Genomic DNA, 71,364 nt, shown 5'->3' with positions numbered 1-71,364 from the left:
CCACGTATCATATGTAAAGAAAATACCATGGAGTGATAATATGAGATTAACTAACTATAAAAACCACTGGATGGGAGCTAGCATAGTTTGATTGTATATTCGATTTTTTACTTTAGACATTAGTAACACAAAATAAACAAGATAAAAGTTATGGCCGGAGCCAACCTGGGCCTAAACGCTTAGAATTGTTGTATATTCAATCATGAACAGTTTAAAACCCGGATCTATGGAACTGCATATATATATATATATATATTACGGAAAAATATCTCTATAATTAAAATATAAGTGTCTGATGACATCAAGTGGTTTGCCTGATCTCTCCCATATACTTCCCGAATCTGATTTGAAAGGAAGCTTCTCTTTATCCCCAAATTTGTCTAAATGCATGCATGCAAATGACAGCTTTACATCAATTGAAAGCATATAATTATCAAATTCTATCAGATTACTCGCTCTTTGTTTCATATACAATAAAGTCTATGATCAAAGTACGGGCTTCTTTGTACCTTTTTTCAATGAGTCTCGTGGCCTTTTTTTTTTTTTAAATTCAAATATACTTTGTACATTTCTGCATGTTTGATTAAGTCACACTTAAAAAAAGTCAAAACACTTAATTATGTCAAGAACTAAAAGTCAAATTTTCAACACATGCTATATAACAAATGAATTTATCGACGAATGCAACAGCAAACGATTGAACCCAAAATCTAACAGCAAACTCAACAAATCAGAAACGGAAAAGTAGGAGAAAACCAAAATCTAACAGCAAACTAGACGAAAGAAACAAACGAGACGGAGAAGGAAGAGATGTAGGTTCTTATAATTACAACATTTTCCTATTTTAGCTACCGCAAAGTCATCATAATCCAATCTTAGTTGAAAAACTGTGTTATCACTCAAAATTACCATCACTTATTATTTAAAATAGTTTTTTTTATAGAAATAATACTATTTACAAATCTGAATACACACATGTTTTTCACTTTTTAAAAGCTAATATTCTTTTTTTTCCAAAAAGCACAATATGTCTCTTAATTATCTTTTTTTTTAATTGAAAATTAGATCTTTGACAAATATTAAAGTTCTACCAACAAATGTGTGAGGATGTTTGTCTTTACTAATTTCATTGTTAAAAAGTCCTCAATGTTGTTGAGAAGATTGTTATCGTTTTAAAAAAAAATTATGTACCAATTTTGAGTTTGCACTTGTTGTAAACAACCTGAGTATTTTGACTCTTTTAATTGAGCAAGATTTTATAGCCATAAAACTTGATATTTTTACTGCCCTACTCCTATTGATTTTAGTTCCAATTACAGTTATTTTGAAAATAACATCAAAGTACCTCATAAGCAGTTTGAAATACGCCCTTTATGTCGTTTTTATGATGGTTTTGACTAAATATTTTGTTATGTTCACATAAGAATTTATATTATGTTACGGTTTTTTTTTGTGTTTTTTTTTCGCATCCAATCTGTCAAAATAGTTCTCTACTTGACATAAGACCTGACTGTTCATAATCAAATTGACTTGTTTTGATTTTTTTTGAAAAATCTAGTTGAAAAAGATGTTGCGGATCGTGGTTGATAGCTCAGATGAAGCTGTGGATGGAGACTAACGAAAAGGAGGTGTCGCACTAGTGATCACCAGTGACAAAGGATTTTTGTCAATGCTTTGGACACTGAATAGGAGGAGTGGTTTCAGTCCACTCCTAATGTTAACTCCTTCTACCCGCTCACCCCCAATAGAAAATTTTAAATTGGATCTGAACATCGAGTGGGTTGACGTACTCAAAGATGGCGCGTATCAACTTTGCATTGAGGCAACAGGTAGATCAGGAGAAGATGCAGGTGATTTTTATGGGGGTGCAGCTGATATCGTTTTTGGTTTTGTTTTCCAAAACCTATGAGCTTTGATTCTTAACGTAAGAAGAACTTTGATTCACATTTATTTGAATATTATAATTAATATATATAAACTTAAGAAAATTTTAAAATATTACGAATATGTAAAATTAATTAATTTAAAATACTAGATAATATGGTTATATAGTAGATGGGTTATAAAGAGTATATGTTGGAATTAATAAAATATCATTAAATTTGTGCTAACACGGTGTAAATCCTCATTTTATTATTTGTCAACACTATTAATATTAGAATATTTGACATAGAAAAATTAAGTTGATTTAACTATGATTGTGTAAAATTAGAAAAATATGACTTAATCATAGCGTATAAATGACTTACTATGTATTTAGATCCCTTATTTTTTTGTTATAATAATTAAAATTCAAAATATAGAATCTCTAACACTAAACAAAATAAACTAAATATAATAAACAAATGGTCATGAAGTATATTGTCGGTTAAAAAATGAATATAAACATTTAGCCACACAAACGGTCGGAAAATTTAGTTATTCCTCTATTTTGAAAATATCCAATATTTAACAAACAAATATAATAAAAAATATAAATAATAATAAAAATTATATGCACACGGTGTACCACGGGTTAAAATCTAGTTTTATTGGATAATTTTAAAACCCAGGCTAACCTTTAATAATTTACATGTTTTCAGCAATCACTCAATCGCGTGATCATTTGGATTAGCCGGATAATTTTCTAACATAAATTTCTCATTATTCAACTTTTTTGACATAACTGCTATATGAAACATTGCAATGTAGAAAAAAGTACAAATGGTTGGTTACTGGTGATGTAATATCAAAGAAAATCGTTGATACCCCAAGCAGATCCAAGGATGGCTATTCATAAAATACAACCAGACTCAAGCCCATCCACGCCGTAAATCAGTTGAGCTAATGAGATTGTAGCGATATTGACATTTAACGTAAGAAAATAAATATCACATCTCTGCCAAGTGTAACAGTTATAAAACATAGATACACTCATCATTAATGACATAATGGCAAGCAAGATGGATCGACCTTTGAACGTAGTGTGTGGTGGATCTGAGAGACCAAAACAACAAACCAGTTTTAAAACGTAAACATACATTGACAAGAACCCAAAGTATCTGAGTAGAAAATAGCTGATACTCATATCATCTTTGTATGCTATCACATAAATATGACACAAACTGCTTATGAGACAAAGAAATATTTATGAGAAAAAGTTAACTGAAAATTGAAACAAAAGAGAAAGAAGAGGATAACAATATGCAGTTATTCTCCTATTAATTTTTTCATAATAGAGAGAAATGACTGTAAATTTGTAATAAATTGATAATGGAGACAATACATATATATGCTCAACCAGTGAGACAATATTTGATTATATAACACTCTCATCAGATATGGAAGTAAATATTAGAGAATAACAAGTGATTAATATTGAAGTAAACAACTATCTATAAAAAAAAAACCACTTTTTTTTTATGGTCGCTTTTTCTTCATATTCCTTCACCAATTAGATCTGACGATGTGTACGACAAAACCGGTAATTGTGTAAGCGGTTGTTCTAATATCGTTTTTTCATCTTCTTTTTTTCTCCAACAATAGAGAGAAATAATAATGAAGAAATCTGGGCTTTTTCTCTCTCTAGACAAATCTGGGCTTTATCAGGTATTCCTTCTCCTAGTTCGGGTCTCCATAAAGGGTCAGTTTTTTCAAATATGCATTATTTGTTATCAAATCAAAGGAACTCATTATGGCCTGAAGTGCTCAGAAAATTCTTTCCATGGGTAATCTGGAGGATATGAAAAAATAGGAACTCAGTTTCTTTTGAAGGTAATTCCTTCTCTCCCTCAGATTCGGTTCAAAAAAGCAGAGAGGATTGGATGGAATGGACAGAGGCTCAAAAAGGGGAAAATGATAACGAGGATGACAGTGTTGTTGGTAGAGCAGTGGATCAAGGAAATCAAATAAACCAGGGGTTGCACATTACTAATGGGTGGCAAGCACCACCTCTGAATTGGGTGAAATGCAATATTGGTGTGTCTTGGTCGAGCCGAAATAGCTTAGTGGGATGCTCTTGGGTGTTGCGAGATCACAAAGGAGTGGTGTTATTGCATATTAGGACAACTTTTGTTGGGGTCAAAGATAAGTTGGATGCTCATTTCCAAGGACTTATATGGGCCATTGATTGTATGAGGAATCACAGAATGATTTTTGCAATGCAAGAGGAATGTTTGGTAAAAGTGATTATCAACCCTAATGTGTGGTCTTCATTTAGATACCAATCTATGGAGGTTGCTAAATAGCGTGATTTTTTCAAAGACTGGAAATTCTTTTTGGAAAACTTATCTTCAAACAGAGGAGCCTTTATGATTGGCCAAAGTGTAACGATGGAAGGTAGGTTCCAGTCATATGTAGCTGCAGGTCACCCTGTATGACTTGATGGTGTTTTTGTTGCAGAAAGGATTATAGAGCCTGTTTGAATTTAAGTTTTCATCTATGTTCATTGCATTGAACAATTTTTTGGTATAGGCCTAGTCATTTGGTCGGATGGCTTAAGGTAGCTCTCGGTAAGAGGTTGTTTTAGCCTTGGGTAGGAGTATGTATGTATGATGAAGTGTAAAAAGCAGTATTACATCGATATAATTCCAGTTGACAAAAAAAAAAAAAAGAGAAATAATAATGACAATGAGGATAATATGTGACTTCTTCTTTATGCATTTATTTATAATTTAAACTGAAGTTTCTCATATGCAAAAGAGTACACATAACGAAATCTAGTTTTTAAAATAGAATTGGTGATAAATAGATTTCCTTTTAAATTTTATCCAACTATCATTTTGAAATTATCAGAACTGAATCGTGAAATGACATATCAAAAACAGCCATTTTATTATTTCAGTGCGCAAGGTTTTTTTGTTGTTTTTTCACAATACGCAAGTTGGAAAATTGATTAGGTGAAATAAAAAAAAACCATAGCGAATATGTCAATGTCTAACCAAACATCCACACATGTTTTAAATATGTTTTGCCGAAGACAACTGAAGTAAAAATTTTGACCCAAAATATTATCCATTAAGTTTAATTTAGTGAAGACTAATTAACACAACAAAATGAAGTAAACACATTTATTAAAACAGGAAACTGACATGCCTCATCATATAATTAACTGTTTAATAAATAAGTTAATGTTAATGCATACTCCATTAAAATAACAAAGAAATGTAAGTACAAATTGTAAGGGACAACGAACAGACAAAAAAACAAAGGGCAAGATAAAACAGTACTTGTAGAAGGGAGAGATCCGAGGTATGTAAGAAATTTACAATTGAAATAAGCCAAAAAAAATTTATCGAAAATTGAATCGTTCCCCGTAGGAGTAGTAGTACTCCATTAGTTTATTACTTGATTTTTTCTTTCCCGAAGCACAATAATTTGGTTCCATTAAATATGACAGTGCCTAAACAACAATAGCACAGTTAGATCAAAATGTTAGCTACAATGATGCAATAGTGCGCGTGCGGTGTGTTTGCGCGTGATCCTATAATCCCGAGGTCTCAGCTATTCCAATCTATAATTCAATATTGTGGCACTCCTCAAGTTTTGGCTCGCGACTTGTTTGCTCCTTTGCTTTGGGTTTCTGAACGTTTTGCTCCTTTGCTTTGGGTTTCTGAACGTACAAATGTGTTTACTTCATCATACCTGATATTTGGGCTCGTCTTTGGGCCTACTACATACCACGATTACTAATAATAGCATGTGGACCATTAAAAAAAAATTATAGTTAGAAATTAGAACCCATTAAGATATAGATATAAATTTATCGTTTTCATCAGAACATGTCTAATGGTTTATACACATAACATTATAAACTCACTGAATAGTAGTTTAATCTGCGTATCAAACTCACTGGTTGATGGTTCAGTTAAGCATGTTTAAAGAGCAAGAAGAACAACTAGTGAAGATAGTCTCTGACGAGATTCTTGTACTCTTTATCTTTTTGTTTTGAGATATGTGAGTATACTTGTTAATCTTTGCGCATATTTTAATTTGATATTAGCAGACCTTAGATTAATTTCCTTGTCTGAATCATTGAAGTCACACTATGTGTCGTCAGCCTCTTGAATCAGTTTGTATGTTAAACGACGAGGAAAAGAAGACTGGGACTTGCTTCTTTTTTCAACAGTGTGTTTTATATGAATTTAAATCCAAATAGTAACACAACGACGACTCTAATAATAATTAAGCAGTGAAGAAAAAAACGTTAAACTTTGTTTTAGTCATGTTAATTGACACCAATTATTTTGGTTGGAAACATTAATATATATATATATATGTAAAAAAGGCCTTTGACTTTTTGATAGACAATTAGTGTTTTACAAGTGTTGGTCGAATCCTCAAGGCAGATGTACGCATTATACTGTATTTAAATCAGGAAACTGTGTGGAAGAACCCTACTTAGTAGTTACAATAGTCATTGAACATACCTTCTTGATTTTGATATCTATAAAATAGATGTACAAATATGTCGATTGGCTGATAGAGCCAAAAAGTTAAAATCAGTCTAAACTCTTTAATATTTTACACTCTCCCAATTGGAAAAGAAAAATCATCTGTTGTTTATTTATCTTCCACCAGTGTATGTATATAATAGAGAGAACAAAACAATGTCAATGATATAAACTAATAATAGCTATACTACCCAGCAATTTGGAGAAGGGAAAATTAGATTAATAGTTTCAGCTGCCAGTAAGTGGGTTTAATTTATTTTTTAAAAAAGAAAAAAAAACAAGACGATATTTTTGAACATTTAAAAAAATTTATTATTACGTAAAAGAAGAGAAGTAAAAGGTTGTTTCAACTATCTCCTTCAGCCAACCTTGCATGGTGGTCATTGTTCACAGCCAGTAATATTCAAAGATGAACAAAAATGAAGAATTATTTTACCAAAATAATTAAAAATTTATTTCGAAAATAAAATAGAAACTATTGATAAGCAGAATATACCTGAGCCATGGCTACTATTCAAACACAACAGCAGTTCTAATTCAAAACTCTCATCGTATGTTAAAGTCAACGGTCAGAATCGTTGGCTCCAAATATAATAAGATTTAATTATAACCACACTTACACGCAAAATGTATAATATCTCTACATATATACGTATTACATCAACCAAGATCGTTTTATTTGCAAAGCCATCCTTTGATCTTTCATTCTTCATTCTCTTGAGATATATTACTAACCATGATTCCCACAAGATGCCATGAGATCAACGGCTCACGTCCTCCGTCGCTAAAACTCTCCGGAGGATCGCACACCATCAAGAAAACGACCTTGTGTAAGTCTCAGCCACGGCCACATGGACGGGCAGGTCCGGTGATCATCTACACGCACTCTCCCAAAGTGATCCACACGCGGGCCGAGGACTTCATGGCCTTGGTTCAGAGGCTCACCGGTCTAGAGGATATTATTAGACGGAACAATAATTACGATGTCAGCGAATCATCATCTTCCGTGGTGACGGAAGAGGTTAACGTCGGTGGTGATCATTACACGGCGGAACCGTTTAGCCAGGAGAGAACACAACGACAAAAGCTAGCTGATATGCCATTGTTCACACCGAGCTCGATGACTTTGTTTGGTTCTCCAACTCAACTTCTATACATGTCCCCGAACGGAACCGATTCGTTTTCACCTTCGGTTTTTAAGTTCAAATAAGACTTTTGATTTATAATATACTTCTATGATGTTGTATTATATGTACAATAGTTTGTTCATTCGTTTGTTGATAAGTTATTTTACTTAGTCTTGATTAGTTGGTGTAAGTGTCACTTATTTCATAAACCAAAAAAAAGATATGTCACTCTCTATTTGGTTGAATTTTAATACGTAACAGTTAGGTTTTTAAAATATTTTCTGTAACGGCAGTTTTTTTTTTTTTTTTTTTTGACAGTTTAAAAAAATATATATCAACAAAAATTGTTCCATGAATCTGATTAATGACTAAGTGGATAAATAAGTTTTGCATTAGTAAAATATATATATAAATGTAACTTAATTAGAACTTGGAAGCTATAAAAATAGTAGTATTTTAATTTATTTTCTCTTCTTGCTAATTTTTTCCGCTCTTTTAATTTGGGTTTATCATGATAAAATGTCATCATACGAAAGCTGCTCAATTGTGAAAGAATATTAAAGTTTACAAAAAGATGTCACAAGACTATAATTAATATCGCTACAGAAAGATCAGTCGTCTATCGCTCATCTATATAGAAATTCAAAACTGCTGTAAATTTTTCATTATTTGAGAAAGATTAAAGAGAAAGACAGCAATTTAGCAAATGACTCTGGGACTGGGTCACGTTGAATTTCTTGTAGCACATCTACGACCAAGTTTAATTGCAGCTTACATAAGTACCAATTTTTTTTTACAGTTTGGGAGAGCCAACAGGTGGTTAAAAGAAAATTTCATTTTGACAAATTCCTACATTTTAAATCTTTATTCTGACATTCTAGCAAAATTAGTTAAATTATAGTTTTCTGTAAAATTTGATAGACAATTCGTTTTTCTTTTCTAAAAATGATGTTAATGATATGTTCACCTAATCAACTTTGATCAAAAGGGGAAAAAAAAAAACAGAATGATATGTTCACCTCAACAAATTTAAAATTCATCAAAAGGTGAGACTCAGGAGAGACAAATATAACTTGTCTTCATATAATCTTGTAATGCGTATAGGGCCTTCTTATTGGCGTATAGGGCCTTCTTATTGAGCCAGATGACTAACTAAAATATATCAATATATCTCTATATTAATCATTATAGATCCTAGGCCCGTTATTGAGACAGCAATTATAATTAATTTTGTTTTATTTGATAAAAATAAATAATTTATTCCCACTATGAATTTATTTTTTCCCACTTGTATATGTGATTATGTTATTGATTTATTTTTACTCACGTATTAATTAATCATATAATTAATACTAAATTAATTAAAGCAACTCTAAAAGAATTTTAGCAAAATCATTTCTCCATTAGAAAATCCATAGAAAGTTGTTCAATCATTTATATAATAATTTTTTAATTTTTGTTTATTAATTATCAAATTTTAATAATCTAAAATGATAAAAACAAGTATTTAAAAATGAAAATTGTATGATTACAATGGTAGATCTTAATTGTGTGTTCTTAAAAATGAAAAAAAGTGTAAATGCAGATTCTACAACAATTCGCTGGGAACAAGACGTTGTGCCGAGCAGAGCGTTGTGTCAATCAGGGAGCTGCATCAGATCACAGACGGCCGAGTTGCTGATGTTGCAAGTCTGAGCGGGATGATATGAGAAGATAAAACAGAATCGAGAGAGAGGATATCTGGAGAATATTGTGTGCGATGGTTAAGGGAAGTGGATTGTGGCAAACAAGATATTGCCTTACGTGAAGATTTGAAAATCTTTTTAGGGTTTAAGGATGATCAAATATAAAAGATCTAGGGGGTGTGTCGTAGGTTTCTCAACACTAAGAAAAACCTTTTGCGAGAGATTGTAATTTCAAGGCTAACAAAAAGAAAGCTAAGAAGGTGAGTGTTGTTTCTCTTAGATCTATATTGGTGAGAGTTTAGATAGAGAAGAGAGATGTGCTTAGATTTATTCTTGTAAACCGGATAAGAGTTTGATAAGAATAAATAGTAAGAACGTGTGCTTGGCGTTTTCCAAGCAGGAAATTGTGGTGTTATTCCTCTATACCTTTACAATTGGTATCAGAGCAGACACCTGATAAAAGTCTGTTTGTCTTTTCAACAGATGAGATCTTGTGACAAGAGGTATGGAGAAACCACAAACTTTTGTTGCGATACCGAAAGTTCTGAAACTGGATCCAGAGCATTATGGGCATTGGAAGGTGTCGATCAAATAGGCTATTCAAGGTATCGACATGGAGGCCTGGTTTGCAGTTGAAGATGGTTGGACCGAACCAATGGTCAAAAATGATGAGGGAGAATCGATGGCTAAACCTCGGAAGCAGTGGACTGCTGAAGAAAAGACTGAGGCTAAACACAACTCTCAGGCCTTTTCGGTGATTTTCAACTCCCTACCACTGGATCAGTTCAATAGTGTCCAGGGTTGTGTGGCAGCAAAAGAAGCTTGGGATATCCTCCAAGTTATCTTTGAAGGAACTAGCAATGTAAAAAGGACACGCCTGAACAATCTGGCCTCCGATTTCGAGAATCTGTCCATGGAAGAGGGTGAGACTATTGCAAGCTACAACAGTCGTTTGAGTGCTATCGCACAGGAAGCTGTTATCATGGGAAAACGCTACAAGGACAAGAAGCTGGTGAAGAAATTTCTCAAGAGCATTCCAGACAAATTTCAACCACATAGATCTACCATTGATGTTTCCTTGAACTTTGATGAGTTGAAGTTCAGTCAAGCTGTTGGGATGATGCAGTCGTTTGAGATGCAGCTTAAGAAAAAAGAACATCGCGCTGAACGATCGTTTGCTCTAAAGGCTGTTGAAACTCCGAAGAATGCTGAGACACAAGATGCTGCAGATGAAGAAAAAGTTGGATTACTTGTTAGGAAATTTTTCAAAAAAATAGAGCGTGGTCAGCACAGAGGATCCCCATCTACAGTTAGAAGTGATTCGGAGAGGGACTTTAAGAGGGGTGATAGGCAAGAGCGCCAATGTCTGGAGTGTGATGGATACGGACATCTCAAGGCAGAGTGCCCTAACTACAAACGTAGATGGTTGATGCAGTGCTATGGATGCAAAAGATATGGTCACTCCAAGGCTGAATGTCCTACTAAAGAGAGTAGATCCAAATTGTTTATAGTCTGGAGTGATAGTGACTCTGATGATAACGAGCAAGATGGTGAAGTTCTCAATAACTATGTGGCTCTGCTGGGAGTCATTGAGGAATATGAAGTAGTGGAACAAGGTGAAAAGGATCAACCAGCTGTTGTGTCAGATTCTGAAGATGACGAGGCAGATCTACCCCCTGAGGAACCGGTTACCTTGTTAATTTCTAGTCTGGTTCAGAAAACTCAGGAGTATGATGTGCTGTTGGCTGAAAAACAGATCTGCTGGCAAGATTTAACTCGCTGTCGTCAGATCTTGAAGAGGAAAGAGCTAAGTCCCAGGGACTAGAAAAGCAATTGGAAGAGCAGCTCAAAAACATCATAATGCTGAGCAAGGGAAGAAAGGATCTCGACACGATTTTGAGTAGTGGAAGGATGGGTAATACTAAGTGGGGACTTGGGTATCAAGGTAACAATGCCTCAACATCCACAAAGTTTGTCAAGGGTCTTGATGCAGAAATCAAAGAAGCTACACCCATCAAATCAAGGACACAAGCGGCAGTCCCAATCAAAACCAATTCTCATCAAGCAAGAAATGTTGATACTCAAAGGAGATTTCAGGCTACTTACCGAGCACCCTTTAGAACTATGCATATGACTTAGACATTGGATCCATATGGTTTGGCTGCAAATCACTACTCAGCACATCATGCATTTGGACTGGTCTATCAAGTTTCACGGAGTCAAAGGAATGGGTGTTGGTATTGTGGGAATCTAACTCACTTTAAAGCACAGTGTTTTGAGTACAACAACCGCATGTCAAGGACCATTCAACAAGTGACTTATCCTAGAGATATAAGACCACTCAAAAAGCCGTTGTTTGTCACATGCTGAAGGTAAGTTTGGTTCGGATCAAAAGAAGTGGTACTTTGATAGTCGCTGTTCCAGACACATGACTGGAGCCCATACCAACCTGTCAGAATTTGAGAATGTGTCTACTGGTCGGGTTACCTTTGGTGATGGAGCAAAAGGTGTTACTGGTGGGAGTTCACAACTTAGTCTGAGAGATGTGTTTTTGGTTGATGGGTTAAAGGCGAATCTCATCAGTGTCAGTCAATTGTGTGACGAAGGACTGGATGTCACTTTCACTAAACGAGATTGCAAAGCTCTTGATCAACAAGGGTCTGTGAAACTCGAAGGCAAGAGATCATGTAATAACTGCTATATGTGAAAGTCAACAAATCATTGCTTTCATGCATCCACCGGGACCAACACTGAGTTGTGGCACCAAAAGCTTGGTCACCTGAACATACGCACCATGCATAAACTCGCACATCAAGACATTGTTCGAGGAATACCTAAACTCCAGACTCATCAACTTTTTGAGTGTGGACCATGCAAGAAAGGAAAACAGGGGAAGGTGTCACACAAGGCAGTTCCTGATGTGCGCACTGAGCATATTTTGGAATTGGTACACATGGATCTTATGGGTCCAATCGTGTCAATAGCTTGTCAGGAAAACGATTCATTTTTGTTCTGGTCGATGACATCTCTCGCTACACATGGGTGCGTTTTCTTAGGGAAAAATCAGATACACTCGAATGCTTTCGCATCTTGGCTCTTCAAATCAAAGGCAAAAAGTGGGTTATCAAGGAGATACACAGTGATCGCGGTGGTGAGTTTGTGAATGAGCAGTTTGATTAGTTCTGCATGGCTCAGGGGATTATGCATCAGTTTTCTGCACCCAGAACTCCGGAGCAGAATGGCGTCGTTGAACGGAAGAACAGAACTCTGCAGGAGATGGCAAGAGCAATGCTTCATGGGAATCAGGTTCCACAACAGTTCTGGGATGAGGCTGTCAATACTGCATGTTACATTATCAATCGGTGTATGTTCTCCCAGGCACCTTCAAGACACCATATGAATTGTGGAAGGGTCGCACTCCATCAGTCAGCTATTTCCATGTCTTTGGCTGTGTTTGTTACATCTTAAACGACAAAGATCAGCTGGGCAAATTTGATTCCAAGAGTGATGATGGGATAATCTAGGTTATTCTGGCAACAATACTGCTTTTTGTGTTTACAACAAGCGCCTGCATTCTGTTCAGGAGACTGTCAATGTGGTGTTTGATGACATTTCTTTCCAGCGAGTCTCGCTCATACCAATTTCTTCTCCTGATGACTCAGTAACTGATACTCCTGACGCTCCATCTAGTGTTCTCGAGCCGCCTGTCTTCGCAGCACCTCCTTGTGGTTCTTCTGAGGTGTGCCTCTTCCGGATGTCTCTCAAGTGCATCGAAATCACTCCTCTAATGATGTTATTGGCGAGATTCAGGGGGGGGGGGGGGGAAGAGTTACCAGGGGAAAACAAATTGACTTTCTCCATCTGGTTGGAAAGAAACAGCGATCAATCAATCAACAAGTGCCTCAAGACTCTGAATTGGTACAGTTTGCATGTTTCGTTTCCTCGGTTGAGCAAAAGAATCATAAAGAAGCATTGGCTGATGAATTTTGGATAGCTGCCATGCAAGATGAGCTTGAACAGTTTGCTCGAAACGATGTATGGGAACTCACAAGCAGACCGGTGGATGTTAATGTGGTAGGAACCAAATGGATTTTCAAGAACAATAGCGATGAAAATGGGTGCATTGTGAGAAATAAAGCTCGTCTTGTTGCTCAGGGTTACTCACAAGTAGAGGGAGTCAATTTTGACGAAACCTTTGCACCAGTGGCAAGGTTGGAGTCCATCCGTTTTCTGTTTGGCATGGCATGTGCTTTAAACTTCACATTGCATCAGATGGATGTCAAAAGTGCCTTTTTTAATGGGTTTCTTCAAGAAGAGGTCTATGTCGAGCAACCCAAAGGGTTCGAGGATCCACAGCATCCGCAACATGTGTACAAACTGAAGAAGGCTTTTTACAGACTCAAACAAGCACCTAGAGCCTGGTATGAGAGGTTGACTACGTTTCTTCTGGATCAAGGCTATGTGCGCGGAAGTGTGGACAAAACTCTGTTTGTTCTGAGTCTTGACAAGGGTCTGATGTTTGTGCAAATCTATGTTGATGACATTGTCTTTGGATCAACTTGTCAGCAGCTTGTTAATCAGTTTGTCCAGAATATGACTGATGAATTTGAGATGAGTATGTGTGGTGAACTAACTTACTTCCTGGGTTTGCAAGTACAACAATCAGTTGATGGCATCTTCATGTCTCAAAGCAGATATGCAATGGGCTTGATAACTAGATTTGGTCTTACAACTAGTAAGGAGGCCAAGATACCTATGGGGGTGAATGACAAGCTCTCAAAGGATGAAACAAGAGAAGATGTGGATGAGAAGCTATATCGCGGGATGATTGGTAGTCTTCTGTATCTGACAGCAAGTCGTCCGGACATCTGCTTAGCGGTTGGTGTATGTGCCAGATATCAAGCCAGACCTAAGAAATCACATCTTCTATTTGTGAATAAGATCATCAAGTACATCAAAGGCACAATTGAACTTGGTATCTACTATACCAAGGACACAACCACCAGTCTTATAGGCTACTGTGATGCCGACTGGGCGGGTTCCGTAGATGATCGCAGAAGCACAAGTGGTGGATGCTTCTTCATGGGGAACAATCTCATTTCCTGGCACAACAAGAAGCAAAACAGTGTATCTCTGTCAACAGCTGAAGCAGAGTACATAGCTCTGGGTAGATGTTGTACACAAATTACGTGGATGAAGCAGATGGCTGCAGATTATGATATTGTTTCTGACTCTATCTTAATCCATTGTGACAACCAAAGTGCAATAAACATCTCCAAAAATCCTGTTCAACATTCGCGAACCAAACATATAGATATTAGACATCATTTCATTTGGGAATTGGTTGAGGCGAAACTGATTGAGATTGATCATGTCCGTACTGAATTTCAACTGGCTGTTCTGTTTACTAAACCGTTGGACTTTACTAGATTCACGAATCTGAGAAAGTCCATTGGGATCTGTGAAATCTAACTCTTTGTTGAGCTGTGCTATTTTGACTGTTAGGAACACACGTCAAATCAGGCCATGGAAATCCTAGGATACATAAGAGGTTAGCAGTTGTCTTGAACTTAAAGACTGAGTGGAAAATAGTTGCCTGTCATGCCGGTCCGTGTCTCTGTAAAACGTTGTCATGTCATTAGGAGGTCAAAGAGCTGAGAAGAGACAACGCCCTGTGATACTTTCAGAGGCTTAAGCTGACTTTAGTGATTGATTAAGTCAATTGATTTCACTAGATGGCAGGATCTTCGAAGCACAAAAAGACGGGAGTCCCAGACACTGTGCAACATCAAAGCAGTGAAAAAAAAAAAAGGAGGGACGCTTTGAGCTTCTCAATCTCTCCAAAGAATTTCCAGCTGTCTATGCATGTTTGATTGACATCGAAAGGACTGAAGGCATGACAATGTGAAAGTCTAGCCACCATTGTCGACTGTCGATCTTTGACAATCCAAGAGGTTGTGGTAGTATATGGCATGTGTTCTGATACAGGTGTCTGGCATACGCTCACCTGGAGGGGTTTCTAGGTATGTTCCTCGTGTTTTCTTTTAACAAAAACATGGTTGATCTCCTTCTGGGTTCCTCATCAATTCTCTGTGAAGCATAAGGTCTCTGAGTGTTAAGATGTGTTCAATATCAAGATTGTTTCTTGTCTTGCCATAGACTTTATTGCACTAAACTGTTGATTGAGTGTGTGCAGTACCAAGAGGTGCCGATTTGTGTTCGGATAACGGTACTTCCAGCTGTGTGGCGAGATCTCCGGATTGATTCTAGCTCTGTTCGCAAGCAAGTGTTTTTGACTTAGTTGATCACTCAAGTTGGGGGAGAGTGTGTCTGGTTTTGATATAACCTAATGATGAGGAGCTCTGTGCTTGTGGGGGAGAATCCTTGTTTATGAGGGAGACTTATTTCCACTGCGGTCAATGAACAAGCTGGTTTGTCTAGTTGTTTCTTGTGTTGTTTCTGGTTTGTGTTTGTTGGAGTGTCTTTTCAGGTTGTACCAGAGAGATGCTTGAGTTTCGAACTCAGTCAAAAAGGGGGAGATTGTAAATGCAAATTCTGCAACAACTCGCTGTGAGGAACAAGACGTTGTGCCGAGCAGAGCGTTGTGTCAATCAGGGAGCTGCATCAGATCGCAGACGGCCGAGTTGCTGATGTGGCTGCGTGTGCTGACGTGGCAAGTCTGAGCGGGATGATATGAGAAGATAAAGCAGAATCGAGAGAGAGGATATCTGGAGAATATTGTGTGTGATGGTTAAGGGAAGTGGATTGTGGCAAACAAGATATTGCCTTACGTGAAAATTTGAAGATCTTTTTAGGGTTTAAGGATGATCGAATATAAAAGATCTAGGGGGGTGTCGTAGGTTTCTCAACACTAAGAAAAAACTTTTGCGAGAGATTGTAACTTCAAGGCTAACAAAAAGAAAGCTAAGAAGGTGAGTGTTGTTTCTCTTAGATCTATACTGAGAGAGTTTAGATAGAGAAGAGAGGTGTGCTTAGATTTATTCTTGTAAACCAGATAAGAGTTTGATAAGAATAAATAGTAAGAACATTTGCTTGGCGTTTTCCAAGCAGGAAATTGTGGTGTTATTCTTCTATACCTTTACAAAAAGTTATGAAGTAAAAACATGATTCTTGGGTAAGAAAAAAGAATAAGAAGTTTGTGATATGTTGAATCCAAGATAGACATGTTGAATCCAAGATAATACCTCCACAAATGTAGAGTCGGTCTCACCAACTCGGAGTGCTTGCATCCCATTGCTCCAACTAGTCCACATAATGTCTCTCTTTTGGCCTCCACGTTAATCTTCATCTTTTGATGCTTGCCATACTCTTCTAGCAGAAGGTCCTTCACCTAGTCTTATAGGTATCTTATTATATAAAGTTGGGTTTTGAAAGTTAGCCATTAACAAAATTTTGACATATGTCAAGTTATCAATCTCAGATTTTGACATATGTAAATATTTAATAGGAAGAATTAAAATAGAAAAAAAATCTCGTTGGAGAATATAAAAAAATAGAAAAAATTAAGGAAAATATAGTTTTAATTATTAATTCTAAATTTTGTACTCACTTCTATATAATCAAAGATCGCCTCATATTTATATAATTTATTCAAAAACATTGCTTTCAACTTTGTTTAATTGGAAATATATTTAAATGGAAAGGTAAATTTTTCTTATTTTCTTAAACCAAAATTTGAGCCATATTGAATACTGAATATTGAATATTTTCTTATTTTTTTGACACATATTGAATATTATTTACTTATTTTTAATTTTAAGTGATTAATTATAAAAAAATAGAAAAAAATTAAGGAAAATATACTTTTAATTATTAATTCTAAATTTTGTATTCACTTCTATATAATCAAAGATCGCCTCATATTTAAATAATTTATTCAAAAACATTGCTTTCAACTTTGTTTAATTGGGAATATATTTTAATGGAAAGGTAAATTTTTCTTATTTTCTTAAACTAAAATTTTCTACTACTTTCTCATTTTTCGGTTGGGAATAGTTTAGCTTAATATGTTGACAAAAAAAAAGAGATTAATATATGAGTCTTATTTTTCTAATACTGTATTTTAAATATTATTGTAGTATTTTTAGATTGTTATAATTTATATTTGAATCTTTGAATGATTTGGGATTCATATATTACCATGTTTATAATTTTCTATTATTTCTTTAATTATGCCAAATTAATTTTCTTTCAATTTCTCAACCTTGATTGGTTCGTCATAAACCTTTTTTTTTTTTGCAAACATAATTGTTACCATTATTCATTCAATCCCAAAAGGGACATAACGAATAGAATCTCATCAACCTAATGAATTGATAAAATAAGCTAATTAAGCACAAGCGTACAACAAACATAGATAAATAGATTGGAAAAAATAAATCGTTTTTGATAGATCTATAGGAGCTCAAAGACTCTGACACTCTGGTTTGCGGAAATGTTTAAAATAATTGATTTAGCCATATACGTCACTAAAATGCACTTATTTTTTCAGTCAAAGGTCCTGAGAGAACTTCATGATGGGTGACCTTTGTGGAAGTGATTGTCGAAATTGTGCGGGGGAGGACAAAAGACAAGAAAATATCATTTGTTGATTTGTAAGGTCGATAATCAAGTTTTTAAAGACTCCCAGACGTAACAAACCGGCCATCGAATATGGGTTGGTCCACAAGCCGAGAATAGATGTAGGGCCCACTTGGGAAGGTGGGCCCATGGAATGAGAGTAGGCATGAGCTCAGTAAACAATGTGGTGGTTGAAGCATTACAGAGACAGAGGCTACATCATGGTGTGTCAAAGACACTTCCACGAATACATTGAGAAATTTAGCATTAGTTACTATCAAAAAATTTTGTGACGATTGAAAAAGGTTTTGACGTTTATTGGTCGTCGAAACAAGCTATTTTGAGATAGCAAAAAGACGTGAACATTTTTTCTCCACAAAGGATGAAGGCAGAGCCGAGTTTCTCTCTATGGTGGAGAAGGTTGTACACAAGGTTATCTACCCAAAAAAGGAAGGTGGAGGAGGTTGGACGCAAGGTTATCTCTCCAAGGGAGGAAGGCGGAGCCAAGGTTCTCTCCATGATGGAGGAAGTTGGACGCAATGTTCTCTCCATGAGGGATGAGGGCGGAGCCGAGGTTTTTTCCATCGCGGTCATACATTATTGTGATGATACATCATTGATTAGGATATTATGTTATCTATAAACATATTAAGCCAACTATTTTACTTTCACTTTGGCATAGTTACTATCACGAATACATTGGGAAATTTAATATTAGTTACTATCAAAAGATTTTTTGTGACGTTAGAAAATTGTTTTTACTTTCATTGGTTGTCGGAATAAGCCATTTTGAGATAGCAAAAAGACGTGAACATATTTTCTCCACATAGGAGGAGGGCAGAGCCGAGGTTCTCCCTATGGTAGAGAAGGTTGGACACAAAGTTATCTCCACAAGGGAGGAAGGTGGAGGAGATTGAACGCAAGGTTATCTCTCCAAGGGAGAAAGGCGGAGCCAAAATTCTCTCCATAGTGGAGAAGGTTGGACGCAAGGTTCTCTCCATAAGGGATGAAGGCGGAGCCGATGTTTTCTCCATGGTGGTCATACATTATTATGATGATACATCATTGATTAGTATATTATGTAATATATTTTTTATTCAAAATGTTTTTTGAGCCAACTATTTTAGTAATTAAAAAATTATGGAGAAGTGAAAGTACTATATTTGGCTTAATGTGTATATATAGAAAATATCGAGATGGTGATAAAAAATATTTTTGTAAAAAAATATACTTTTAATATTAACATACATAAAATATTTGTAAGTGGATATAAATCAGTATATTATAACAAAAATAAAAAATTTATATAACATACAACAAATTTTAATAAATTTAATTTCATTTATAAAACTTTAAACCCGCACATCGAGCGGGTCTTCATCTAGTAGATATTTAAGTTTTGGTGACTAATAATTATCTTTCTTTCATATGGATGCAACAAGTTGCAGTTGTTTAACTGGGCAGATCAAATTGTTTTAGTTACCTGATTGTATGGAAATTTCTATTGACATCACTTCTACAATCCTCTCAAGACCTCTAACACGATTCTCCAAACTTATCATGCCATCATGTGAACTACCCATGAAATCCTGCAATGATAAAGGAGTTAACCTTTTACGAATGAAACTGCTTTAAAGCAAATCACTATATTGATTTGAAATCGAAACAGAACCTACAACAGATTCATTATGTGGATTTGTTGTCTCTCCAAGTGCAATAACTGTCTCTGTAAAGGTGGCCAATTCCCTCTGTTTTCAGATGCCTTTGCCTAGATTAATTCAGTTTGATCTCCATCAAATGCCCTAAATCGTGATTCACCTCTTTCACCAACCCATTTTTCTCTTGCAAAGTCTCCAATGTCAACTAACAATGTTGCAGGTAAGGATCACCATTTGCTCTCATCTGATTCAAACACATCAATAAGCAAATTCAAAACAAAAATTATTTGACAAGTTTGTGAGATTAAGTTTTTTTTACACACACACACATGTCCTCTATGAGCTTTCTCAGCTTCGTTAAAAGCTTTGACCACAGATTCATCTTAGTACAGAGCAATCACACAAATTCATCGTAAAAAGCTTTGACCACATATTCATCTATCTTTCCGATCAAGTACAAAACACAAAAGAATCATATCGGCACTACTACTCATCGAAAATACAACTCAACTATGTGGCTATGTGCCCAACTTCTTACACACTCACACACACAAACAAAATATCAATTTGCAAGATTTGAAAAAAAAATTACTTGTATAATATATAAAAAAAAATCTCTCCTTGTGATATATAACTACAACTATAAAACATAGCAATCACAATTACAAACTACACATCACAATAATTGAATCCCAAATCAGAAGATCCCTAAAACAAAGCTCTCTTTCACCAAATCAATAGATGAGAAGAAGAACCTTATCTCGCCGATTCGTTAGCCGGTGGACCTTGCCGTCCTCTTTAGGCCTTCAGAAGAAACCTCCCTCGTCGTTTGTCGTTAGAACCGAAGCGTTAACTTTGGGTTATGCCGATTTATAATGCCATCGCCTCCGGTGACCATCAACCCTCCATATTTAGCCTGAAAAATCAACGGATTCGATGTGAATCGATTGAATTTCCAGATTTTCTGACGAATCGCCTCTTCCATCGCTGTTTCGAACGAGAGAGAAGAGAGAGAGTCGGGAAGAATGAAAGAAAAATAGAGAAAAAAAAAATCTTTTATATTTATGCATCTACCAATGGGGATACGCCACGTCGCGTTACTCAGATGGTTGCTCAATTCCTTCCCAAAGCAACGATACTCTCATTTTTGAACTCGGAAATGAGTTTTTAATTGGAATTTTGAACCCAATTGTGAGAGTAACCCAAAGAGTACTCCCCAGTGGAGAAGCTCTTAGACCATCTTCACTTATGAACAACTCATTCAAATTGCTTAAAATTAAATATTAAATATTAAATATTTTATTAATAAAAGAATATTTAGCCAATAAGAAAGAGAGAAAAGATGCTCAATCAATTCTTAAAATGCTTCCAGAAGAAATCGTTTCTTTAGTTTCCTTTTCCTCAATTATGTATTTTTAATTTTTTTAATTAAAAGCAACTCTCTCCAAAACATCACTGGAGATGATCTTAGCTGTTTGGTCAATGTCCCATATTGAATCAGTTGATACTCTCCAATTTTGGTTTCCACCAGTCAATATGATCGATCAGTGAAACAAAAGCAAATCTAAGTACTTGGTGCATTATAAATTCTATACACATATCATTGATTCATTGGCAAATACGTCTAGTTCCAATCCTCTATACCTACTTACAAGTATTCTTGTATTTGTTTTTGTTTTTCTTAGTCCACAATATCTATCTACTTTTCTTAGTGACACTAAATAAGTTTCCAGAATAATACATAAATTCATTCTTTCTTCAAATCTTCATTGAGTCTTCACTCTTAAGTAATACATGGTCTACTTACATGCAATATTCCAAACAAGAAAATTATTAAGGAGAAAGAGACAAGAGTAACTTAATGAGATGTAGTAACCATAAGCCTTTTTAACTTGGTCAACTAGTTGGCCATCTATTTTCTGGCAATCTCATGGATTACAAAAATGGTTTATGTATTTATTTTAATTTTTGGTCAAACAATTGCACCTAACTGGTTTAACATTAATGGGTATTCTAAAATATTATTGTCAAAAACTTTTAGTGTGTGTAGTGTCTTTTTCTAGAGGTATCACTTTTGTAAACATAAATTAATACTATCGTAACAACTACTATTATATCATCACTTTCATATAACACTAACATTCCAGAGTTTTCTTTCACAGTTTTAAAAGCAATCAGGTGTAACTAAAATGTAAAACTAAAGCCTATATCTTGTTCTTTGTCCAAAAAAAAAGAAAAAAAAGCCTATATCTTGTTAAATGCTTGAAGAGAGAGTTGTTTGCGTGAAAATGTGAACCACACGAATAAAAGAGACGTGACTTCCAAAATCAAAGAACTGTTCAATCCAAAGCGGTCAAAGTCTCTCGCACATAGACTGTTTTCATTTGCCTAATGTATTTAGATCAACACGTTTCTGTCTCCATACGAATAAAATAAAAGTCTACAAAGAGTGATGTATTAAAACTTCATAACCACATAAAAGTAATAGTGCCTTTTATTGAAAAGTTTCTAATATATAAGTTAATCCAGTTGACCTTATGAAACACATTTGTAAATTAGATGTTGGCTAAAGTTTGATTGTTCGGCGCATTTAATTGACATCAAAATGAGTTTAGCAAAATAAAAACTCACCCAACTGGGTTAATCGAACAACCACCGTAGGTATAGTTTTGATTGATCGACTGCGGCATAAGATTTTTGTCCGAAAGAACCGTTTTGCTATGATACCTCTCTTGTGACATTATCTCTACCAAGAACATTCCACTTATGATGATAAAATTAGGGCATGTCATTCCATCATTGATATTGTGATCTATTAACTCCGATTTGAGAATATCAGTACATTGACAAGATTTTATTACATAAAGTTCGACAAATATTTTAATAAAAAGTTAAGTATAACTAAATGATATTGATACATCCTCCTACCAAGTCAGAACTGAAAAAAATTAAACTTAATTATCTTTGTTGACTATACAACACCTAAATAAAGCTATGAATTTTTTTTTCATAACTAATACACATTTGTCACACTTTCCTCTCATAATATCTCTAAAACATCTATTTTCATTTAAAAAGTTTATTATTAAATTTATAAATTAACACATGCAATAAACTAAATAATTAGTATCTTCTGTTAAATTTATAAATTAACACATGAGTTTATCTTTTAAAATTTTTATTGTATTTGTACTACTTTTGTTTTTTTCCTCTCTTTGTGGTTACTGACTTTATGTCTTATTCTAATCTCATCACATCAAAACTCGCAACCGGCCACATTGGCTAGTGGCAACGCATAGAGCCAGAGAACAAGTGAACTAGAAACCGACCAAAACACACACGAATCTTGAGGCTGATGTTTAATCATTCATTCAATCGAACTTAGAAATTTTTAAGATAAAAAATTCCAAGAGGAAAAGCAAACAGACAAAGTTATTTACAAAATGTTGCAATCGTCGTTTCTCGTTTTACACTTTTGCATTTGAATCTTTCAAACTTTTTAAGACAAAACCGTCCCACCACTTTAAATCTTATTTTAATCGCATCCTTCTCGTCAACCGAATCCATCAGCCCGAGATAATGACGTCCGCGTCCCACCATGTCTCAGCCTCACACTCCGTCAACACGCCGTTAAACTTCCTCAAATCTCCGACGGCGATTTCTCCGCTTACATCATCCCTGACGTACACTTTCTCCACTCCGCCGGCGTCAACCCCGATAATATTCCCTAGCAACCTCCCCGGCTGCCTCCACTCCGCAAGCAACGCCGGCATCTTAAAACCGGCGCGTGGATCACACGCCTTCACTTTAACGGCGTCGACACCGTTCTTCTCCGCCGCAAGAAAAACTTGCGACGATGTGAAGCTACAATTCTTGAGAAACGTAGCCACAACATTCTCGTGATCATCATCATCATCATCATCACCACCGTCGATATCTAAATGATCCCAAAGCTTCACAACACCACTCGAACCAATCCCACCAAGATCAGGCCACGAGAACAAATCTCCAAAACTACCACTACACCTCTGCCGCATCCACGTGCGTTCACCGCCATCATCGTCGTTATAATAATCAGATCCTCTCACTCGGAAACCTCCGTTGACCCGGCTAAAGATCGAGTCAACATCCTCATCTTCTTCGTCATCTTCATCCTCTTCCTCTTCTTCATCATCATCCGAGGACGCCGTAGACGAACAAGAAACATCGGAATCGCTATCGTAATCATCAAAAAGCGTTGGTGAAGAGACAGAGACATCTATATTTTTTCGTAACCTAACAACTAAACTGTTGAGTTTACTAACAAAGTTGGTGAAATAAGCTAGAAACGCTATAATCAAAGCTCCCCATTTCCAAAACCCGTAAGCTTGGTGTAGCTTTCCGATTCCGGAAACAGCAACAGATCGAGAAAGAAACGAAGGATCGTTAATCGAGTTTATACCAACTTCGAAATCTCTTATTCTATTAATCACCGGCACCTCCATTATAGGGTTGTGTTTTTTTTTTTTGGTTACAAGAGATAAAGAAAAATAAAAATAGAGTTTTGCGAGAGAGAGAGAGAGAAAGAGAAGAGAGAGATTAGGATGCAGAGGCTTTGCTTAAAGCCTTTAAAAAGACCAAAGTGAAGAGTTAAACTACAGACGTGTCGGAGATCTAGTGGGTGAAGATGAGAGTTTTATGGCAACACGTAGGATAAAAAAGAGAGATAAGATTACAAATGAGTCAGCTTTCTGACAGATGTATTCTCTGTGTCTGTAACTATCTCACGACCACAATAAATAAATTGTTTTTTTTTTTGTTAAAGTAAAATAGTAAATAATTGTTTATTTTTTTTGTTTTGTTTTGGGTGTTATTAATTTATTATCATCAATTCATCGTAAATATTTGTGAGTGGTTTGAACCACCTACCACAATATTTTGTTCACAATTATTGAAATATGGTTTGGATTTGAGGCGTCCATAATAATTTTTTTGGTGGTTACTTTGTGAAGCGGATCATTGATGAGAAAAAGATTGTTTTTTTGCTGTTTTTGTTTTTGTTTTTGTTTTTGTTTAAGAATAATACAATATATATAGACAACTCATAGCCAGTTTACAATCAATTTGACAACTCATAATATACAAATTTTTCTAGATTCACATTTATTTTCTTATTATTTAAAGGGGATTTTATAATAAGTTCATGAATTTTTTTTTTACATATATACTTCAAAAAAGCTTTGGAAATGAAGGATTTTTGACTATGATTTATATAATTAATTTTCTCTTTCAATTTTGGTCAAATTTACATATTTGGATGTGAGTTTTGGGACAGACAAGTATAATTTTTTGGAAAAAATAGTTTGTGTATTCATGAATGAATTCTTAAATAACACAGAAAAGGCAAAGGTGCTAGAAGAAACTCATTTGTGAGTTGTGACAATTTGCAATGTTAGGAACAACGACATGTTCGCCACAGACTTGGTGCCACGTGTTGTAGACTCCTGAATGAACAAGAAAAAAAAAGAACAATAAATGCGTTAATAGGCTATAGATTCCCACCAGAATTACCTTGGAGTTAGATTTGGTCTAAATCACAATAAACGTTTTTCTGGTTAGATGCACGCCACGATTACGTCTATGACAAGGCACAATCAGATTGAATCTTACTAAGAAAGAGGCTTATCAATCCGGTTACGTTTCTGATTTTTACTCAAAAAACAACTTGTGTGTTCTACAATAGTCTTCAAAGCAAATCTAACTTGTTTAGTTTTCTTGGTGAAAATTTGGCTTTTCTCGGATTGTGTAAGATTTTAGTGCAGTATGTATTTTGAACCTTAAGAAGTATCATTTCATCAACTATTTAACAATGATTATGTATTGTATATGCGAAAAGTTAAATTGAAAATCCAAAACCAGATTTGTTTTTAAATAGAAAACAATGCTAAAACAACACTTACTTAATTCGACCATTAATGAGTAATATCTTAAGTAGTACTTAGTAGATTGTTTTCAAACAAAAAATCATGTTAATACATATTGCCAAAGATTAAACTGTGTTTAAGATTTACTTTATATTTATTGGAAGAAAAAAAAAATCTCCTACAAAATGATGATGATGTTATCACAATGATGTGCTGATGGTGATTGTGATTATCATGCATAAAAAAGGAAAAGTTAAGTTAGGAAGTATGTTGGACAGTGAAAGAAAGTGCAAGTAAGTAGTCACCTATTAGAATAGTTATCTATTAGAATATGTAAAATGATTATATGATTTGGATAGGAACAGTCGAATAGATTAATGAACGAATGGTTTTAATGAAGGCTGATTTGACAACCTGGAAAAGTTTAAGATTTGGGCCAATCAGGTTCAAAAGGAGGCTTTAACTTCAACGATCCAATTTGTAGCCCAAAAATTGACTCCCCCAACCAAACGTAAACAAACACATGTCATCAATGGTCTGAAAAATAGCCTATACAAAGTATACTGTTCGAAAAGCCCAACTCGAACTAAGCATGGCCTATATCAACAATTCAACACTAAGGGCGCTTTGTATATGGATGGTTGCATCAGATATTAAGCTAAGCTAATCATCTAAGTTTTTTTTTTTTTTAATTTAATATAACTATTCATCTCAAAAGCCTAGTGAACTCCAACAGCTCATCAAATAGTATATCTTATCAAGACTGTGAGCTTCTTCTAATGGAACGTAAATCCTTGTTTCGTCACTGATTCTATATGCCTAGTTGTAATTATGGTTGTATTTACAACTTCTTGAACGTCTTTCACAGCCTCACATTTTAACAAATCCTGAAAAAAGTCGTCTATCATCGAGAATATGCACTTATACCAAAATGAAAGAAAAGAACTGGATGCGGCAAGATAAATTTAAAACAAATAGACACTCAAGTTTGTTAAGTTCATTATCAACAAATCCAGTAGAACAAATCAGCAAACAAGTAACTTAAGCACACTCCTTTAATCAAACATATATACTTCTCTTGATTTACCACTTCGTTTATAGAATCTTCAAAGCCAACCTTGGAGAGAACACCGCAGCACCGACACACAACAACGATAACACAAAAACAGAAAGACAACGATCCCAATAAGGTCAAACACGATTATAATCAGCTGCACAAACAAACTATCCACGACCAAGTACAACATTGCTATTCTCTTAATATTTTGGGTGTCTGTTTCATCAACATCTTTTTTTTTTTTTGTATACTCCACAACATCATTAACATTATCTTCTTTTAGTGGACATATATCACCACAAGAAACAAACCCTTAAAATCATAATCTGTTTTTTTTAGCAGAAATGCATTTATTGTTATATAGAATATTTTTTTTCTTTTTATTTTCTTCTTATAAGACTTGTTGTCACCACTCACCAATATTCCAAAGTTTCTGTTACAATAATAATTCATTCTTTTCTTGACCATCAAATCTCCAAAATTCCCATTTTCCTCAAACTTACCTTTTTTCCCTTCAAATCTCCACTAAGACTAACAGTACTGTCTCATTCTAAACACAGTAATGTACACGACAAGAATTCTAATAAAAATCTATGACCAAAAAAACACCTGTCTCTCATCAACTCTCACACTATTGCTTTCTCATTAAAAAAAAAGGGGTAAAAATAAAAACCAATAGCAAATGATTCTTCCATCTATGCACAATCACATTGATGAAAAAAAAAAGTAAAACAGCAAAAACAACATGAGAAAAAGCAAAAGGAATCGAATAAACAAACACTTTATCATTTTCAAACTCTCATGAAGGATTTGATGAGAATAAAGACACATAATGTGTTAGAGGAAAAATTATATTAGAATTTCATAATTATAATGTTATATGTTTTCTTATATACACAAGAGATTTCATAAACTAAGATAATGTAAATATAAATAATACATTTAAATAAATGTAAATATTCCTAAACTATATATTCTAGATTCTTCTCAATCTTCATAATTTACATATTTTTTGGTTTGTCATCTCGACCTTCGATCTCGATCAATCTCTGGTTCTCCATATGCCAATATCTCATCAATAATGACACAATTTAGAATTTTAATTGGAAACTACGTCCTGACGGTCCACAAAAATTCCAATTCAAAGCACACACTTTCGAGACAAAGACTTGCTTCAAAAGAATCAAAAGGATAAAGTTTTTTCTTTTATTAGTGTTGCCAAGTTTTTGGATTCTTTTATTTATATGAACCTCACTTGAAAGCAAAGTTTCCACCACATTTCCAAATCCCATGGCTACGTTGCAAAGATTCAAGTTCTTGGGGACACAGTGCGGAGTGGCGGCACAAAGCCCTACACGAAGCCCGAGTCCGAGGACAAGTCCTTTGGTACAGCTTCGACGTAAGAAGACAACCTTAAAGATTCTTTTGAGCCTTGCGTCACCGAGCCGCCGAGAGCAGCAGCCGTTGATTCATCATAACCACAAGGATGTAGCTGGACGCAAACTTAAAGACCTATTCGTTTCTTCGTCTTCTGGAGAGAAAGAAGAAGAAGACGAAGAAGTGGAGTTAGAGGAGAGACGGAAAGGGAAAACAAAAGAAGAAGTTCTTGCAGCCATGGCAGCTAGATTGAATGCAGCTGCTAGTTTACAATGTGAGTCCACTGACACAACACCTGCTTGGTTCGGATTCAGCAAGCGGCTTCTTCAGAGAGCTTGGCGACCAAAGCTTGGTACTATTCCTGAGTAATGTAACAAAATTTCTTCTCTTTTTCTTATGTGACTCTGGAAACCATTAGTTTCCTATATGACTGAATAGATTTGTTTCTTCTCTATCTTTATGTTTGTATTCCTAAAAAGGAGAATTAGGATTTCACATTTTCTCATCATCAAGAAAGAGAAAGGTTAAGCCTTTGTTATCTATATATGCTTCCAGATGGGATGGTGAACTAGTGATTTTACTAATTTGAGTTTCTCAAACCCAAGTATAGTCAGTAGGTGCTAGTGGCAAAGCCTCTACGTTTCTTTATTGTCCTTGGTCTTGAAACATGGATCTAACAACCTGAAATGTTTACGTAAGAGCATTGTGTAATTGATGATCAAGAAGTCAGATGGAAAAAGCAGGGGAAACAGAGGAAGGGAAGTGATTTTGTGCGTGTTTGTCGATACAGAGGCTTAAGAGAATGAAGAGGGCACCAAAACATTCCCGGGACTTATCTTGTCCAGACTTGTATTGCGTGAGAACTGAAGTGAGATCATGAAACAAATAAGACCATGGAGAGATCATTGCTTACAAAACTTACTATTGATCTTGTCATGACATTTGACAACCCAAAGTGGATCTTAAATGCAATAGATGTGTGGTCCTGTGGAAGCTCCAGCACCATGTTCATAAGTAACCTTTTCTCGTCTTCCTGGACATTGACCCTTCTCTGTACAAGGCTTAAAGCCAAAGGTAAGTTTTTTTTTATAATTCTGGTCTCTAGCGTAAGATTTTTATAGGCGTTTGAACAAGAAAAAACACCTGATCACTTGTTTCTGACGTAGACGAAAGACTCCTTTTTCGTTTGCGATGACGACGAGGATCACATCACACATGACACATCCCAAGAAGAATGTGTAACAACTAACTAACAAATCTCACCGCTCCTAAAGTTTTGTTGTAAGCGACAAATTTTACACTAGTCCTTTAAAACTGTGCCCAATGACGTAAGAACGTTGTCGTTTAACTGAATTAAACAATACAAATACTAAAAACAGAAACTTATAAAGATTGCTTGTTTTTAAGGGTTAAGATTATTACTATTATTACTTTTCTTTTGCCAATTTTATTTTCTTATTAATTTAGAAACTAAAATTTATAATTATACTATAGTCGATATTTTGTTCAAACTACAAGTATGCTTTTGATGCAAAACCCCATAATTATTACTGGCGAGTCGCGAATAATTCGTTTAAGCACTCCAAAATATTTTCGATTCATATCAACTGCAAATAAATTGTGTAAACGGATTTCGTGGATTCAATTTATTCAAACTTCCTATATTATCTTTCATCTACATGGTACAAAAATATCTTGTTGATATATCAGAACAAAAAGAAAAAAAAAACAGTTGCCTCTTGAACTTTTATCATGTTTTTACATTATTGATTCATAATATTAAGTATTGGCAAAAACGAATAAGATAAAATACATAAATCCTACATTGTAAACAAACTTTGTACCAAAAAGATTAGGGAGCAGCAACCAAATATGGATTAGTTTAAAATGGGAAAAAAACTTAAAAAATGAATTGCTAATAAGAATCTATGTCACACCAATCATAGCCGAATGTGGGGTTTTTCTAATGACAGCTTGCTTTCTCACATTTGGTCAAGCGTTAACCATTTTCTCACCGGCACAAGTACTTAAACAAACATATCATGTTTTTTTTGGGATAATAGGAAAAACATACGTTTCTAAAACTTAATTGTGAAAACAACACATTCACTATTTACAATTAGATAAATCCACACAAAATATTGTTGCACAATTTTGATCTCCCTTGATTGCCATTTCAAAAACTACCAAATTACTAATTATGTCATTGTACAATTATTCATCCCATTCTTTTTTTTTACTTTTTTTTTTTTATTTTTTATTCTATACTACCCTTCAATTCTTATAACTAAAATATATATCAATGTAAATTTGTTTTTCCAAAAATTCCAGAAACATAAAAATCTACATTTTTGCCTTTATAATTTGATATGCATTTTGTTTGATGATTTTAAATATATTTAATACAAATTTTGTATCCGTACACCTTATTAAGAGTATAAATGTCTGTACACATTATTAAGTGTATATATGTCTGTATACATTTAGGGCTGGGCAAAATAACCGATAACCAAATAACCGACCGAAACCGAACCAAAAAAAAACTAAACCGAACCGAACCAAAATTCTTCAAATACCCGAATGGTTAGTAAAAATCTATATCCAAACTAACCGAAACCGAACCGAACCGAACCGACAATTAAATGGTTAACCGAAATATCCGAAAACCTAGAAGATATCAAATATTATATACTTAATATTATGCAAACTATAAAATAAACTTAAAATATAAATTATTTCTAGATTCAAAATAATTAAATATTTTAAATAATCAATATATATATAAATGTTATTATTTTGAATTTACAAAGTTAAATACTATTTTGTAAAATTGAATCAATATTTTTCCCTTTTTTGTATTTTTGTTATAGTATATTTGGTTAATTTTGGTTATATTCGGTTAGTTTTGGTTATATTTGGTTTATTTGGTTAATGTTAATATAATTTATGTTAGTTATGGTTATTTATTTAAATAACCAAACCGAAACCGAACCGAAAGAAACCGAACTGAACCAAACCGAAATTTCAAAAATATCCAAATGGTTACTATATTACTATATCCAAAATAACCGAAACCGAATACAACCGAACCGAAACCGAATGGTTAACCGAATGCCCAGACCTATATACATTACATTATCAAGTATACAGATATAGTTTGTTTAATTTGTACATTTAATAATGTGTACAGACATCTGTACACTTAATAAAGTGTATAAACATTTGTACACTTAAAATAGTATATAGATAATATAATATATTTAAAAAATATTAAACAAAATTCATATCAAATTATAAAGAAAAAAATCTAGATCTTTTTATATTTAAGAAGTTTTCTAAAAAATTTATATTAAAAATTATTTGAAAAATAAAAAAAAAAGGAAAAAAGTAAATAAAAAATAAATAATTTTTTTCCTCTCACACACACTAATACAGCAGCCTTATTTTGTAATTTTAACCAAATTACTCATATCCGACATTACTCATATCCGACATTACTTCTTTCTCTCACTGTAGAGCTATTACACAAAAAGTATTTTGTACTAATATGCCAATTTTGAATAGTTCCTGTACTATTTATCCTATTAATTTCCAAAACGTACTAAATCGCAAACACACCCTTTTTTTTTTTTTTTGTTCCTCTCTTAATCTAATCCAATTTTGTTCTTGTAAAAAAAAACCAAACTTGGTTTCCTGTTTGGTACAAAGGAAGATGTTGAGAAACCGCCTTGTGTTCTTCTTCTCCTCTGCTTCTACTCCTACTACTACTCATTAAAGTCGCAATCTTTTTGCTCTGGATTCTTGTTTGCAACCTTACCTATAATTCTGGGTATTTTCTTATTTATTCAGATTCTCCTTAAAGTTCTCCTTTTTCTTGTCCTTAGAAAAATACAATCTTTTTTCTTTTTTTTCTTTTCTCTTTCCTTGTGGATTTGGATGATTGGTTTTGATTTTACAGTTCATTTCTAGTCACCATTACGCGTTTCTTTCTTCTTCCGTGTCGACCTTTACTTCTGACTTTGTGGTTTCTTTAATACATTCTTCTTCCCTTCTCTTTTCCCTTTTCTGTGTGTTTGCCTCAATTCAGATCTGTACTTGTTGCTGTCGAAACAGAGAAGAGGGGAGGAAGAAGAAGCACTAAGTTAGTTTCTCTTTTCCTAGGAGTATTTAAACAAAAAAAGCTACTTCCTTTTTACTCATTGATTCAGATTTACTCTTCTTCAATGTTATTTGCAGGTAAAGTTTGTATCTTGAAGTGAAATTGGATTGCTTGGCTACAAATTCATGACTTCTTGGGTCAGAAAGATAGTGTTTAGTAAAGGGTTATAAGACTTTGAGAGCGTGAAGGGTCTTGTGATGGCGTCTAGAGAAGGAAAGAGACGTAATCATAATCATCATCATGATAATGATGAGAAGCTTGTGCCTCTTGCTGCTTTGATTAGTAGAGAGACGAAGGCTGCTAAGATGGAGAAACCGTTTGTGAGATTTGGTCAGGCTGCTCAATCTAGGAAAGGAGAAGATTATGTCTTGATCAAGACTGATAGTCTTCGTGTTCCTTCCAATTCTACAACTGCTTTCTCTGTCTTTGCGGTATTATACCTTTGGATACAGTTATCTTAATGGCTTACTTCTATATGCAAGACATGTTAATGTTACTTCTTTTTGCAATTAGACTTCTGATTTGAGTAATTCTTGAGTGTTAGGAATGTTCACCTAGATGACTTTGTTATGCTACTGATGCATCTACCTTGTTCATTACGTTTTGTTTATGTATTTGACTGTCTTATAGTTTTGTGTTTTTGCACTGTTAGGTGTTTGATGGGCACAATGGAAAAGCTGCAGCGGTTTTTACAAGGGAGAATCTATTGGACCATGTTATTAGTGCTCTTCCTAGTGGGCTTAGCCGTGATGAGTGGCTTCATGCTTTACCCCGTGCATTAGTTTCTGGATTCGTGAAGACTGATAAGGAGTTTCAGAGCAGAGGTATGTTTCCTCTAGAAATCATCACTTGCACGTTTGATTTATCTTTACTTGTGGCTGATGTGTAGTCTGTTCCTCTCTTTGATGTTAGGAGAAACTTCTGGAACAACAGCTACATTTGTGATAGTAGATGGATGGACTGTGACTGTTGCATGTGTTGGGGACTCTCGTTGCATCTTAGATACTAAGGGTGGTTCAGTTTCCAACCTTACTGTGGATCACAGGCTTGAAGATAATACAGAAGAGTATGTACCTGAAATGAGGAATCTTTCTAAGTTTGTGTGTTTAGGGATCGTAAAGTACAATCTAAAATCTAAACCCTTTTTGTCATGATTCAGGAGGGAACGTGTTACTGCTAGTGGTGGAGAAGTTGGCAGGCTAAGCATTGTTGGAGGCGTTGAGGTGTGTTGTGTTCTGTTTTCCCATTAAGTGGCTTACGTTTTGAGTTGTGAGCCTTGAAAAAAAAAACTATTGAATTCTACAGATTGGTCCTCTACGGTGTTGGCCTGGGGGTCTTTGCCTTTCAAGGTCTATTGGAGATATGGACGTTGGGGAGTTCATAGTTCCAGTTCCCTTTGTAAAGCAAGTGAAGGTATATTTATATATATCTTTGATGTTTCCTTTACAAATTTGTTTCGTCATTTACAAACAAACTCTCACACTGTTCTTCACAATTGTTATATGTACATAATACAGCTATCAAACCTTGGCGGAAGGCTTATTATCGCGTCAGATGGCATATGGGACGCTCTCTCCTCAGAAGCAGCTGCTAAAACTTGCCGTGGCTTATCAGCTGAACTTGCTGCTAGACAAGTAGTTAAGGTAATTTGAATATGCTTAACCCAAAATTCAAATTGTGTACCGTTTGCTTGTAAAGAAGTGAACTTAAGAGAGTTGAGGTTTGTTGTTACAGGAAGCATTGAGAAGAAGAGGACTTAAGGATGACACAACATGCGTTGTAGTCGACATAATCCCACCCGAGAACTTCCAAGAACCACCGCCTTCTCCTCCTAAGAGACACAACAACTTCTTTAAATCACTGCTCTTCAGAAAGAAATCAAACTCATCTAACAAACTCGCCAAGAAACTCTCTAGTGTTGGTATCGTGGAAGAGCTCTTCGAAGAAGGCTCTGCAATGCTCGATGAAAGGTCACTCCTTTCTCTTTCTCCCTCTAAAACACTAAAAGTCTTTTGAAGTTTGTTGCGTTTTGCAGACCTATCTAACAGGCTTTTTTATGTTATGTCTTGCAGGTTAGGATCAGGTGATTGTTCTAAGGAATCAACAACAGGAGGAGGGATATTCACGTGTGCGATATGTCAACTAGACTTGGCTCCAAGTGAGGGGATATCAGTCCACGCGGGTTCGATCTTCTCGACAAGTCTAAAACCGTGGCAAGGACCGTTCTTGTGCACAGATTGTCGTGATAAAAAGGATGCAATGGAAGGGAAACGCCCAAGTGGAGTTAAAGTCATCTAAGAATGAACCTCACACACACACACACACAGACTCTCTATTCGTTCATTATAATTCTTTCTTCTTTGGTTCTTTTTTATTACACTCCATTCGAATAATAAAAATTTGAGTAGACCTGATTCTTTTATGGATCTGTTGAATCGGGTTCGTTATGGGATATATAGTGAGTTGGACTTGGATTGATTGGTCTATGTTACAAATCCGACAATCTCCAACAATCGATGCCTTGGTGGAACACATCTGCAATGAATTTCTCGGCACATGGGATCATTATACTATCCAAGCCAGAAAAGAGTATCTTAGCATGAGATGCTGCTCCTTCAAAAGGAAGGATCTTGAAAGAGATTATGAGCGAATGTCAAAGAGATTCTATGCCCTAAATGGGATAGATGACGTCAACCTCAAGCAGGCGTACCTGAATTCACTTCCAGAACCACTTGGAAATGAAACGTCAAAGATATTGTTTCTCAAGAATATGTCTCTCAACCAAGTTTCACTTGGAGAAATATATCAAATTTCTCTGGCAGCCCTTGAAAAGCTATGCAACCACCAAAAGTTTTTCAAACAACTTCAAGAACTAGGAAAGCTTCTAGGAAAAGCATGTGATCGACCATAACTCAATATCAAATGCAGAGACAAGAGATGCCATTGTTCTACAAGTCATGGAAAAGAAAAGAGCTATAGAAGCAAGTGGCAGAAGAAATATCCAAAGCTATCTTCTAGAAAGAAATGGAAATTCTTCAGGAAGAAAACTCAAAGAGGTTTCAAAAAATCAGACAGATGTTACATCTGCAAGAAGAAGGGACATTATGCGAAATAGTGTCCTAACAAGAAGAAGAGAGACAACCTCCTTGGCTACTTGGCACAAGTTGAAGATATTGACGACTCAGATATTGAATCCATCTTTTCCCTTGATGATGAACCAACTGATGATACAGTTCTTTCAATGGGTATGGAATTAGAAGATGAATCTTCAGAAGAGGATACTGGAGATGAAAGCGATATAGAAGACCAATTCATGTTGTTTGACCTCTACACATTCGATTTCTGCAAAGTAGAGCAATCACATCAAGAAGAATTGGTGTATCTAACCCAACCATCTCCAAATGCCAAGATCTACATCTTCCCAAACAAGTATGATAAACCAATACCGGTCATTGCCTATTTTGACACTGGAGCTGCTTCATCCATCATCAAACCAGACCTCCCCCAGCCTCACATTGGAATTCATGTTCAGTCGCTTTCAAAGCAGCCAACGGCCAGATATTTCATATCTCTCTTATCAGCAAGCCAATTTACATCCAACTTTTGCCCGGATACATGATTAAATCCAAAGTATATGGTTCTGAACTCCCTGGAAAGGACTTTATACTTGGATTTGACATCCTTCATAGTCTTCGGAGAGTTTTGTGGCACCCAAAAGGTCTCAAACACAAAAATCAGTTGCTACCTTGGACAACGGTGTCTCATCTATACCCTATGGAGATGCTTAATCCCATAAAGGAAGAAATTGCAAAGACGTCTTGCGCCACATCTCATTCGGAATTTCTCACAAAATGCTCATCTCCTTTATGGAAGAATCCAGATTTCTTCATATCCTTACCCTTCAAGAAGAATGAGGATATCAACCCAACTAAAGCAAGTCACCTAAGAATGAACCCAGATCACTACAATCTTGCACTCGAAGAGATTGACCAACTCCAGAAAGAAGACCTCATTGAGAAGACCACTTCACCTTGGGCATGCGAAGCATTCTACGTCAACAAACGGGCTGAACAGGTGCGAGGAAAACTCATATTAGTCATCAACTATCAACCACTCAACCATTTCCTTGCCGATGACAAGTTTCCTTTGCAAAAGAGAGAAGTGTTATTCCAAAAACTCCTGCAAGCACAAATCTTCTTCAAGTTTGACTTAAAAGCAGGATTTTGGCAGCTTGGAATCAAACCAGAGGACAGACCAAAGACGGGATTTTGTGTACCAGATCGTCATTACCACTGGAAAGTCATGCCTTTTGGACTAAAGGTAGCTCCTTCATTATTCCAAAAAGCTATGATCAAGATATTCGAGCCTATCCTCCCAAATGCGCTGGTGTATATCGACGATATTCTACTATTCTCGTCAGACATAGATTCCCACACTTCATTATTGGCAAAGTTCCACAGTATCGTACAAAAATACGGTATTATGCTATCAGAAAAGAAGATGGTGATCGGAGAAACGGAGATTGATTTTCTGGGAATGCACATATCCAAGGGATAATACTACCTCCAACCTCACATTGCCACCCAACTCAATGAGTTTCCAGATGAACGACTATCTTTCAAGAAAGTCCAACAGTTTCTGGGGATTGTCAATTATATGTCGGATTTCATTCATGGTCTTGCAAAACACAGATCGGTTCTCTCTGCTCAACTCAAGAAAGATGCCCCTCCTTGGAGCCAGAAATGCATAGAAGCAGTAAAAGAATTGAAGAAAATTTCCACAACCTTACCAGCACTAAAAATCCCAGCAAAAGGAAAAAGAATTCTGCAGACAGACGCAAGTGATTGCTATTAGGGAGCAATACTCTTAGAAGAAGACGAGAAGGGGAAAAGACATATATGTGGCTATAAAAGTGGAGTCCTCAAAGATAGCGAAAAACACTATCATTCTACTTACAAGGAGATACTCGTTGTCAAAAGAAAAATAGAAAAATTTGAGTTTCATTTGGTGGGCCAACATTTCCTCATCGAGATGGACATGTCATCCTTTTCAAAAATGATTCAGTTCAAACTCAGGTGGGCAAGTTGGTTTTCCCAGTGGAAATTCGATGTTAAACACATCAAATGAAAAGACAACTTCCTCCCAAATTTTCTTTCAAGAACTCACCGTCAAATCTCGACAATAGTACCCATGATATACACCCTCAGTCCAGACAATCCAACAGAAGATAACCTGCGGAAAAAGATTGCCGATATGCCGCATGGAATAAGAGAATCGTTACTCGACAATGTATTGATCTACAGAGGGATTGAGACACTGCATGGTTTCCTAAAGCTTTATATACACCGGTATGGTCTTGATCAGGGTCCACTTCTTGGCCTCCCTTACCACCCGCCCTATCCCTTCCTTACCACCATCCATATAAACCCTACTCATTATGGCCGGTTTCCTATAGAAGCATACCTCCTACTTTGGTACATGGCAGATCTTTACATTATTGCAGTCCTCATCCACAAAAGTCAACTGCTCCAGTACTTGGCGAAATTCATATTGACTAGACGAAAGGCGCATTACAAATTACTATACAAGTGGCTCATATTATTCCATGATGTTACCTGGTGGCAAGAACATGTTCGTGCACAGCATGAGTTAGATATACTTGTCACGTTCAGGATCACTACAATCCAAGAAGAACAAGACGGGGAAATCATTATCCTAAAGAAATATGATGCGAACATTGAGACAAGCTACAATAATGATGCTTTTGCCTCGGGAAACTTCCACCAACGCGCAAAGAAAATTGCATTATTGAATGGATTTAATGAATCTGAAGTTGACCCTAATCTTCTTTGTCCTCACACAGCACACTGGCACAACAGACACGTCTACCCGCTAGGATTCGCTGAAAAAATACGACAAGTGTTAGCAGGCTTTCATGATCAATACGCATGGCCACAATCAAATCCAGATCATCCGGTCTACAGAGTTGAAGGGAAAAAATACAAGATAAAGCGATACATTCTAGGCCAAAAGATCTACGTCACAGAAGTCGCCTCAGACAGTGAAGAAGACGACAACAGATAAGATAAACGTCGCCTCTCTTTTGGAGACAGGGGAATAAATAATAAGTGTGTGATATATGATAGTGAAGTATATGGTTATGAGAGAGTTGAATAAATGGAGGGTTATAAAATAAAGTAGAGAGTTGAATAAATGGAAGGTTGTAAAATAAATCATAAAAATATCTTAAGGAATATTCTATGTAATATTCCCTAAGACTTGTAATATAAATACTAAGGCTTGGTGAAGAGTTTCATTCAAGCTGGAGTGAGTAAGTTTGAGTGTAAGAGCATGGCCATTGCACATCCCATGGGGATGTCTTTTATTTGTTTAATAATATAACAACAACAAATAAAAGTTTTAATCCCATATTTTGTGAGACACAGATCTCTGTCCAGACCCTTTTACATACTCAGAGACCCCATACGTGTCATCAGGTTATTGGTCAAGTATTGTTTTTTTTTTCTTTTTTAAAAAAAAAAAAAAAAATCGTTTCTTTCTTTTCTTCTCATTCTATTTCGACAAAATCAAAACAAAAAAACACGAAATCAAAACGATCGGTTTCCAGAAACAATAAATCTCGCCTCGTCGTCTTCTTCTTCGATTCGATCCAAGTGTTCTACTTTTCTCTTTTTATTTTCTACGACTTCAATCCGAAAGTTTTGATCCTTTTTTTTTAAAATTGAATGCAGAACTTGTTGTATAGAAGAGGACTCATCGATTTGGTCAGAGCTCTTTTGTTGAATTCCGGAATTTTCTTTGGGTTTTGTGATTTTGTCGTTGTGGTTTGTTTTGCTACTTGTATCCTTATTCCCTTTGCCTCTGCTTCTTCTTCTTCTTTTGTTTATTGGCAATTCATCTGTGGAGCTCCTCCGCTCATCTTTCCTGGAGGTGTTGGCAAGAACAATTCTACTCCATGGATTCTCGAGCCAATCGAAGTCAGGGATGTGGTTGCTGTTTGTCGGTGGCTTTGTGAGAATGTTGGTGCTCATAGGATCCTTCTCGTGGGTTCTTCTGCTGGTAAGCTTTCATTTTTTTGGTTTGTTTCCCCTTTGGTGATAATTGTTGATCTGGATTTTAGTTTGAATTTTGATTTGGTAGTTAAAAATATGATGCTCTGGTTTGTGTTTTTGTATTTATGATCTGGTAATGGTTTTTTACAAGTTCATTTGTGACAATTGAGTTCGAATTCATTGTATACTGATTGAGGGCATTTGATCTGTTGGTTTTTGTGATATAGTTAACTCAATGAGGAGTTTGCTTATTTACTTGATATTATCAGCTGAGATAACTTTGTTCCGGTTTGGTGTTAGTCATGTTACTATTATTGGGATTAAGTTCCATTTTCTCTCTTGTGTATCTCTAAGTGGTTTTAGTTGGAAACACCAAATAGAATCAAGGCTGCCGTTGGTGTTAGAAGTTGTTGTGTCATTGTCGAAGCCTCAAAAACCCTGAAGAAGCAGTATAAGAATCAAGGCTTGGCTCATTAAAACGAGAAACCAACACAATCACCGCCATGTATAAGAAAGATGGTGAAAAGAGTTTTGCAAACTGCAGGATTTGGCACCGGTGAGAGCTTTTGCTGATTTGTTCTCTGCAACTCAGTCCTCCACTTGGTGACCATCAACTTCCTAAGGTGTTTCACTCTCCTATCTACAACTGGCTTTTGTGTCTTCAACATACATTGTGTTTAATCATGAGTCGAAAACAATGTATGTTGCGTTTCTAATCAAAGTTTGTATCGTTTTCAAACAAAGTTTGTGTTTAATCGTGAGTCGAAAACAAGACACAATCATACAAGTCGAAAACAGAACAAGCACATGAGTAGTGACTAATCTTATACAGCGTACGACACAAAACCATTATTTGTATTGTGTGGCTGTTTATTTGCATGATAGGTTCTGTTTAATTTTTGGTTCTGTTTTATTTGCAGGTTCTGTTTAATTTTTGGTTCTGTTTTATTTGTAGGTTGTGTTTTATTTTTGGTTCTGTTTTATTTGCAGAATATATTTTTAATAAAAAAAGTTAGACACCCAAGAATGACTAATGGAATGACAAAAATAAAAAACAAATATGTGAAGAGATTTGTATTATTTTTAATATATTAAAAAATAGAGACACTTATGTGTAATGGGATTGCTCTAGGAGTCTTAGGAGCCTTTGTAATCCTTTGTGTGTAATTAATGTTTTGGGATGTGTCCATCAATGCGTAAGGATGGTCATCATGTAGAGCCTAGGGAAGCCACGAGATTGGTATGATTCAAATATAATTGTACCTTCAAACTTCAAAGCATTACACGCTCTATGTTGTTCTCCTTTTGGCATATTTTACTTCTCTTTACTTATTACTCAATCAACTTATGTTTTTGGAAAGAAAAAAAAAGCCAAAAGATTATTCCAATTGCTTTGTTTTTTTTTTTTCCTTTTCTTTCTTTCCAAAACATATTTTGAAATAAATTAAAAGTTTTGTCACGGAATCATGGGACTTTACATATCTATTCATTATATATTGAAATAATTAATTTTCATGAAATCATGGGACTTTACATACTCATTCTACATTTTAGTCATTTATTAGTGAACAAACAAAAAAGAAGTCATTTACTAAATTGAATATAAACATTAAACTTGACAGTAATGGTGTTTTGAATGGGGAACATTTTTTGCATGAAACAAGCAAATACATTGTTGAAAGCAGAAAAAGCTCAGCTTCTTCTGATTTTATTATGAAAAAAGTCGAAAAAAGCTCACTCAGCTTCTGCACCGATAAATCAACAACAATCACAAAAAGGAAAGCCCCACACATTTCTCTTTATTTACCAGATGGTCCCTAAATAAGGCAAATATTATAAAGAACTGAGTTTTTGGGAATTTGTAAGATTTGATTGACAGAGAATTTAATTCTTGGTTTTAGAAAGTAATTATGATAGCATTAATCTTCTTCACATGGAAGAGAGTTTAAGTTTAACACGTGAGAATCATACTCACGCGTGTGAGCAAAACCCACCAATTTATTACTTTACCGTTACGGGGAAAAAACTCAAAACCCTTTGACTCATATATAAACCCCTTAGTCAAATCTGAATCAGATCGTACGGTCCACGTTTCATCAGATACAGTAAATATCAGAAAAGGGTATATTAGTCATTTCAGGTTAAGTTTACGTTACTGTTTGCGTTAATGACGAACCTATACCACTTTCCCCCATTGTTGTTGTGTTCTGTCTTGAAGTCCTCAACGCTCGTTTCTATTCTCTCTCTGCACAACAATGGCCAAAAGCTCTCTCTTCAATAAGCGTTTGCTTCTCTCTCTTCTACTTCTCCATCTCTGTATCCTCTCCTCATCTTCTTCAAGCTCCGATTCAGAAGCTCTCTTGAACTTCAAACTCACCGCTGATTCCACCGGAAAACTCAACTCATGGAACACAACAACAACAAACCCATGCCAATGGACTGGAGTCACCTGCGACCGCGACCGAGTCACACGACTCATCCTCGAAGACATCGGACTCACCGGGTCAATCTCATCACTCACCTCGCTCACTTCACTCAGAGTACTCAGTCTCAAACGTAACAACCTCTCAGGTCCAATCCCAAACCTCTCCAACCTCACAGCTTTAAAGCTTCTCTTTTTATCACACAACCACTTCTCCGGTGACTTCCCAACTTCAGTCACTTCACTCACTCGTCTCTACCGTCTTGATCTCTCTTTCAACAACTTCTCCGGCCAGATTCCACCGGATTTAACCGAGTTAACCCATCTCCTCACTCTCCGGTTAGAATCAAACCGGTTCTCCGGTCAGATACCAAACATCATCCTCTCCGATTTACAAGACTTCAACGTCTCCGGCAACAACTTCAACGGTCAGATACCAAACTCATTGTCCCAATTCCCTGAATCTGTCTTTACACAAAACCCATCTCTCTGTGGAGCTCCATTACCGAAATGCACAAAACTCTCAAGCGACCCGACTAAACCGGGTCGACCCGATGGAGCAAAGGCTTCACCTTTAAACAACCCTGAAACCGTACCTTCATCTCCAACCTCAATTCACTCCGGCGGCGACAACAACAAAAGCAACACATCAAGAATCAGTACTGTCTCACTCGTAGCTATCATCCTCGGAGACTTCATTATCTTAAGCTTCGTCTCTCTTCTTCTCTACTACTGTTTCTGGAAACAATACTCAGTGAACAAGAAGAAGCACTCAAAGGTTCTTGAAGGTGAGAAGATACTCTACTCATCAAGTCCTTACCCAACATCGGCTCAGAACAACAACAATAACAACCAGAATCAACAAGACAAGGGTAAAATGGTATTTTTCGAAGGAACTAGACGTTTTGAGCTTGAAGATCTTCTCAGAGCATCGGCTGAGATGTTAGGTAAAGGAGGATTCGGGACGGCGTACAAGGCGGTGCTTGAAGACGGTAATGAGGTTGCTGTGAAGCGGCTTAAAGACGCCGTGACGGTGGCTGGAAAGAAAGAGTTTGAGCAACAGATGGAGGTTTTAGGAAGGCTTCGTCATACTAATCTTGTGAGCTTAAAAGCTTATTACTTTGCTAGAGAAGAGAAGCTTCTTGTCTACGAGTACATGCCTAATGGTAGTCTCTTCTGGCTTCTCCATGGTACGTCGTCGTTTCTTTTAGATTCCTTTCTCTTACTAGTTAGTTGTGAATTTGGTCGGGTCAAAACAGGTGATTCCTAAGTCATGGTACATAGAAGGAAATGACATTAGTGTAACGCCAAGAGTCATTGTAGTAGTAGGGTTAAAAACTTTTTGGAGTTAGTGAGAATGAGATATCATGTTTCTGTTGGTTGAAAAATCGTTTTCATGAGGCATATTTGTTATTACTAATGTAGATAATGTGAATTTAAGTCTGTTTTGGATAGATAGACAGTACCACTGGGCGACAAGTTGGACAAATAAAGTTATGATCTGTCTCATTTAAATCGATCTTTATGGGAAACCTTTATCGTGTTTGTTTAGTTTCTTGTGTTTTGTCCTTACCTAACCATTTGTTTATGACTTTTATTCGTTGTGGTTTTTTGTAACTCTAATTACATTTTTTGAGGTAAGTGGCAAATTTGTAATGTTGGTGTTTGCTTGGGTTGTTGGACAGGAAACCGTGGACCGGGTCGGAGTCCATTGGAGTGGACTACGCGCCTTAAGATCGCGGCTGGTTCGGCACGTGGCTTAGCTTTCATCCACGGTTCGTGTAAAAACATGAAGCTTACACACGGTGATATCAAATCCACCAATGTCCTACTCGACAGATCAGGCAATGCTCGTGTTTCTGATTTCGGGCTATCTATGTTCGCGCCATTGCAAACAGTTGCTAAATCTAACGGCTACCGTGCACCGGAGCTGATGGATGGCCGAAAACACACTCAGAAATCCGATGTTTACTCATTTGGAGTGCTTCTTTTAGAGATTCTCACCGGAAAATGTCCTAATATGGTTGAAACTTGTCACTCGGGCGGTGCGGTGGATTTACCGAGATGGGTTCAATCGGTTGTGAGAGAGGAGTGGACGGCTGAAGTGTTTGATTTGGAGCTGATGAGGTATAAGGATATAGAGGAAGAGATGGTGGGGTTGTTGCAGATTGCTATGGCATGCACCGCTGTTGCTGCTGATCACCGTCCGAAGATGGGTCATGTTGTGAAGTTGATAGAGGACATACGTGGTGGTGGCTCTGAGGCCTCGCCGGGAAACGATGGGATCAATTCTGCGGTGGACTCGCCATGCTTGTCCGAGGACACGTGCGGTGGGACTACTAGTCAGTAGTAAGATTTGTTTACTACAAAAAATGTAAATCACGTGCCTAGAATCTCAACTTTTGTCATTCTTCTAGAGTAGTAGGCTTTGGTTTTTGTTCGTTTGGTTTTAGTTTGTAATACGATAATTATGTGAGTCTCTCTAGTGTTTTTGGATTAGGGGTAAATTAAATTTTGAATGCTATTCTGATAGTCTCGTTTCAAACGCTCTCGTTATATCTAACTGTTACCGTGCCTTGAGTATATACCAATCGGAACGAAAAAATTAGTTACCATGTGGAACACAGTTTATCTATTATATAGTTATATGATTTTAAGTTTTTACTTGAAACACTGATGTGGTGTCTTACAAAGACCCTATGATGCTCAAAGACTATAATGTTTTCGCTTATTCACAAGGATTTCTAGGAGTCGTGATCATGTTAATACATCCGAGACTATCCCAAACCTCCATATATGGGTTATTTGGGACTAAAATTAGAAGTATTGTAATCTTTGGAAATGTTGCAATCTCCCTTTTTGAGTTGAATTAAAAAAAAAAAAAAAAAGATCAATTTACATTTAAACGTTTTGAGAATTTTCTTTTGCTATATATGTTACACAACTAAAAAGAGCCACAATAAAAAATATTAATCTACAAAGTAAAACGTTTCACTATTCGTTTCGTAATTTGATCTGTAAAAACATTATCCAAGTAAAACGTTTCACTATTTTATATATTTTCACTATTCTATCTTTCAACTATCATCGGCACCAATCATCACCCTAGTCTAGGTAAGGATGTGCTTACTCTAGAAAGCCGGGGCCTGAATGAAAGGGAACGCCCACTAGAGATGCCTTAAAGTCCGGTCCATTATTCTGACTAATTTCTCCGGACGATAGAAACTAGGAATGACTTTATAGAGTTATGTGGCAAGCATGTGCGCATGTTATTGCGTAGTATCAGTATGTAACATTGTCGCCTTCTATATAGCATCCATAGTAATAGAGTTACACGATAGTCAACTAAATAAACATAAAATATCTACCATATGTAGTCGTTGAAGCTTGTTTTTATCGGCTGATTTTACGGAATTAATTAAAAAGAAAAGTTAAATGGAATGTGTAGATGAATATCACCCAAAATAAAATACTCCTCATTTACGAATAATCAAAAGATTACACAATATTAAGATGAAAAATAAAAAAATGTGAAAAGAAAAAATTATAATCAGAAATATTTTGCCCAAAAAAAAAAAATCAGAAATATAAAACAGTACGTGAGAGCCTGAGCAACCGGTCTAGAGCAGTAGGCAAGAACTTGCGAGCAAATAAGTAACAAACATTCGTCTCTTCTCCATTGTAAAGACACTGACCACCACTCCTAAGGTTCTCCATGAACTCCGCAGTTACCTCATGTCTAATAAACCGGTTCGGGTGTGGGCCACCTTTCGACCAGTCGACCCACGTGAGAGTCCGGTTAGAGTTGCGTCGTTTCAGGCTCGATTTGATGTTTAGGAGTGTCGGGATGTAATGCTCGTCGGCGTAGCAACCGTGGTGACAAAAACTGTAAAAGAGAGGCCAATAGATTCTGTCGGAGATGATCTCAAGGGCCATGGCACGGTCCATCTCGAACCACTGGGAGCCTTTGCGCCAGTGGTGTAACTGAACATGTGGCTGCATCAGTGGGCTGTATCGGCCACGTCCAACGCCACCAAGTTGGTCGTAGGACTCAACGTGAGTTTGAGTTGAGTTAATGAGGTAAGAGTACACGGTGGTGAAGTTAAAAAGAGGGATGCATGATTCGGAAAGAAGTACGAATCGTTCGTTTGATAGGTCTAATAAAGCATTTGCTAGTAATCTTTGTTCTGCCTCCACCATATTCACATATCCCCAATCCACTCTCTGCGTTATCAAAAAAATAAAAAAAATTAGAAACCCACTTTTAAGCAAATAATATTCAAAACCGAGTATGTAGCATTTTAAACCATATACTGATATAGAGCCAAAAAATAACGTTACTCGTTGCAATGATTCTCATAAAAGTACAAAGTTAATTTAAATAGATATGATGACGCCATGTTTTGTATTAAGATCAAACTTAATTTGACTACAAAAGAAAGATCGGTTACAATTCTTCTTTGACCCGAGTTTTTGGGTATTGAATGCTTAGATAATTTATTTATACTTTTCATATTAACCATAAAATCGACTAGTGAAATGAATTACATATTCACTTCTCGATCAAATACTCGAGTACATTCCCAATTTTGGCTACCTACCTAATTACCCAAAAAAAAAAGGAGTTGCCGTCTATTGAATATGATTAAAAAGTCTAAATTGTTAACCACCAACCTTTCGTAGATATTTCCTTATTAAGAAGTTCCAAAAGAGGCAAATTGCCGTCGTCAACAAAAGTCACATAATAAGAGAAGATTGACGAATCTCAATTTGAGAAAGTCAGGGAAATGATTAAGGCTAAATTTGTGCCAGCTAAATTTTAAATCAAGCACTAATAAAAGGTATTTGCTTTAAAAGACTAAATTTGTGACACATCTGTTTTTTTTTTCTTTTTCTTACGGGTACATGCGTATGTGCATCTACTACTTGTCGGCAAAACGATATGCTAACGAATGAGAAAACCATGCAATAATTAACCAAAATAAATAAATGAAACCATGCAATTTACTGTATTATAATACATGTTAACACTGGCACCGACGGACCACGAACAATTGCTAAATGAAAGGTATTATAATTTATTTAGCAAAAAGCAAACCGTATTGTGCAAGGTAATTCACATTCTCTTGACCCCCTCCACATTTATTATTATGATTTATATTCTTTTTAGTATGAGATTTTTGATTGATTATTACTCAACCACACTCAGAGCATGTTTACAACAAGAGCACAAAGTTCTCGAAAATTAGAAGATGCCAATTATATTTATTTTGGCATTTCTTTAATTTCTAATATTGTTACTTGTTAGGAAAAAAAAATCATTTTGATATTTCGTAGGACTACTAAAGTCACAAAATTATATATTTTTCGTCAATTTCGTCTCCAACGTAATTTCACCAAAAAATGAAAATTATAAAGGAAAAACAAATATTGGAGTTTGTATAGGAAGCTGACCTTGCTTGGAATGTGGCGGCCATGGAAGACGGAATTTTCGGGATCGGACTGGTTGTAAGAAGGATAGGAGTGAACGTAGATGCTAAAATGACCTTCATGCCCACGAAAGAACCTCTCCCATAAACGAGCAAGAGGCAAATGACCCTTTGTCATGAACATGAAAGCAACCTTTGGTGTTCGAGGAAAAGGGTAACTCTTGATCTTAGGCTCCATTGAAGCTCTCCACAGAAGCTCTTCGTCTTCCATGTCATGCATAAGCTTCTCTGGTGGTTTAATAAAGTGTTCAAGCCCATCGTGCTCGGGCTCATCAGAAGGAGGAGAAGGTGGGGGAGGAGAAGGGGGAGAAGGAGGAGGAGGGGAAGGAGGAGGAAGAGGAAGAGAGGAGACGACGAAGAGCTGAGAGATGCGTTGGATGCTGAGTGAAGACGTAGAAGAGAAGTCTTGTAGAGATGAATGCAGAAGTATGCCAATGATTATGCCACTACAGAGGATAAGGGAATACGAAAGGAGATTGAGGAAGTGATGGTATTGAGCATTGAGAAGCTTTGCTGTTAGAGATGGTGATGAAGATGGCAATGATGAGTTTTGATCCTTTTGGTTCTTCATCGAGAGAGAGAGAGAGAGAGAGAGAGGCAGAGAGAATTGTGTGCTTGTGTTGATGTTCCAATAGAGGAGTGAATGGAGAAGGAGAGACAAGTTCTTTGCTTTAAGGGCAAGAGATACGATACCGCTTTTACAAGTGGAGACAATTCCATTTATAATTCATTCTGTTGAGTTCTCTCTTTTTTTCTTTAGGGTCAAAATATAAAATTTTGGGGTTGAAACCATGGAATTTTCTTGTCGTCGAAAAAAAGAAAGAACTTTATATAAGATGTAAATGGTAACAGTGGAATCAAAAAGGAAATTGAATCTGTTCTACCAAAAAAAACAAATATATAGGAAACTGAATTTGGCAGCTTTTCATGCATAATTGATGGCGATTTCTCTTGAATTTTCCAAAATTGGTTAATTAGTAGAACTGAATAGCTGGAGTTTAGTGACTATCTAATTTGATTAGCTAATAAATATCCTTACAACTTTTGAACATACAAATTATATGTTAATTAACAATAACGACATAAATTCACTATCCCAATATAAATCAAAAGACATTTAATATGAAAAATAGAACTTATCGTATGACTCATGACTTTTCTTTAAATGGATTCTAAAATCAAAATCATTAAATATGTAATTGACAAAAACAAAGAAAAGGAAAAACGTCAATATATGTTGCGTGAAAAAATATGCTTACAAAATTTAATGGAAATAAATGCAAATCCGCCAGTTCAAATAAGTTTAGGGAAATAAAGCCGGAAAACATAAAGATAAAACATGAATACGTTAACCTTTTTTTTTTCTTCCATTTATTTAGTAACATTTCAACACGTTTAAAATTTTCAAGTCAAACTGTGTGTTGTTTACTAGTTTAAGAATTATATATGAGGTTTTCTGACTTGTTGAATCTAAAATTCACACAATGAATTTGTTCGAGTGGAGAACAAATTCAGTTAAGACCTTTCTCTAATATAATGGATTAAAGCTAGAAAATAAAGAGGGGTTATGATTTTTTGAAGAAGAAGATAGGGTTTTTTTAAGAACAAAAAAGAACTTAGATTTTTTGTATTCATTGCTGGATTATTTACAATGAGAGGATCTCTCTCTATTTATATGAATAGATTGATTATAAATAAGTTTATTTTCCTTAAATATCTGATCTTCAAATATGGTAAATTTCCTCTTCTGATGATCAAGTCGGGCTTAGGGGGCGGTCTCGGAGGTCGGTCAAGTGACTTTGCCGGGCTTCTGCTTATAGGCCCGTTTAGCTAGCCCAAAAGCGGGTCCCTCGGTTTAGTTAATGTGCAAAGTCTATTTGGTTTACCTTCGGTTTAGATCGGTATGTCGTGGGTGCTAAATCCCGCACCAACAATTAGTCCCCCCCAGTTCGGTAGATTCGATTATCTATTCGAGTTTCCGAACTATAAGAAAAAATATTCGATCTAAACTTTAGAAAAACTGAATTCCGAGCACGCGAACTGATGTTGTGCGTCAGGACTCGTCGCCTCGTTAAAACCTTCTCCGGTAAACCACATGGGAGAAAACCCTAAGTAAGGAAAAAGAGTACGAGTCATGATCCTAACGTCTTTAGCGCCCTCATACGGACGGTCTCGCTGATGGTTGCCTTGGCTGCGTCGATCTCTCAGTCTTCTTGGACGAAGTGGTTGATCTTGTTTCTTGAAGTCCTGGATGAACTCTTGGTCTGAGTTTTCCCGCGAGTGATACGAGTGTCCGAAAGGTGTCCCGGTCTCGCTCGAGCGTCGCTGGACGCGTGTCCGATCTCATGCTCACATCACGCACCATAGCAGTTGCTAATCCAAGTTGAGACGTGTCGCATATCATAATGATTTTTTGTAAGTTGGTCGCTCTCTTTATTGCTGACCAGCTAGCTCGCAATTCCGGAAGAGGAAGCTCAATCTTTGCAGGCTATTTAGGTTTGTGATCTCCGAAATGAATGATGAACTCGAAGTGAGGTGTCTGAGGACGACATCGCACTGAAACGTCAGAGGACGACCTGAAGCGAAAAGTTGTATGAGGAAGAACTGAGAAGTTTTCCAAAGACGAACTGGAAAGTTGTCTGAAAGAAGAACTGAGAAATTTTCTGAAGACGAACTGAGAAGTTTTCCGAAGTGGTCTGAAGTAAGAACTGAGAACTTTTCCGAAGACGAACTGAGAAGTTGTCTGAAGGAAGAGCTGAGAACTTTTCCAAAGACGAAATGAGAAGTTGTCTAAATGAAGAACTGAGAAGTTTTCCGAAGTTTTCCGAAGACAAACTGAAAAGTTGTCTGAAGACATACTGAGAAGTTGTCTTATTTGGACGAATTGTTTTTGCAAGAAATAAAGTTTTCACTCTATTCGGAATTTTACACGAGGCGGGACGTCTCCCGGCTTACATCGAGTAATCTTTATTGGGTAATTTAACCCAAGAGTACATGCGCTTTGGCGGAGGGCAAAGTACGGGACTTCGGCTTATCTCCTTTGTTCCAGTTTGGAAGTCGGACGACAAAATTTAAAACTCTGGGTTCGGCTTACATATTCGTTCAAACCGGAACTTGCGAAACAATTCAAAAAAGAATTCTCTGGGTTCGGCTTATCTCTCGTCAGAGAGTTTAAGGTGCGAAATAAAAACTCTGGGTTCGGCTTATTCCTCGATTAAAAGTTTGAAGGGAGCGAGATACTGGGCTCGGTTTATTCCCCTTTTAAAAGTTTGAGGGGAGCAAGATACTGGGCTCGTCTTATTTCCCTTTTGCGGTTTGACGCGAGTTGAGCATCTGACCAGGATGTCGAAAGATTCTGTATGACTCACAAAGATTCAAACATAACTGAAGCTATTTGATGATGAACTGAAATCGAAGCTGTATGCAGACGAGCTGAAACTGAAGTTATCTGAAGACAAACTGAAACTGAAACTGTCTAAAGACGGATTGAAAATGGAGCTGTCCGAAGAAAAACTAAAACTGGAGCTATCTGAAGATGAACTGAATCTAAGTTGTTTGAGGATGACTTGAAACTGAGGCGTCAGAAGATGACCTAAAAAGTTGTCCGAAGGACGAACTGAGAAGTTGTCCGAAGGATGAACTGAAAAGTCAGTTGTCTGAAGGACGAACTGAGAAGCTGTCCGAAGACGAACTGAACAGTCGTCTGAAGGTGAACTGAGAAATCAGTTGTCTGAAGGACATACTGAGAAGTCAGTTGTCTGAAGGACGAACTGAGAAGCTGTCCGTAGACGAACTGAACAGTTATCTGAAGGAAAAACTGAGAAGTTGTCCGAAGATGAGCTAAACATGTCCGTTTAAAGAAATGTTCATCCCTGAATTGCGAGCGTGGAGCCCGGCTTTTTGCACTAATGAGTTTGGAGTCCCAAACTGAGTTTATACGAGGCATGGCTCGTTTTTTTTTTTTTTTTTTTTTTTTTTGCGAGGCATGGCTCGGCTTGTGTTTTGTTTTTTAACGAGGCGTGGCTCGGTTGCGAGACAAAACTCGGCTTCTTCTCTTTTTTTTTTTTTTGGCGAGATAAGTCTCTGCTTGCTTCACACTGATCATATATGCCATCATGTTGAAGGGATCTCTTATACTAGCGATTCATGTAATAATAGAGCTCAATTCTATCGTGGAATAAATAATCAAGAATACTAGGCATGTGATAAAGAGGATATCAAATCAAATGCGATCAAGTGATAATGATTTTCAAGTTCATGTGTTTTGATGATTCTATATGGCATGAGGATATCTAGCGCAACCTGATTTGAGTAAATTAACATATATGAATGTATAGAAAACTTATCTCGATAAATGTGTCGGACAGAATGTGTCTGCTTCAGAAACACGGTGATACCTTTTGGTAGGAATAGCCGATTGACATGAAATTGGTCTTGTTAGATAGATAATCTTCGGGGCTTCAAACTGATATGTTGATCGGCGTCAGGCGCTTTCTAGAGTGGCAGAAAATTGTTTCCAAAGTCGGCTCTTTGGACAAGTCAGATCTATCATTTAGAGTTTTGACAGATCACACCTGTTGAGGGAAATTTGTGATAAATTTCTTGAAACAGCTCGGCTCCAGGAGAGGTCGGTCTCATAAGAGAGATGAGACTTGGGGCTTCAAACTGATATGCAGATCAACTACATATTCTATATTGATTGCTGGGAATATCGTCATGATGTAAGATGATCTGACAATTGCAGACATGCCGCATCTGCTCAAGCAAATTGGTCGTAAGTTGAGATACAGAGCACCGATTGAGGCGTAGTCGATCTTGTTAGGAAGCTAAGTCTCGGAGCTTCAAGTTTATATGTATCTCGATTCTTGTTTTATTCTAGATCGGCGGCGAACTACTTTTCAAGTCATGATGGAGAACTGATAGCTAGACTTTCGACCAGGATGCGTCAGTTCGGAAGTAGGGTGATTAATTTCGGTAGACACTTCGGACTGAGTTGAGATTGGCTTTTTTGGGAAGATAAACCTCTTAGCTCTAGGTTCCATCTAGATCGGTGGCAAACTGCTCTCCAAGTCGGGATGACGAACTGACAGCTATAGTTTGAACAGGATGTGTCAGTTCGGAAATAGGGCGATGACTTTCGATAGACACTTTGGATTGGGTTGAGGTCGCCTTCTCCGGAAAGTTGACTCTAAGGCCTATCCGTGGATGGGTTGTGCGTAATCTGGGTCATAGCAATTTGTCGGGAAATCGATCCCGAAGGTTGCCTGGTGCGATGAAAACGGATCTGTGTTTTAACAGATTGTGTATGCTGCAGACAAACAGTGATATTTTTCGGCAGACATGTCCAATCAATATGAAACTGGTTTCTATGGAAAGATGATTCTCGGGGCGATATATGAGTAGGCTATTCATAACCCAGTTCGGTGGAGTCGGCTGGTAAATCGTCTCGGAGATCGACTGGTCGGGACCCGTCAGATCTATATTAATTTCGACATATAGAATATGCGGCAGTGAGAGGGCGATATCTCTCTGAAGAAAACTCCGATTAAAACGAAATTGAGTTCTATGGAAAGCTTATTTTCATGACCTGATTCGTTGTACGCATCCGGAAAATTGATCCCGAGGCTGGCTGATTGTAAACAGACGAATCTATATTTGAAGGATAAAGTATGTTGCAGAGAAACTGCAATATCATTCAGACGAGAGCTCGGATTGGAACGAAATCTAGTTCCACGGAAAGCTACTGTTCGGGGCAATCTGTAGATAGGTTACTCGTCTTCTAGTTCGTCGAGAACTGCCGGGAACTCGCCTTGCAAGGAGGCGGTTCGGATGGTTGAACTTGATCTTTTGGTTTGTCTTAGGTTTGGTAGTAGAGAGAGGAAACGTAGAATTTGTGTAAGGATCCCCACAGACGACGCCAACTATTGAATCTAGAATTCACACAATGAATTTGTTTGAGTGGGAAACAAATTTACTTAAGATCTTTCTCTAAAATAATGGATTAAAGCTAGAAAACAAAGAGGGGTTATGATTTCTTGAAGAAGAATATAATGTTTTCTTAAGAACAAAGAAAAACTTAGATTTTTTGTATTCATTGTTGGATCCTTTACAATGAGAGGATCTCTCTCTGTTTATATGAATACATTGATTATAAAATAAGTCTATTTTCCTTAAATCTCTGATCTTCAAATATGGTAAATTTTCTCTTCTGATGATTAAGTCGGGCTTAGGGGGCGGTCTCGGAGGTCGGTCAAGTGACTTCCTCGGACTTCTGCTTATAGACCCGTTTAGCTATCCCAAAAGCGGGTCCCTCGGTTTAGTTAATGTGCAAAGTCTATTTGGTTTACCTTCGGTTTAGATCGGTATGTCGTGGGTGCTAAATCCCACACTAACATGACTGATAGCATATGATTATGTTTGCGAAAACCTTGTTATAATTCATAGTTAATGTTGGTTCAAAAAAACAAGTCATAATTAATGTTGTAAAGTTCAAGCAGGAAATGCCATTATAAGTAACAAATGTAAATCTAGTGTTTCTCAATAGCAACGTCCCAATTATCCGCTACCGTTTTGTGTCATCTTACCCTTCTTCCGAAAAGATGTGTGCATGCCACACAAAGTTTCAGCCATCATTATTTTTTAAACCTTATTCATAATCAGAGGAGCTGGTGCCATGCACAAAGTTTAAGCCATCACTAGTCTTCGTTCTAATCTGACGGTTTACAACTGAATTCTATATCCAAGACTACACTAACATTTTTCAGGAAAAAATAATAAAATCTTATGTCCTAAATGGAATGAAATTTCCAACAATACGTAAATGACTTTCGCGGGACTGATGCCACGTGTTGCACAATTATTATCTCTAGGCTTTCAACAATGTACAACTAACTTTACACGCAAATTTGACCAATTAGTTTCATTGTCAATATTTAGTGCAGCAAGTATTTTTATTTCAGTTTAGAATTTGCAAGGTTGACTTCCATAATCAATACTCTCCGGTTTTATTTATTTGTCATTCTAGAGAATTCTATGCAAATTAAAAAACTATGTAAATTAACAAGTTTAACCTCACAAATAATTTATTATTTTATTTATTGTGTTAGTTTAATAAGGTTATATTTGAAACTTTATTGTAAAAGTTATATTGGTATATAAGAATGACAAATAATCTAAAACAAAAAAAAAAATTTCTAAAATGACAAGTAATAAAAACGAGAGAGAGTATGCATAATTCATAATTGAGTTTAAATAGGTAATGCATTTTGTGTTTATGGTTAACGTTGAAAGACTCTCATGACTTGTAAGTCTTGTATGAATATGATGTGTTACGTTTTAACCTGATAGAATTGTCCCTCGAATCGGATCGGAAGTCCTTAATCACATGGATCTACAGTTTTTATTTCTTTTTTTCATCCATGCATAGAACTTTTTTGTTAGCCTTAAAATATAGCATAAAAATGAAAAAATTAAGCTATATGAGATTCATTTTTTTAATCAAAGTGTCAAGCAACAAGTGTTTGTTAACTGTTACTTTCTTTTGAAAAAAGCGAGTTATTTTTCTTTTGCAAAGAGAAAACATTAGAGGCTAAAAATTCGAATAAAAAATATAGAAGTTGGCAAATATTATTTTGTTATGGTTCTAGTGGTAGTGGGAATTATTGTGGCCACTTATGTATAATTGTTTATACCGTAAGGGTTCTTTATAGGAGTAGGTATCATGTCTATAAATTGCAAACTAAAAACGTCGGGAAAATGAAATTTTCATCTTTATTTTACAAACGTTAAAATGTACTCCGTGGTTTTAATGCCCGCATCATTTTAATTCATTCCTGTAAGGCTGTAAATAAACCCAAATTTAGTTTTAACTTGTAGTGCTGACTTTGATGGAGTATTGTTTCTTGCTTTTTATTACAATCTCACTTTTTATATATACAAAATGTAATTATTGCAAGAAACAATACTCCATGAAAGTTAGCACTACAAGTTAAAACTAAATTTGGATGTTTTCCTCTACATGTTAAGAAGCTTTATTTCCTCTCGTTTGCTTGGAGGAGTATTTACTCTACTAAAGGTTTGGTGGAACACAGTGCAAGGTGGGAGATAAGTTTGGGCTGTCATGTTTTGGTATGGCGGGATCCCTAGATACCGGATAATCAGCCAAGACCGGCTAATGGCCGAGGACGATTGTTAAACCCCAATTTAATGGTTAATCATTTGTTTAATCCTATTACTAAGGAGTTTATGGATCCGGTGGATATCCAGATTATTCAAACTATAGAGATCAGTAAATTCTATAAACCAGATAAGTTGATTTGGCACTTAAATCAGGAAAATATTTGGTCAAGTCGGGTTATCGGCTCGCACGTGAATTAATTACAGAGGTTGAATATAGGCCATCGTGCACGGCCCTTAGGGCACAGGCTTGGAAACTTGAGGTCTCCCCCGAAGGTTCAACATTTCTTCTGGCAGATTGCCTTTGGTTCCTTTCCAGTGATGGAACGACTTGCTCATCAGGGTGTTCGGTGTGATACCATATGTAAACGATGTGATTCGGAGGTGGAGACTATCAATCACGCACTATTTGAGAGTTCCCATTCCCGTCGGATTTGAGACTTATCTTCCGTTGACTTAAGTTCTAGGGACTTTCCCTCTGGGTCCATATACACGAACCTAGATTTTCTTTTTTGGCGGGTGCCATCCCAGGCGGACGCTCCGGATATACGTCTTCGGTTACCATGGATTGTCTAGTCAATTTGGAAGGATAGAAATAAAAAAAAATTTCAGGGATGTGAGGGAGAACCAATCGAGGTTATTAATCAGGCGGACAATGATAAATTGTTATGGGAAGAGGCTAAGTCTTTCTATTCGGCTTCCCTAGACCCCTTGCCTGCGGAGTCTCGGGATCCTTATCCCCGGTGTCAGGTTGATGAATCTTGGAAGGCTTCAGATCCTCTTGTAGGTTTGGGCTGGTGGTTTTGTAATAGTGAGGATACCACACTACTACTGGGAGCACGGAGTCAACGTCGCAGTCCTTCCCCTCTACATTTGGAGTTTCAGGCTTTGATTTGGGCGATGGATTCCTTACTAACGGCAGGTGTTGACTGCCAGAGCTTTGAGACAGATTGCGCAGAATTAGTGGCGATGGTGCAGTCTCCTGATGAATGGCCCGCTTTCTCCAACCTTTTGGACGATTTCAACTTACTCCGACCATCCTTCCCATCCTTTCAGCTGTCGAGGATTCGATGGACGTCAAACGTACGGGCAGATTGTCTGGCTCGATCTTCGAGATCCTTATCTTCTGAGACTTCTTTTGTAAACTCTTATCCTCCGGTTTGGGCAACCAATCTTGGAGTTATTTTCTAGATTAATGTTTGGTTGACAAAAAAAAAACTTGGATGTTTTAAGAATTTTATGTGAACAATTAACAGAAATCAATAGCTCATGTAGTATAGATTATTTTTCTCAAAAAAAAAAGATAGTATAGATTATCGTAGAGATAAACATCACAATATTTATGAGTATATAACAAATTTACACGTAAAAGCGATAAACACAATTAAACTTTGCGAAAATACAATTAAAACAGTCCATCAAATTTTTATATGGTTATGTACAATATAATCCAAGACACGAACTGTAAAAATATATATTGTATAGAAAATATACATGAAATAGTATATTTAAAGAGACCAATAAAGATCTTGAGGATGAAGCTCGTAAAGATTTATTAGTCTACTTTTCTCCCATCAAATTTCTGAAGCAAATTAATATTTTATGTAACAAGATTTGTGATTTTAGTTAAAATATTTAATGCTAGTGAAAGATTAAAAAAATTTACTAACGGATTTTGCTTGGATCATTCAAAAAATGCCTCAAAACGTTATAAGCCACAAGGATCTCCTCTTTATTAGATAACTCATCTGTAAAATAATACAGTATATTATACTTGTATATCTACAATATATTGTCGTTAGTTAGATATACTTGTACATAATATAAATACAGCTTGTACATTCACTTTACTAATTAATTAATGAGAAATACAATTTATTTAGCTCTATGCTTAATCTTGTTATGGTATTAAAGCGATAACAAAATTTCAAGGCTTACGCCATTGTTTCTCATTCATCTTCTTCGATTGACCTGAAATTTAGCTTGCATCTTCAATCATGAGCTGTTCAATTTCACAGTCTCTCATCGATTCCATCTCTCGTTTTTGTTTCACTGTGATTGGGTTTCTTTTGTTCGCTTCCTTTGTTTTCTTCTTCCTGCTTTTGTTTTTGATTTCTTTGACCTAGAACTGTTGCTATCTCTTTCAATCAATCAATCGGCACAAATCCTCTTCGTCGCTCTCAATCTCATTCTTAGAGATGGGATCGATTCCTCGAGTTCCAACAGCGAATCAAGATAATGTTCATCAAGCTCCAGATCAATACGAGAATCCATATTTCTTGCACGCGGCGGATCACGCTGGACTCGTGCTTGTTTCCAATCGTCTTACAGATGGATCTGAATTTCATTCTTGGTGTCGCTATATTCGCATGGCGCTCAACGTTTGTAACAAGCTCAGATTCATAGATTCCTAAACCTGCTGATACTCATCGTGATGCTGAATCTTGGTCTAGGTGTAATGACATGGTTGCTACCTGGATGATGAATTCAGTTTCTAAAAAGATTAGTCAGAGTTTATTGTTCATGTCTACTGATGAGGCTATATGAAAAGAGTTGTTGTCTTGCTTTAAACAAGAAGAGGCACCAAGAGTCTATGCGATTGAGCAACGATTGAGTACAATTCAGCAAGGTTCTCTTGATGTTACTTCATATTATACGGAACTGGTCACATTGTGGGAAGAACACAAAAATTATATCGAGTTACCGGTTTGTACCTGCGGTAGATATGAGTGTAACAAAGCAGACTTATGGGAGAAACTTCAACAACGTAGCAAGGTTACCAAGTTTTTGATGGGACTGAATGAGAGCTAGGAAGCTACTCGGAGGAATATTTTGTTGCCTCAACCTTTACCCAATATTGTTGATGCTTTTAATACGGTGACACATGATGAGAGACAGAGGACTATTACTCCTACTACTAAACTTGAGAATGTGGTGTTTCAAAGTACTGGTCCTTCTGAAGTGGCTCCTTTTGGTTATTACAATGTTTCTAATGAAGTTACGGAGAATATGAGTATTGGATATTACAATGATACTCCGGATAATACGACATATGCAGCGATGAACCTAGTCAGCATCCGTATTGTACTCATTGCAACCGTTCTGGTCATACAATACACAAGTGTTATAAGCTGAACGGCTATCCACCGGGTCATAAGTTTGGACCGAGAGCCTCTGTTCAACATTACTCTCTCCCTCGTAGCCAAGCCACTTTAGGACAACGTCCATCTTTTCCTTAACAGTCTCAATTCCAACAATCTCAGTATGCAATACTTGGTCTGATGGCTAATGCGGCAGTGACAAGTCCTGCTCTTTTCTACAATACACAACCGACATCTCTCTATATGCCATCACCAGCTATGAATGCTACTAATATCGATTTTTCATATTTTAGTAACGATTAGATACACTCTTTGATCCATCAACTCAACACTCATGTCAAGCTACCTGAGCAGTCATCTCCTCATCTAACTGCTACGATAACTGAGAGTGGAGCTATGACACCTACTTCCACCTCTGGTTTGTTTCATTTGAATTTCCTCTTCTAATATCAAATATGAAAATCATTCATTCACTTTTCAACATCATTCTCTCAATTCTTTATATTCTACTCTTTCTAATGGTGCTTGGATAATTGACATTGGAGCCACTAGTCATGTATGTTCTGACTTGGCTTTGTTTAGTGAATTCTTTCCTGTTTCAGGTGTTGCAGTCTCACTTCCTAATGGCACTAGAGTGCCAATTACTCATATTGGAACCATACATCTTTCAAATCATCTTATCTTGCATGATGTGTTGCATGTCTCAACTTTTAAATTCAATTTGTTGAGTGTTAGTTCTTTACTTCATCGTAGTAACTGTTCTGCCCATTTTTACTCAGACAATTGTTTTCTTCAGGACCTTTCTCAGGACTTGACGATTGGTAGAGGCATCTTAATTTACAGTCTTTATATCTTGGAGACTGACGTTCTTACTGCAAATTTTCGTGGATCCTTGCTCGTGGTTGGTGACCTTTGGCATCAACGCCTAAGACATCCATCTCCTGCCAAGTTACATCATATGTCAGATACTTTACCTATGTCTAAGTCGAGTTCTTTACACAGTCAAGTTTGTCACAACGTTGCACGTATCATAATAGGCTTGCTTCTCTTCCAAACACTTTTACTATTGAAGTTAATTTATTATAGTTTTAATAATAATTTGTTTTTTTCTAAAATTTAAACAAAAAAATGAAAAAAAAAACTAATATCTAAAAATTTCTCAAGTTTACAAATGATGTAACATTCGTTTTCCCTGCAAATTCGTCAAGAATTCCTCAAAAGTTCCACAAAACATTTTTTTTTGGGCAAAACATGACATATGTTACTATTTAAACCCATATTGGTTTAATCTTTGAACCAAAACAAATTCATTCTAATTCATTTTCTACAAACAAACACAGCCGCATCTACAATTGTCTTGCATGACATGGTTTTTGCTACTTCAAAGTTCAAATTGTATAATTTGTTTACTCATATATCTATAATCAAGAGAAATTCCTTTAAATACCACTAAAAAGGTTTTTTTTTTTTCAAAAATACCACCTTTTAGTTTTTTTTTTCCAAAAATACCACAAAAGTTTTTTCTTACAAAATTACCACAAACACAAAAAAATTGTTTCTTAAAGATGTAGATTTTTTTTTTAGGTTTGGGTTGATACATTTAGTTTTAGGGTATAGTTTTTAGGGGTATAGTTTAGTATTTAGAATTTAGAAATTAGTTTTTAGTATTTTTTTTTTTTTGGTGAATCAGAGAGACCTAGGCCTCCCATACTTTATTAGAAATAAAAGAGTTACAACCCAACATGCCGGGGAGATGAAACTCCATGCACATCATCGTTCAAAACAGAAAGAAAAGAACTAGGACAAGAATCAAGAAGTTCCAAACCAAGAGGTCTCGAGAATGCATAGGTTGCCAATCCATCCGCAAGATGATTCGCCTCTCTATACACATCGGAGATTCGGACTAACCAGTCCTTTGAAATGAAGCCATAGCACAACCGTACTAGGGGTGACAAAGGATGCGTATCAGCAATGCCTTTGTCAAAGAAACCAACAACAACCGCTGAGTCCACTTCGATTTCCAACCGAGGAACTCTCCGTGCCCAAGCAAAGTAAAGTACGTAATAAACCCCCCATAATTCAGCCAATGTCGTCGAGCAGTGACCAATATTAATGGAGAACCCAAATATCCATTTCCCATCCTTATCTCGAAGCACCCCGCCCGCTGTAGCAGGTCCCGGGTTTCCATGGGAAGCACCATCAGTATTAAATTTAACAAACCCCTCCTGTGGAGGCTTCCACGCAATATGTTGCACCACCTGCGACCCAGTTCCATGCCCAATGAGAGTGTGTGCTAAACAGACCTCTTTCGCCTTTTCTTTGATAAACTGCACCCTATCTCGACATTTACGAGACCAATCAAAAATATTAATACACCGACATTTAAGTCTCTTTCAGAATTAGTTTTTAGTATTAGAACTTTAGTTCAATTATGTGGTATTTTTGGAAAAAATACAATTTAGTGGTATTTTTGGAAAAAACTAAATTGTGTTAGTTTTGGAATAAAAACTTATTTTAGTGGTATTTATAACAATTGCCCTATAATCAATGTAACACATACTCTAAATTTTTCAATATTTGAGTGACCATACCACAAATAACTTATATGAAAACCACTTATAAAATCCACCCTTATTATGATAAAACTACCCAAAGTCACTGAAAAAAAAACAGTAAATAAGAGATGTGAAATAAGTAATTTCGTTTAGGGAAAATTTTGAAAAATCAACGAGTTATTTATTATTATTTAAAAAAAAAATTCTTTTGTTTTCTTATGAAAAATGACGTCATCCGAATATAAAAAAAAGAAATAAGAAACAGATTTTTTTTTTGTTTTGTTGGGAACTTCTTCTTCTCTCCTTTGGTGAAACCCTTTTGTTTCGTATCGTTTAGCTTTTCTCGATCTTCTTCCCCAAATCTCATCTTATTATTTGTTGAGCTTCTTCTTCTTCTTCTTCTTCTTGTAGATCCTCGTTTCTCTTCCGAGGTTTCAATTCCTCGATTCAATTCACCTGAATAATACGCGTTGTGGATCTGCTAACCCCCCGTTTGAATTCGGAGAACATTTGTGTGGTCAGCGGCGGAGGTTAAGAGAGAGAGACAGAAGATGAGCGCTAAGAAAGTTGAAGGTTCGTCAGCTCCGACGAATCGACGAGATCCGTACGAGGTTCTCTCTGTTTCAAAAGACGCTAACGATCAAGAAATCAAATCCGCTTACAGGAAATTAGCTCTCAAGTATGCTTCTTCCCCAATCTCCGCTCAGTTTCTGATTCGCTTCATTAAGATTTATCTTATCTCGCTTCAATTTCAACCTTCTTGTATGCACAATTTTTATTTCTTCAAGGTTTCTTCTCGTTTTTGTTAAAATCTGAGATTGCTCCTAATTTGTGAATGGATTGATAGGTATCATCCGGATAAGAACGCGAATAATCCCGATGCGTCGGAACTTTTTAAGGAAGTTGCATTTTCGTATAGCATTTTGTCTGACCCAGAGAAGAGAAGGCACTATGATAATGCAGGGTTTGAGGTATATATATATATAACTTCTTCTTCGGTCTTTGTTAATGTTGTCTACACTATCACATTTTTTCTCGCAGCTTCAAAATAAGAGTTGTTGTTTTATTGATATTATATATAGGCACTTGATGCTGATGGAATGGATATGGAAATTGATTTGTCTAACCTTGGGACTGTAAATACCATGTTTGCAGCTTTGTTCAGGTTCGAGTTTGTTTACCTTTCATTAAGGAAGCAATCTTCAGATCCTCTTGTGTTAACCTTTTTTGTCATTCTCATAATTGTTAACTTCAGCAAACTAGGTGTGCCTATTAAAACTACTGTGTCTGCTAATGTGCTTGAAGAAGCTATGAATGGAACTGTTACTGTTAGGCCCCTTCCTATTGGAACATCAGTTAGTGGGAAGGTGTGAACTCAACTCAGATTACACGAATATCTTATTACCTGAATTCATTATGTATTTGAAATTGAAAGTTATCTAATTTCTTGTATCAGGTTGAGAAGCAATGCGCTCATTTTTTTGGAGTTACGATAAGTGAGCAACAAGCTGAATCAGGGGTCGTTGTTAGAGTAACTTCAACAGCACAGAGTAAATTTAAGGTATGATTGAAATGCCATTACTGACCATCTTGATAATGTTCAGTGTATTCAATGCATGCTCCGTGTCCCTGGTGGCTAACTTGTAACTTGTGTCACCTAATTAGCACTATGACTAACTTCTAAATTTGTCCATCTTCAGTTACTTTATTTTGAGCAAGATTCAAGTGGCGGCTATGGATTGGCCTTACAGGTATAAATCATATATTGGTCTTAGTTTTACACCATTATTGAACTGTCTTTGGACAAGAAATTTTTCGCTAGTTCTTAAAACAGCTTTTCCATTTTTCTCATGGTGATTCCGCGACAGCATTAAGCGTCTATTTTGTTATTTCAGGAAGAGAGTGAGAAAACTGGCAAGGTGACATCAGCTGGCATGTATTTCTTACATTTTCAAGTGTACAGAATGGATTCGACTGTCAATGCGGTATGCAAATTCTGAGCTCTTTTCCTTAAATTTGTAGCTGACATCTTATAATATGGAGAGGTATTAAAGCAATCCACATTGGGGTTATTGTGCAGCTAGCTGCAGCCAAGGACCCTGAATCTGCTTTCTTCAAGCGATTGGAAGGTCTTCAACCTTGTGAGGTTTCAGAACTGAAAGCTGGCACACATATATTTGCAGTTTATGGTATGAGTTTTTACTTTATTTACGATAGCTGGAGAAATTTTGAGATTGTAGTTTAACTGGTCTCTAGTTGCTTTTCAGGTGATAACTTCTTTAAGACTGCATCCTACACGATTGAGGCACTTTGTGCAAAGACCTATGAGGACACAACAGAGAAGTTGAAGGAGATTGAAGCTCAAATCTTAAGAAAGAGAAATGAGTTGCGGCAGTTTGAAACAGAGTACCGAAAAGTAAATTTCTACTATTTGAGAGCTCAGTCAGTATTTTAGGGAGACATGTAACCTGATAATTTCCTATATTCTTTTGCAAGGCGTTGGCGCGGTTCCAAGAAGTTACCAACAGATACACACAGGAGAAGCAAACTGTACGTTTGATGAATCTTTTTTCTACTTTAATTAGCACTCGATGTTTCTGAAAAGAGATTGTGTTTGTAAACTTTGTGCACATGGTCCCAGAGGAGCCATATCAGATATTTTACTTTTTTTTTGTCATTCTAAAAGTGTTTGGTTTATGGTGAAGGTCGATGAACTGCTAAAGCAACGGGATACAATCCATTCGACCTTCTCTGTTGTGAAGACACCAAGCGGCAACAACTTGAGCAATGGAAGTAGCAGCAAAGCTCACGGAGAGGAATCAAAAGGCGATGGGGATAGTGCAGGAGAAGAAGGGGGAACAGAGAGTAAAGACAAATCAAAGAGGAAATGGTTCAACTTGAACCTAAAAGGATCTGATAAGAAGCTTGGTTGACCAGAAAGGCTGATTTGTTGTGGGTCATTTGGTATTTTGTTCATTCGTTAGACAGAACAGAAGTGATTTGGTGACTGTTCATCACCGAGTTGCTCTTTGTAGGCATATATATATTCATGGGAATGGTTTTATCAGATATTGGGAGAAAGATGCAAAAGCTCTTTAATGGGGAGTGTTTCGATTTTGTATGCATATTATGCTTTCATCAATTCATTGTTTGTTATATTTTATATTAAACAGAATTGTCATTGTGATGATATATATGTCAAGATTCAAAATGAAATTCAGAATTTCACATGTATTTTATTTCAGTGTTATTAAAACAATTAAACCAATAACTAATCTAATTAATTATGGGCAATTTAAAGAAAAAAATATTGAGTTTTGTTCCAAAAAAATACCATTACTAGTTTTTTTTTCCACAAAGAGACCATGAAAATTAAAACTAAACTTTATCTTTCAAATTATAAATTCTAAAGGATAAATCCTAAATCTTAAAAAACTAATCTGTAAGGGGGTATTATATTCAACTACTGACTTTAAAAGAATTAAAATGAAAAGTAATATTAAGATTTTAATGTACTTCACAAATTATTTCCAAATGACACCATAAAGGATGGGAATTGTTTCTTTACATCCTTTTTTTTTGTTTTTGTTTTCTATTAAATTCTAATCAAATCACATTACCATTAAAAAATCTTAATATTGAGTAAATTAGCTTTAAATAGAATTCTAAAATCAATAAAATGAATAACAGTAGATTATTTTAAATTCTTTTAAATTGATTAACACAAGATTTATACAGAATTTTAAATTATTTCAAATTCAATCAAATCCTACTTTCAATAATCTTTCAAATCCAAACTTTTAAATTATAAACCTTCCTTGAGAATTTTTTCTTTTGTTTTCTATTAAATTCTAATCAAATCACATTACCATTAAAAAAATCTTAATATTGAATAAATTAGCTTTTAATAGAATTCTAAAATCAATAAAATGAATAACAGTAGATTATTTTAAATTCTTTTAAATTGAATAACACCAGATTTATGCAGAATTTTAAATTCTTTCAAATTCAATTAAAATCCTACTTTCAATAATTTTTCTAATTCAAACTTTTAAATTATAAACATTCCTTATTAATCATTTTTTTCCTTACTAGTGCAAAACGTAAAACCTTATATTTAGTTTCGTCTTCGTAGACAATCTTTTTTCTTCTGCTTCTCTTCTCTCGTCAACCTCGTTGCTGGCTTCATTTGTTCATCGTGCAATTCCTCTATACTATCCTATAGTTCCCCTGGTGCTTCCTTCGAGTTTGAGACAATTTTTCGTAGGAGAAGAAAAAGTGAGACGATGAGTGCTAAAAAGGTGGAAGGTTCGTCAGCTCTACGAGACCCGTACGAGGTGCTTTCTATATCAAAGGACGCAAACGATCAGGAAATCAATTCCGCGTACACAAACTTGTCTCACAAGTAAGCTTTCAAACTTGTTCTTTGTTCTGTTCATATGTTTTGTCCTAGTTAATGCCTTTGTTTCTTGGATGATTATGCTTTAACATGAAACCTCTTCTTATATTGGATTTAAAACAATGGACAGGTATCATCCGGACAAGAATGCTAACAACAATCTTGAAGCTTCTAATCTTTTCAATGAAGTTGAACTTTCCTATCGCATTTTGTCTGACCCTGAAAAAAGAAGACAATATGATAGTGGAGGATTTCAGGTGGTGATTCTTGTTTTGTATGCTTAGTGTCTCACTTGTCAAAGTACTTTATCTATTTTTTTTTTTTAAACGCATTCTTGTTGCTATAATAAGATTTGTTGTTTTATTGATATTATAGGCACTTGATGCTAATGAAATGGACATGGAAATTGACTTGTAAATACAATGTTTGTGGCATTGTTCAGGTTAAGTTAGTTTACCTCTTTTTTTTTTTTCCCCCCACAGCTCTCTCAAGAAAGCACTCTGTTTCAAATCCTCTGTATTTAACCTTTTATCGTCCTTATAACTGTCAACATTCAGAAACCTAGGTGTGCCTTTCAAGACTAGTGTATCTGCCAATGTTCTTGAAGAGGCTATGAACGGAACTGTTACAGTTAGGCCCCTTCCTATTGGTACATCAGTTAGTGGGAAGGTGAGGGATCATGACTACACCACTTTCTTATTTCTTTGTGTACGTACATTAGAACCGAAGTTAATCTAATATCTCTTATCAGGTAGAAAAGCAATGCGCTCATTCTTTTAGAGTTACAATAATTAAACAACAAGCTGTTATGAACCAACTATTTGTTTGAGAATTAAGAAACGATTGAAAGCTTAGCTCCCTCTTAACCATAATTCTCTCTTAGAGATTAAGGTTAATTCTTGGGGCTTGATATTCTCATTAGGATAAGGAGTCCTTTTATAGACCCTAGTACAACCGACCTAAACCTTAATAAGTAAATATTCCAAAGCCTTAATCTAATTATGAAAAGGAAACCTAATAATCTAATAATAAGTTAAGGCTTCATGGTCTACATGATACCACGATCCGTATCATTACTCCCCTCCTCGATTAGGAGCTTGTCCTCAAGCTCCGGTTTGTCTCCATCAACTTCTTCGTCTCTTCCCTCCACGTCAACTTGTCTTTCAAGTCTCATGTCTTTTGCTTGTTGAATCCTCAACGCCATAGCTTCAGGTAGAGACTCCTCCTCCTCAATCTCCATCGCAAGAGGTGATTTGTTGATGATCCCCTCTGCCATGTGAGTCGGTGATTTTAGCTCCAACACAGCTCGTATCTCCGGCTCGACCGAAGCTTCCGCTCCTAACGTTGCTGTCACGGTTGTCTTCACGGTCGGTGGTTTCGAAGTCATTCTCTCCACCTCCTCTCTCCTCATGTGGTTTGGTTCCTCTATCTTTGAAACCGGAATCACAACCAACACCGGATCTGGTTTTGAAGTCACCGTCTCCATCACCGCTGCTTGGAACTCCTTCAACATCTCCATAATATTTTCATAGTGCTTATCGAATATCTTATCAAAACTTCCCATCGGATCGAACGGCTCAGCTCCCTTCATAGGATCGTTCGGCTCTGATACCAAATTGTTATGAACCAACTTTTTGCTTGAGAATTAAGAAATGATTGAAAGCTTAGCTCCCTCTTAAACCTAATTCTCTCTTAGATATTAAGGTTAATTCTTGGGGCTTAATATTCTCATTAGCATAAGAAGTCCTTTTATAGACCCTAGTACAACCGACCTAAACCTTAATAAGTAAATATTCCAAAGACTTAATCTAATTATGAAAAGGAAACCTAATAATCTAATAATAAGTTAAGGCTTCATGGTCTACGTGATACCACGATCCGTATCACAAGCTGAATCAGGGGTAGTTGTTAGAGTAACATCAACAGCAAAAAGTCAATTGAAGGTATGCTCGGAACTTGGAAGCTGTTTTCACCTAATTAATGCCGTGATTAACTTCGAAAACTTTATATTCTCAGTTGCTTTATTTTGATCAAGATTCAAGTGGCGGCTATAGATTGGCCTTACAGGTACAAAGAATGTTTCTCTTAGTAATAAAAGAGTATTGTTCGTAGTATTATCCTAATACCTGAGAAAGCATGATGCTTCTATTTGTTCTTGCAGGAAGAGAGTGAGGAAACATGCAATGTAACATCAGCTGGCATGTATTTCTTGCATTTTCAAGTATACCGCAAGGAATCGACAGTCAATGCGGTATGCAAGTGCTGAATGTTTTTTTTCCCTTCCATAATTAGCTGACATCTTAGAATGTGCATCGGTATTAAGGAAAATCACATTGCGGTTATTGTTCAGTTAGCTGCAGCCAAGGACCCTGAATCTGCTTTCTTCAAGCGGTTGGAAGGTCTTCAACCTTGTGAGGTTTCGGAACTGAAAGCTGGCACACATATATTTGCAGTTTATGGTAATGAGTTAGTTATTGTATATCTTCTCTTTCTGAGACCTTAGTTTAACTGGTCACTAGTTACTTTTCAGGTAATAACTACTTTAGGACTTCTTCCTACACAATTGAAGCACTATGTGCCAACAGTTATGAGGATACAACAGAGAAGATGAAGGAGATTGAAGCTCAGATTATAAGAAAGAGAAACGAGTTGCGGCAGTTTGAGGCAGAGTACCACAAAGTAAATTTTTACTATTGACCTCAGTTAGTAGTATTTACTAGGAAGACATGTAACCTGATAAATTTTTATACTCATTTGCAGGCTATAGCGTGTTTTGAAGAAGTTACCAACAGATATACGCAGGAGAAGCAAATTGTGCGTTGATAATGAATCTCTCATATCTTTTTATAACAGTTTTATTCTTTTACTGAATGAGCTTTGTGCTACCAATGAGAAAGCACATCACATAGACCACATCTCCAAGTTTTTGATGGATGATGGTGCAGGTGGATGAACTGCTAAAGCAAAGGGATACAATCCATTCGTCCTTCTCTGTCGTGAAGACACAAAGTAAAACAACTTGAGCAATGGAAGTAGCGGCAACGATCAGGGAGAGAAAGGCGGACAAGAGAGTAAAGACAGGTCCACAAGAAAATGGTTCAACTGGAGCTTCAATGGATCTGATCATAAGAAGCTTATTTGATCTCCGAAGGTGGGCCGGGTTTGTTCTTACGCCGATACCTCAAATCTCAACTGGCTCATGGGTTTTGTTCATTCGTTTATGTTGTGGTTCTCTAAGGTAAAAAATATGTTAACACCGGAATGATCTTAAGAGAGAAAGATCGATAAGCTCTTTTCTTGCAAAAACATTGTTGTGGTCACAGGAAAGTGTTTCATTTGGGTGTTTAAGCTCAGCTTCACTCTTTATTAGGGCTATTGTTTATAATATATGCAACATTTGATTCATTGCAACTTTTCGCAAGTAGCCTATTCACTTTGGGCCATATGTTGGTTACTGAATAGAAAAGTAGGTTTAAATTCTTGTAGCATCGGGCCCTCAACTAGAACATTTGGACAAGTTAAGAATAAATTTCCAAAACAAAAACTACAATTAAAGACATAGGATTGATCGTGAAATATTCATTTCATTTGATACAATAAAAAGATTGAGAAATTATGTATGATTAATTTATTATATGTCTAATAGAGAGGAAAAAGTCGAAGCTAAATCTATATATAATAACAATCCGAATAAATGCAACTAACAGTTGTGTTTTTTTAATGGTACTTTTTGGATATTTTCTGAAAAGTCGTGATGGTTCGTTAAAACGGTTATTTATGAAAAGTTACAACGGTTCAATGTATAGTTGTGTTTATTGGATCATTCGTATATTTTGAAATCTATATATATTTTTTTCTGTTGATTATCAATCCATTATTTGAATATAGTTTACTCCATCTATTTTATAATAAGTGATATTCTGACAATTTTCATACAAATTAATAAATATATTCAAAAAGAATTCTTATACCTTTAAAATTTAAATTGTTTTTTGATATTCATTTTTGGAATTGAGGTTAATTTAGAAAATTTATGCCAAACTATACATTGAAAATGACATTTATTTTGAAATATAAAAATAATCCTAAAATGACACTGTTGTGAAAAAATGGAGTAATATAATTATATTAAATGCATACATTATTCCACCAAAATATTGAAATCATCAAACTATCTAATATCAATTAAAAAAAAAACTTATTCACGAGTTAAGAAATTGTATTATACATTAACTTATTTTTGGGAAAAGTTTTAAATAGGAATATATGCAATTATATTAATATCTTACTAATTTGGTTTATCAATTTTATTAATAGGTCTGCACTTATACACATAGTTAGGAACCAATCTGTGGGGGAGAGGACATCCATACTATACATAGCTATTTTTGGGAGATGTATGGTATGGATTGTTTATGGATTACCAGTAGTGCATCCTTTTGGCACTCCTACCCTTGTTACTAATGCAGTAGGAGTGACCATTATGGCGATGTATCTACTCATCTATATCAGGTATTGCGATCAGCCTAGATAGCGACGACTGATCATTGCAGTTCTGATAGTTGAGATCGTGCTTGTGGTTGCATTTGCAACCTTGATCTTTATGCTAGTAGATTTTAGAGGAGTTCAGCGGTTGGTGATTGGTGATGTTTGTTGCGTATGCAACATCATCATGTATGTTGCTCCCATATCTGTTGTGGTAAGTGAAGTTTCTAAGTTTAATTTATATATTATATATCTCAAAAACAATTGTTTTTACATTAGTAAGGTAAATGATGATAAAATGCAGATGAGGGTTGTGAAGACCAAGAGCGTCGAGCACATGTCTTTCTTTATTGGTAGCGTTTGCGATGTTCGCATACGTTATAGTTTGGAGCATCATCTCATTTCTACCCTTGGATCCTATTATGTTTGAAAGTTTTTTATTCCAATACGTGATTTACATATATATCGGATTCTGGAAAAGAAAAACATGAGTTGATTGAAATTTGATATTTTTTTGTTTTGCAAATTTCATTTGGGATATGCACATTATTTGGACTAGTCCAAGTAGTTCTGTACGCTGTGTATTACACATGGACACATATGATTATTGCGGCGAGACAAAGACTATTTGCATATGTTTTACTTATGTTTTGCTTAGTTTTTGTCAACTTGTTTTTTTCTTCTTTTATTTCAGTATTTTTAATATTTATTATGTATCATTAGATTTGTATTAAAAAAAATGTTTCTTCTTAAATGCACAAGAAAAAATAGTTTATTCTTAAATAGTATAAAGGGAACCAAGCAACAAATATTATTAGGAATTTTTTATTCTAATTTTGTGAGGAGAAGAAGAATTCGAGTCATCTCTCTCACGCTTAACGCAACACATGCCAGATCTAAGACAGATCTCACATTTTGATAATTTTCATACAAATTAAGAAAAGATATTAAATATTTTGTGATATCCATAAAATTTAAATTGATTTTGATATTCATTTATGGATTTGAGGTTAAACTATAAAATTTATACGAAATTAAATATTGACAATCTAAAACAACACTTATTTTGAAACATTCAAATAATCTTAGAATATTTTTTGTGAAACGAATGGAGTATTATAATTAGACTAAAAATTAGTAATTATAATTTTTATAGTTAGATAAAACGCGATGTCGGAGGGGAAGTATTTTAGAAAAAAGTAAATAAATTTAAAATTTAAAACTATACATTATGAAATCATTTGAATATAATATAATATTTTGAATACATAAACATTAAACATAAACTGTTACTAAAAACACAACCATCAAAATGAAAACTTATAAACAAAAAATATTATGTAAAATAGACGTAACTTTGCAAAAAACATTATTTAAAGTATTCTAAAATATATAAGATATTTTATGAAAAATTATAGAAAAGAGCTACAATTAAAAAAATCATAATGACAAAGTGATCTTAACTGAGAATATTGAATTAATGGTTGTAATGAGTAAATGTTATTTTTATTAAATAATTATAATTAAAAATGTATTTAATAATGAGTGAAACTATATCAAAGAAAATTGAAATTAAAATAGACAACTTAAAAAAAATGATAAAATATATTTTAAATATAGAAATTTAATAAAACTTACTATATAATTTACAGTTGCGTCTATTTATCTTAATAAAACTTATTATAGAA

At 35.8% G+C, this 71,364-nt stretch overlaps 7 protein-coding genes and 1 pseudogene across 9 annotated transcripts; 6 read left to right on the top strand and 2 right to left on the bottom strand.

Moving 5' to 3' along the window:
* The first annotated feature begins 7,018 nt into the window (after positions 1-7,018).
* LOC104750662 (VQ motif-containing protein 8, chloroplastic) lies at positions 7,019-7,833 on the top strand. Its single transcript, XM_010472493.2, has one exon. The coding sequence runs from the start codon at positions 7,168-7,170 to the stop codon at positions 7,639-7,641; it is 474 nt and encodes a 157-aa protein (XP_010470795.1). The 5' UTR covers positions 7,019-7,167; the 3' UTR covers positions 7,642-7,833.
* A 14,994-nt stretch (positions 7,834-22,827) lies between these two features.
* LOC147925710 (uncharacterized) lies at positions 22,828-24,498 on the bottom strand. Its single transcript, XM_087490463.1, has one exon. It carries the CDS (start codon positions 23,963-23,965, stop codon positions 23,048-23,050), a length of 918 nt encoding a protein of 305 aa, XP_087346589.1. The 5' UTR covers positions 23,966-24,498; the 3' UTR covers positions 22,828-23,047.
* A 3,127-nt stretch (positions 24,499-27,625) lies between these two features.
* On the top strand, positions 27,626-28,360 carry LOC104750660 (uncharacterized). The gene has a single exon (XM_010472491.3). The coding sequence runs from the start codon at positions 27,732-27,734 to the stop codon at positions 28,185-28,187; it is 456 nt and encodes a 151-aa protein (XP_010470793.2). The 5' UTR covers positions 27,626-27,731; the 3' UTR covers positions 28,188-28,360.
* Positions 28,361-31,338: 2,978 nt separating this feature from the next.
* LOC104750659 (putative protein phosphatase 2C 15) lies at positions 31,339-34,399 on the top strand. 2 transcript variants are annotated; one of them, XM_087490779.1, is made up of 10 exons: positions 31,390-31,647; positions 31,906-31,959; positions 32,055-32,408; positions 32,630-32,801; positions 32,890-33,043; positions 33,137-33,200; positions 33,283-33,390; positions 33,495-33,620; positions 33,712-33,947; positions 34,050-34,399. In XM_087490779.1, exons 3-10 carry the CDS (start codon positions 32,175-32,177, stop codon positions 34,273-34,275), a joined length of 1,320 nt encoding a protein of 439 aa, XP_087346905.1. In that variant the 5' UTR covers positions 31,390-31,647; positions 31,906-31,959; positions 32,055-32,174; the 3' UTR covers positions 34,276-34,399. The 2 variants fall into 2 exon arrangements, with proteins under 2 accessions (XP_010470792.1, XP_087346905.1); XM_010472490.3 differs by lacking the exon at positions 31,906-31,959 and having other exon boundaries at positions 31,339-31,647.
* Positions 34,400-40,951: 6,552 nt separating this feature from the next.
* On the top strand, positions 40,952-44,017 carry LOC104750658 (putative leucine-rich repeat receptor-like protein kinase At1g68400). The gene is made up of 2 exons (XM_010472487.3): positions 40,952-42,662; positions 43,158-44,017. Exons 1-2 carry the CDS (start codon positions 41,306-41,308, stop codon positions 43,820-43,822), a joined length of 2,022 nt encoding a protein of 673 aa, XP_010470789.1. The 5' UTR covers positions 40,952-41,305; the 3' UTR covers positions 43,823-44,017.
* Positions 44,018-44,927: 910 nt separating this feature from the next.
* LOC104750657 (glycosyltransferase BC10-like) lies at positions 44,928-47,698 on the bottom strand. Its single transcript, XM_019238320.2, has 2 exons — positions 46,927-47,698; positions 44,928-45,696 (listed from the first exon to the last, which is right to left on the bottom strand). Exons 1-2 carry the CDS (start codon positions 47,530-47,532, stop codon positions 45,052-45,054), a joined length of 1,251 nt encoding a protein of 416 aa, XP_019093865.2. The 5' UTR covers positions 47,533-47,698; the 3' UTR covers positions 44,928-45,051.
* Positions 47,699-60,884: 13,186 nt separating this feature from the next.
* Positions 60,885-63,962, top strand: LOC104750656 (chaperone protein dnaJ 15). Its single transcript, XM_010472484.3, has 11 exons — positions 60,885-61,471; positions 61,640-61,763; positions 61,875-61,957; positions 62,048-62,159; positions 62,249-62,353; positions 62,493-62,543; positions 62,688-62,777; positions 62,873-62,981; positions 63,060-63,208; positions 63,289-63,342; positions 63,498-63,962. Exons 1-11 carry the CDS (start codon positions 61,344-61,346, stop codon positions 63,723-63,725), a joined length of 1,233 nt encoding a protein of 410 aa, XP_010470786.1. The 5' UTR covers positions 60,885-61,343; the 3' UTR covers positions 63,726-63,962.
* Positions 63,963-64,931: 969 nt separating this feature from the next.
* On the top strand, positions 64,932-68,455 carry LOC104750655 (chaperone protein dnaJ 15-like; annotated as a pseudogene). Its single transcript, XR_015583814.1, has 12 exons — positions 64,932-65,197; positions 65,322-65,448; positions 65,567-65,633; positions 65,749-65,860; positions 65,943-65,989; positions 67,077-67,134; positions 67,208-67,258; positions 67,353-67,442; positions 67,542-67,650; positions 67,722-67,870; positions 67,952-68,005; positions 68,137-68,455. The product of XR_015583814.1 is annotated as a chaperone protein dnaJ 15-like (transcript).
* Positions 68,456-71,364: the final 2,909 nt, after the last annotated feature.

This window comes from Camelina sativa, chromosome 16 (genome assembly GCF_030686135.1).
Source record: "Camelina sativa cultivar CO46 ecotype springtype chromosome 16, ASM3068613v1".
In the NCBI taxonomy this organism is placed as follows: domain Eukaryota; kingdom Viridiplantae; phylum Streptophyta; class Magnoliopsida; order Brassicales; family Brassicaceae; genus Camelina; species Camelina sativa.
Note: the sequence above shows the minus strand (reverse complement) of the source record. Positions and strands in the feature narration are given on the sequence as shown.

Coding starts and splice junctions, on each gene's coding strand:
- LOC104750662 (XM_010472493.2), top strand. CDS start 7,168: ATGATTCCCACAAGATGCCATGAGATCAACGGCTCACGTCCTCCGTCG.
- LOC104750657 (XM_019238320.2), bottom strand. CDS start 47,532: ATGAAGAACCAAAAGGATCAAAACTCATCATTGCCATCTTCATCACCA. Junction 45,697..46,926: donor GCCGCCACATTCCAAGCAAG/GTCAGCTTCCTA, acceptor TTGATAACGCAG/AGAGTGGATTGGGGATATGT.
- LOC104750658 (XM_010472487.3), top strand. CDS start 41,306: ATGGCCAAAAGCTCTCTCTTCAATAAGCGTTTGCTTCTCTCTCTTCTA. Junction 42,663..43,157: donor TCTCTTCTGGCTTCTCCATG/GTACGTCGTCGT, acceptor GTTGTTGGACAG/GAAACCGTGGACCGGGTCGG.
- LOC147925710 (XM_087490463.1), bottom strand. CDS start 23,965: ATGGAGGTGCCGGTGATTAATAGAATAAGAGATTTCGAAGTTGGTATA.
- LOC104750660 (XM_010472491.3), top strand. CDS start 27,732: ATGGCTACGTTGCAAAGATTCAAGTTCTTGGGGACACAGTGCGGAGTG.
- LOC104750659 (XM_010472490.3), top strand. CDS start 32,175: ATGGCGTCTAGAGAAGGAAAGAGACGTAATCATAATCATCATCATGAT. Junction 32,409..32,629: donor CTGCTTTCTCTGTCTTTGCG/GTATTATACCTT, acceptor TTGCACTGTTAG/GTGTTTGATGGGCACAATGG. Junction 33,948..34,049: donor TCTGCAATGCTCGATGAAAG/GTCACTCCTTTC, acceptor TATGTCTTGCAG/GTTAGGATCAGGTGATTGTT.
- LOC104750656 (XM_010472484.3), top strand. CDS start 61,344: ATGAGCGCTAAGAAAGTTGAAGGTTCGTCAGCTCCGACGAATCGACGA. Junction 62,354..62,492: donor CAGCACAGAGTAAATTTAAG/GTATGATTGAAA, acceptor GTCCATCTTCAG/TTACTTTATTTTGAGCAAGA. Junction 63,209..63,288: donor TTGAAACAGAGTACCGAAAA/GTAAATTTCTAC, acceptor TTCTTTTGCAAG/GCGTTGGCGCGGTTCCAAGA.